Source organism: Ailuropoda melanoleuca, chromosome 2 (genome assembly GCF_002007445.2).
Source record: "Ailuropoda melanoleuca isolate Jingjing chromosome 2, ASM200744v2, whole genome shotgun sequence".
Classification (NCBI taxonomy): domain Eukaryota; kingdom Metazoa; phylum Chordata; class Mammalia; order Carnivora; family Ursidae; genus Ailuropoda; species Ailuropoda melanoleuca.
In genome coordinates this window covers 69,716,741-69,788,829 of record NC_048219.1, presented here as the reverse complement: position 1 = coordinate 69,788,829, position 72,089 = coordinate 69,716,741, and the positions used below count along the sequence as shown (strand labels likewise).

At 39.0% G+C, this 72,089-nt stretch overlaps 1 protein-coding gene across 2 annotated transcripts; it reads right to left on the bottom strand.

The window, feature by feature from the left end:
* Positions 1-41,249: 41,249 nt before the first annotated feature.
* On the bottom strand, positions 41,250-60,101 carry VCAM1 (vascular cell adhesion molecule 1). 2 transcript variants are annotated; one of them, XM_002928153.4, is made up of 9 exons: positions 59,898-60,099; positions 59,094-59,369; positions 56,524-56,844; positions 54,959-55,225; positions 51,309-51,584; positions 48,540-48,860; positions 47,394-47,660; positions 45,641-45,907; positions 41,250-42,169 (listed from the first exon to the last, which is right to left on the bottom strand). In XM_002928153.4, the coding sequence occupies exons 1-9, from the start codon at positions 59,986-59,988 to the stop codon at positions 42,009-42,011; spliced, it is 2,247 nt and encodes a 748-aa protein (XP_002928199.1). In that variant the 5' UTR covers positions 59,989-60,099; the 3' UTR covers positions 41,250-42,008. The 2 variants fall into 2 exon arrangements, with proteins under 2 accessions (XP_002928199.1, XP_011234293.1); XM_011235991.3 differs by lacking the exon at positions 45,641-45,907 and having other exon boundaries at positions 59,898-60,101.
* Positions 60,102-72,089: the final 11,988 nt, after the last annotated feature.

Genomic DNA, 72,089 nt, shown 5'->3' with positions numbered 1-72,089 from the left:
GTCCCAGATCTAGTAGTGGAAGGAGAGTCTCTGGAATTCTGGTTATCCTCTGAAATGACAAGCAAAACTCTGTGTGTGTGTGTGTGTGTGTGTGTGTGTGTGTGCGCGCGCGCGCGCGCAGTTTTCTGGAGACAGATACCGATGCCTTTACCAAAGGTTTATGAGTGAGGCATCTACAAACTGATTTGAAGGAGTATTACCTCCTCAAATTTTCTTTTTCTTAACATTAATCAATACTGATTTCTTTTGACCACAGTTGGCCCTTGAACAATATGGGTTTGAACTGTGCACAGCCCCTTGAATGTGGATTTTTTATAGTACAGAAACTCTAAGTGTATTTTCTCTTCCTTATGACTTTCTTGAGTAACATTTTCTTTTTTCTAGCTTCCTCTATTGGAAGAATACAGCACATAATGTACAAAACTGGGTTAATTGACTAAGTAATTGACAAGGCTTCCGGACAACAGAGGATATTAGTAGTTAAGTTTTTTGAGGATTCAAAAGCTATATTGATATGTAGATTTTGACTCCGTGGGGGTCAGTGCTCCTAAATCTCACGTGGTTCAAGGGTCAACTGTAGGTTCATGGGTCTTCTCTTCTTTTAGGATCTCTTTGCTGGTACAAGTCGTAAGTACCTGACGCATTTCTTCAGTGTGTCCTTGCAAGGACTTTGAATTAATACGTGCTGGGATCAGGCTTGCTTCTTACGTGTGATGGCCACTGGGGTCAGGAGCTTCATTTCCTGAACAATAATTGCTGCAACTTCTCTTCCTTTTCTCCGAATACTGCCTCTGATAATACCTTTTTCATCTTTTTTCTCTTGTTTTGGCTTCCATGGCACCATCCTCTTCTGACTGTCCTCTTACCTCTCTATTTACACATTTTCATCGTTTTTTGTAGACTCCCCATCTTCCAAATATCACTAAAATGTTGGTCTTCCCTCTACATTCTATGTTTGGGTCTCATCTCTCACTACTCCACATACCCTGGCTGCCTTACATCGTGTACCACTCCTCCCCCATCCTCCTCATCTCTGATTGTGATGCCTTCTGAACTCTAGCATTTTGTAGTGATTTTTTAGCATTTCTATTTGAGTATTATGAGTAAATAGCTCATAAATGCCTTAGATTTGTATTTCTGGAAGCATGTCCTTCATTGGTTTTCTCCGCCGTGGTCAATCATACTCTTTTGTACATTGGTGTCTAACCTAGATATATGAAATTCATTGCTGATTTCATTTTTCTGGCAGTTTCCATGCACATTTTGTCTTTTTTTTTTAACCCCCTTATTTCCCCTACTTCTATTTGTCCCTCTGCAGTAATATTGCCACTCTTTTCTCTTAAATAGGCTCTTATGTGGTTGCTCTGTTTTTGGCCTTCTCTCCAACCCGTCCTCTACCTTTCTTTCCCAGATGTATATCTGACCATGCCATTCTCCTCCTTTAAACTCCAGTGTTCTCCGAAGGTATAGCAGTCCCTTGGTGAACAGTCCTTTGGAGACTCTGTAGAAATGCAAGATGTCTTTTCCAACATCGAAGTCCTAAGGAAAAGGCTGGAACTAAGAAATTTGGAAACACTGTTAGCTATTTGGTGAATTACTAAAAGATATCTCTTGAGCATCATTATGTGTTTAGCTATATCCATTTTACCTTAGGATATGATATAAAAATTATCCAATGTCTGCTTACTTTTTTTTTTTAAGTAATCTCTACACCCAGTATGGGTCTCAGACTCAGGACTCTGAGATCAAGAATTGCATGCTCTACTGACTGAGCCAGCCAGGCGCCCCTCCTTACTTTTTTATCCATAAACTATATCTCGCATCTACCACCAGATTGCAAGCTTGATCTGTAGTCAGTAATGAGGAACTACCAGGTGCTAAATAACTTTTGCACTGATATTAATAGTGTAATAATAACTCTCACTCTTATATTCAACAACTTTTTAATTTGTTTCTTGTATTTTCGTGTGTGCCAATCACTATAGAAGGTAGAAGATAAAGACTTCATAGTGTTTCTATAGCAAGTGAATGACAGAATTTTAGTGCCCCAGGAATATTTCCCAGAGACACCTGTTGACCTAGTAAAATTTATTTCAGGAACCATGCTATTACTGACCAAAGTAAGACATTTAATTACCCAACATGCTTTATAATATTAGAAAATCCATACTTCTATTATCAGTAATTGACAGAAAAAAGGGAGAAATGACTCTGAAGTCTAAGTGATATATAAAGGGCATAAAGTAGTCTCTTAAGAAATCAAGGTGCTTGCCTTTTATATGAGTGATCTTGCTGATACATTATTGTTCAATGCCCATTTTTTCCTTGAAAAAAATTATGTTTTCTTCAAATATACAAATCCTATATATCTTTTCATGTTCTAACCGATGATGATAGGAAAATTAGAACAGAATCTCAGAGTCATTGTAAAATAAGAAACTCCTTTTTATGCTGCTATTTTTTAGCTTTTCTGTGTTCCTACTTTTCAGAAGAATCTTTTTTTTTTTTTTTTTGGAAGCTTACTTGCAATTCCTCTTCTCATTTCATCCTGTTAGAATCCTCAAGAGCAGTTAGGGAGATCCTGACTACCCCATATGAACAGGAATCAATCAGTATTGAATCACTGGAATTCCATCAAATTGTACAAAATAACTCAGAAATTATAAGCCTAGAATAGAGCTATGGGTTCTCAGCCCTTAGTGACAGACTGATTACTGCCTTCACATTTTTGGAATAGACTCACAGCCTATATTCCTACAAATACCCAACAATTTAAATAATTAAGCCTATGAGCTTTTTTTGTGAAAGTTTGCCCCATAAGGCATTTCATAAGCATCAGCAATCTGTTAAAAATCCATGGTTTCTGCTCCTTGTTCTGTTGTTATAGCAACCATCGTACCTAGACATATGCAAAAAGAAAAAAGACCACCACCTAACCAGTAACATCAAATTGTCATGACAATTTCTATGTTAAATACAAAATGACAAATCAATTTCTTACTGCTGAAGCATGAAATCAAGATTAAACCATACTCTGATTTCTTTTAGCAAATATGGTAATGGTGGTGTTGGTGTTGGTAGTAGGTGATGAGATTGGAAAGGGGACATTGGAAGAGAGAGAACATTAGACCTTGATAAACTAAGTTTAATTAGGCAAAAATTAAAATTCAGTGGTAACTGACACTGTCCAAACATTGAAGTACTGCTAATTGTGAAGTGGCTGGCTCCTATGCAAGTATAAAATATCAGATCCAGGGGCACCTGGGTGGCTCAGTCGGTTAAGCATCTGCCTTCAGCTCAGGTCATGATCCCAGGGTCCTGGATGGAGCCCCATATCAGGCTCCTTGCTCAGTGGGGAGTCTGCTTCTCCCTCTGCCTCTGCTGCTCCCCCTGCTTGTGTTCTAGTGCACTCCCTCTCTTTCTCTCTCTGACAAAAAAATAAATAAAATCTTAAAAAATAAAATAAAATGAAACAAAATGAAATAAAATAAAATGAAATAAAACAAAATAAAGTAAAATAAAATAAAATAAAATATCAGATCCATGTTTTAGCCATCTAATAAAAAAGCTCACCACTTACGTTCATCTTTTGGCTTGAAAGAGATGTTTGTAAAATATCCCTTGTGGCTATTCTGATGAGTTGTTGCACCAAGGTTAGGAGAATCTTAATGTAGAGCCCTAGGGTTCTAGAGTGAAATCATGCCATGAGCAGGGGAAATTGTTCACCATTCAGAAAACAGCTCTGAGCTTGTTCCCAAGCACACTGAAGAAAGAGGATCTGAATATGAGGTAACAAGTAACCATATGGCCAGAGCTGCTCATCAGAAGTTGAATTTTGTCAAACACACCAAGTCATAAGATCAAATGGCCCCAGCAACAATTCACTGTAAGACAGAGATAGAATATCTGGAAGCAGCCATGAGAATGGACCAGAAGGCACGATTAAGTACGTGACTAAGTGTCCCACACCCACATATCACCAAACACTGTTACATGGGCCTTAATCTTACCTTACATCTATAGCCACAGTGGGACAGGGATAAGATGTTGCCTTTGTGGATACTTTGGCTCCACATGTGGGTATGAGCTAAAAAAGGACTGCTGCATCCCTAGCGTCCTATGGGGGGGGGTGGCTAACATTCAGCAGCCAGGGGAAACCCTCCCACTGGGCAGAGTTTTGTGGAGTGCATACTTTTCTTTGTGTATAAGTGGCCCCAAATAAGAATATACACAGAATCATGTGTATGGATACACAGACTCATGGATAATGGTGAATAGCTTAGCTGCATACCTAAGGGCCTGGAAAAAGAAATACTTGAAGATCAGGAATAAGAAATTCTGGAAGAGAGACATGTGGATGACCTAAGGGAGTAAATATGAAATTTGAAGATCTTTTTATCATATATTAACACCTCACAGAGATCACCTATCATAGAAGAGGCACTAACCAACAACAACCAAGGAGACAGAATGACTCAGCCAGTGGACATCATCCAGCCTCTGTCAACAGCTACTCCTGGGCTAGCACAATGGAGTAGACATGTTGAAAGTGTTGAAGGCTTATGTGCAGGGCTTGGTGGCTCCCATTCAGTAGCTGATCTAGCCACTGCTTCTGCCAAATGCCCAACTTGCCATATTCAGCCCCATCCCTTGAAGAGACCAAGCAGTCACTTGGAATCAACTTGGAAGCAAAGGATCGATTGGAAGATCATAAAGTCTCCTTTAGAAACTCATCACAGGACCAGGCTATTACACTGGGTCTCTACTTGGAAGTTTTGATTTCCACTTGATAGTCAGATGTTAAAGACATTTATTTTAATCTTCCTTATTAAAAATTAATATTTAGTCTGATAGTCTTCACCAAATAAAATGTTGCTGAGTCTCACTCACTAAAATGGAAACTGTCCAAATTGAAATCCGTCATCAATCTGTCCTCAGCGTGACTAACCCATTTAGGTTAGATCTGGGTATTAATGAAACCAAAGTTGGAAGTCATTAACCTTTTTAAAAATTTTATTTTAAGAAGGCATATTTTATTCTTAGAATATCTATGCCATCCATCTGCTGCTTGCCGTTCAGTCAAATTGATATAATAGGTAGAATGCTGCTGTACTTCCCCCTTCTAACCCTTGGTTTTGGAACTCCTTAGTGTTATTCTTTGGTGATCCGTATTTCTCATGTGAACTCAAACTAGGCCAGGTTAGCTAACGTAATATCACCATGCTATGACAGAACCATGCCTTAGACATATCAAGCATTGAAAAGGTTTTGTGGAATAAATTCATATGAATGAATAATTTTATAAAACATAAGTCTTTATTTTGCAGGAGCCTCAGAAAATATTTTTAAATCATCTGTATCCCCTATCTTCCACACCCAATCAATTATTGTTTCACTGCTTGAATATGTCCTTCTATACTCCATCTACTTCTCTCCAGTTCCACAGCCACCACTCTGGTCTCTATCACTATCATCTATTGCTTCTGGTACTGCTAATTAGTCTTACGTCCCCTCCAATGCATCCTCTGTAAGGCTATTCAGAGATATTAACGTGAAAATGTGATCACTTTACACCCCTGTTTAAAACACTTCAATGGTTGCTCATTGTTCTTAGGATAAAGACCTAAATATTCACAAAACTTTTAATGGCAGTGGTGTTTCTAGAGTTCTATTAGGAGCAGTGACCTGGAAAGTGAGGCCAGGTGACTTTCCTAGAAGATGGGATAAAGCAGCAAACACACTGCTTTTTCTGTTTATGTCGGATAGCTTGGGAAGGTAATGGCAACCCTCAGGATGCCATTGCTTTCCAGGCTCACTTCCTTCTCTCCTTGTTCTGAGTTCCATCTTGGCTGGCTTTCTTTCGTTTCTTAAAATGTCTCAAGCTCCTTCCATCTGGGGCCTTTTTATTTGTTGCTCTTTCTACCTAGAGCCATATCATTGTTCTAAATGCTACTCATCCGTTAGTTCTCAGCTCGAATGTCATTTTTTCAGGGAAAACTTCCTTGGACTAGGCAGTTCGCTCACCCCCACCATCCCCCATCATAGGCTTTATTCTTCAAATATGGAGCCCGGTCCCTCCCATTAGAACATAAGCTTTGGGGAGGCAGGGGCAATGTTCATCTTGTTCACTGAAGTATTCCTAGTGCCCAGCTCAAGTCCTGATTCACTCATGCCCTTGTAACGAATTAACAGAAATATCAGAACTGGAGCATTATAAAGAACATTGATTCTGGACCAGGGTCTTTTCCAACCACTTCCTCAACAGTGGGTGAGGCTGAGGTTGTTATTTCAGGGCCTCAAGCAATTTCTCAAAGTTTCATCCTGGCTTTCACTTCCTGCCAGTCTTTATGTTGTTGATTGTTTTCTATGGTCTGAGGCTAGTTCTGACTCCCTCCTTTTCAGAATGACTCTTCATTTGGATTTTTCTGGTTGGTTCCAGAATCTGGATGTGCTTCCTACATGTCCTTTCAGCGTCTTTTATCATACATTCTGTAATTCTTAAAATAGTCTGCCCCACCCCTCACAGCTATGTCTAGGTCCAGGTCCTTGCACAGATTCCACTTCATGTTCTCTTCGTGATGTCTTCATGATGTCTTAGTCTTGCCCACTAAATCCAGGTTACATGAGTCTACATTGGAACAATCCTATCCAAGTGCACAGACTTATTGCAGTATTAAAGTCCCTAGCATCCCACATCCTTAAACTCAGTATTTTTACCTCTACAACGTAACAATGAATATATACAGGGGTTTGTTTCCTATGTGCTGAGTATTGTTTTATAGATTTACATATATTAATTCATTTAATTCCCCCATAGCTATACAAAATAGGTGCCACTAGGTAACTTGCCTAAAGTCACACAGTGCTAAGTGAGGAAGTCAGGACTTGAACCCACAAGCTTTGGCTCCAGAGTCTATACTCTCAACCACTACACTACACTGCCCTTAAGTAGAAATGGCCATTCCAAATGCACTAGTAGAAATGAGAAAACAGACGAAAAGTGGCCTCCTCATAAGTAGAAGGGGGGGAAAGCAGGTAAAACAAGAAAGGGTAAGAATAGTAGAAAGAATTCAGGTGCAGGCAATGCTGAACAGATTTTTTTTTTAAAGCTAAATGTGTATCTTGTGAACTTGCCTGTGTTCAAATGTGTCCTGTTAATTTGGTAACTACCACCTCTGCCCCACAGGTAAGGATGGGCACATACTATGGCTGAGGAAGTTGAGGTATAGGGTACTTCAGACATGACAAAGACATGCTTTGTGAAAGCTGATGACATTGAATGGTAGAAAACATTTGTGCTTCAGAAGAAAAGGGCAAGAAGGAAGGAGAGAGGAGAATAGGACAAGAGAACAGAAATTAGAAAGTGAATGCTAGGAGAGACAGGAAAGAAGAACAGAGTATGAGATAAGGCAGAATTTGTGGAATAAGATTCAATGCTTGCTCAAAGGAACTTGCTCATAGGTTTTGTTAATTTAGAATGTGGATGATGGATTAGTGGGCGTTGTCTTTATTAATATTTCTATTGATGTTTCTAAACACACCACTTTCTAAAAATAGTAATGACATATTTATGTCATCAGTGTCGCTCTCAGTCTGTCTCCTTTAAATCTATTGGTGAGGGGCGCCTGGGTGGCTCAGTCGTTAAGTGTCTGCCTTCAGCTCAGGGTGTGATCCTGGCATTCTGGGATCGAGCCCCTCATCAGGCTCATACTCTGGGAACCAGCTTTTTCCTCTCCCACTCCCCCTGCTTGTGTTCCCTCTCTCGCTGGCTGTCTCTATCTCTGTCAAATAAATAAATAAAATCTTTAAAAAGAAAATAGTAATAATAAATCTATTGGTGAGAGCACAGTCTTTAGGAAGCTTGAGGATTAGCTCCTTTTCTCTTAAACCCCTGCAAGCTTCCTTCTACTCTATGTTTATGTTGCCCATACCTGAGGCCTCTTGGGGATTTAGGCCTTTGACACTCTGTGATTGGATAAAGGCAGGCCAGATCAAATGATCTCATTACCACTTCTAGAAAACCCAACACTTATCCCATTATAGACTTTATTTTTGCTTACTAAGGCAGCATGTGCTTATGATAACGAACACTTATTCATGATTTTGAGTATAAACTATGAAATGGCTAGATTTTTGGTTAACTCAGTTTGAATAGAGTAACACCAGGGAGGGGTGAGATTCTGATACTAAGAGGGAAAATGTAATGTGGCATCCAGTAAGAGGTGAGAGAAGAAAGTAATCTCATGATTAGAGAGTTGGTCCTTGTGTCATATATAACTTGGAAGTTGTTATGTCTTCTCCCAAATCCCTTCTGATAATATAGATGCCACGTGCAGTACAGTTGGTGTACTTCCCAGGAGAATATTGTAATCCTATAAAAACATGTTGAGACTGTAGGATGTGAGTCATAACAAAAATCTCAAGGATTATGATTTTTTTTTCTTCTACCCAGGAGGGCTCAATTTTTGCATCTCTCCTACAGAAATGCATGTTATGAAGAATTAATAAGATGAAATAAGATAAAACCATATATCAAAATATAAAATCAAGCATAGATCATAAAGTACTAATTTCTTCATTTAAATTATACGGTTCAACACTGCATTTCATTTCTTTGAAATCAACCTGGCAGCCTCAAAATTTGTCTGCGTACTTTCTTCTTGGATTCTGAATTTTCTTCATAATGGACTGCATATTTGAAATCTATTCGTTCTATTTGTCAGTTTATTTTGTTTTGACCTGATTTAGTTAGTAGATCATTGGTTTTGTTTTGTTTTTTGCTTATTTAACTTGTTTTCAACATGTTACAAGGTAGAATACTCTTCAATCAAATCTGCTACAAATACGGTTTTTACTTCTGTTTTATACAGAGGCTAGGTTTTTACCAAATTTATTCAATCCATTCATTTAAAAAATTGATCTAGTAAATACCAGTTATTGACATTCTAAAATTGTTTATATGCATAGAAATAGCCTAGTCCTATTTTTAAAACATATTAGTAAGCTCCTATGTGTTGTTTTCCTTGTGACAATTATATGTGACTTCAATCTTACAAATAAGGGTCAAGATTTCTTATTTTTCTATTCAGTTTCTTATTTTCTTATTTCTCATTTTCTATTCTTCTGTTTTATTTTCCATCACTGTTACAATGGTAATGACTTTTTGGGGCATATTTCCTTCCTTCTATTTCTTTTCCTTCACTTTATCTTCCTATGTGGCCTATTTTTATTTGTTTTCTCCTGTTCATTTGAACTTTACAGACCTTGAACTTGGTTATACTTACCTCTCATATATATATACTTTCAATCTAGAAAAGGAGACTAGTTTCAAAAGATTGCGTATGTTGCTATCTTTGTGTTCAGGCCTGCTGCAAGTAAGAGACGATTTAAATCACAAATTCACTGATTATCACAAGTCATATAATTCTCACCAGTAACTATTTGGTCTTTAGGATACTCAGGGGCTAATGTACTTGCTCAGGAAAAATATTTAAATTAAATCCATAAATACAAATAATATGTTTAGAGAAAAACACAGTCGTACGGGGTGCCTGGGTGGCACAGCGGTTAAGCGTCTGCCTTCGGCTCAGGGCGTGATCCCGGCGTTCTGGGATCGAGCCCCACGCCAGGCTCCTCTGCTATGAGCCTGCTTCTTCCTCTCCCACTCCCCCTGCTTGTGTTCCCTCTCTCGCTGGCTGTCTCTATCTCTGTCAAATAAATAAATAAAATCTTTAAAAAAAATACAGTCATACAAATTAATTCACAAGCAGTACGCTGTACCAGTTCCTGCATGAGGTTCTGTGCCCCACGATTGTAGTGTGAAGTACCAACAAATACTGAAACTCCAAAGGGATTCTGGCTCTGCAGAGCTTTCCTTGCATCTCCAGCAGCTCAGTGGGTATTCAGATCTTCATTAGCTTAAAGGTGGGAGATGGTACAACATCGTGTTGAGGCATCACTTCAGGAGTTGAGCCCAAGGTTTGTGGGGCAGGTCTGTGCACCTGTCCTGCTGAGGTAGTCAAGTACCTAAGGATGACCGAGCTTCCAAATCAGGTTCATTTCATAGCGCTGTGGACTTGACTAGCATGTCTTCTAAATTTCAGAACTTCTGCCTCTCTGCCCCTAATACCTGATCATTCTCAGTGTGTGTTAATATTAATTACTCTGCTCGTTCTGACCTTCTTAACAATCCTTTCCGTCAGTCCTTCCCTTGGACAACTGATCATCTGAATATTCTCGTAACTGTACATTCTCAACTTTCCTGATTCTTTAAGACCTTAAAAATCTGACTCTTCTGTTTCTGAAAAAAAATAAGACTTGGAGAAAGATGTTCGTGTGCAAGTATAGCATGTCAGTGGTGTCAAATTATCTTATGAGAAAATCACCAGATACTCAGTAGTCAAGGACACTGTACTGACATTGGCTTTGGTCTGATACATCTTCACTGGCCCACTCTCATTTGGACTGGACTACTGAAAGGAACATAGATATTGGGCAGTTCGGATGGGCCATCCTCCTCCTGAGTCCTGCACTGAGAAGGTTCCTAGGACCATCAACTCACTTTACAAATGGCTGTTTCAGAAGATTTTGACAGAATTTTCAAGAGTCTATAGTTAATAGTTATCCCAAGGGCAAATATTCTGTTTCCAGCATGGAATGAGAGAGGAACGAGGAAATATAACCCAGCTTAGTCGTCTTTACAAAGCTGAGTTGCAAGCACCGAACTCTCAACTTTTGCATTCCCTCATTTTCTAGTACTTGTTCTAAACACAGCCTTCCTCTTCCTGGTGAAATACCAGTTTGCCTCTATGGAACTGCTCATTCTCTCATATTTGTGGTACCAACATGTGCTTTGTTTGTTTTACTATTCTGTTGTTTGGTAGTTCTGAGAGGATCTACTTAAGGAATCTTGGAGTTCACAGGTTTAATATTTAAGAATATGAAAAGTTATAAATTCCTAGTTGGATGTAACAAAAGAAGGAAAACACCTTGGGGTGGAGGGTATATCTGACCACAGAGATTGCAGGACATCTCTCTTCACAGTCTTTACTTGGCTCAGACTGGCATTAAGATTCCTTTAATAGTGGCATACTTCAGCATGAAGTGTGCCGCTAATAACATGCTTTGCAGATAGCTTCCCAGTAGGCCTGTATGCAAAAGATAACATTGTAAGGCCTAAAAATAGGGTGGTTAAAATATGTTGATGCCTTGAAGTGAACTGTCTGCAATTCTAAATTTAATTCAACTCATCACACTCAGCACAATGGTGGAGACAAACATCATGTAAGATACATTTTTATACTCAGGAGCTCAAACTCGTAAGTAAAAAAAAAGTGCACTTATTTTTTAAGTATACTGTGGTGTGGACTTAAATACATTTCTCAGTGAATCCTTAAAACTTTATGGGACAGGCATTGTGATCTCCCTGAACAGATGATGTTGACAATTTATTGTGCTTATAGGCAAAGCATGCCCTTACATGCTTTATATACGTTGGTTTATTCATTTACCAAAGCAAGTCCACGAAGAGGAAGCTGAGTCTCAGAGGGCTTAAGGAGAATTTCCAAAGACACACACTAGTAAGTGGTAGATATGGGATTCATAGGTAGGTCTAATTTCTAAGTCTGCAATTGCTCAGCATTGTGGCGGGTGCTATGGAGGGGTTAGCGTTAGGAATTTAGCATCCGTTGGGAAGATGGCTAACAGTTTTTGATACGAAACTGAGAAAACCTCCAGCCAAGCTAAGTACATGTAGCCTGTAAGTTCTTTTTGTAAGAAACTATTTCACCGAGATTTTCCTTATTGTCTGCTGTTCCAACCATAGCACCTATTCAGTGGGACCTCGTGATTGTTGGGGTCTATGTGATTTGGAACCTGGAAGGAATGTCTTTTCTTTGACTTTCCTATCTAGATAACTTGTACTTATTCTTCAAATTCAGCTCAAATATCAGCTCTTTGGGAAACCCTTTCCCAGCTACCCCAGGCAAGTTCATTAGTCTCTTTCTGGGACCACAAAGCACTTTGTTCCCACTTACAGCATCAACTTTATTGTGTTAGAACTTAGCTGTTCATAGGTCTCTCTTTTCTACTAAACTGGGAGCAGGGCCAAAATGTCTTAAGCATTGTTCCTGTGACTTGCATAGTGCTTGGCACGTGGCAAATGCTCCAAGATGTTTGCTGAGAAAAAGGAGAAAGTTTTCTCCCCTTCATATAGAAATTACCAGTCCAAAATGATAACTCAATGATAAGACACAGACACAGCAGTCCCATCACAATAACTTGTGCCTTTGATAACTGGATTTTAGCAAGTGTTCCCCTGAAACAAAACAGGCAGTCCTCCAGCAGGATTTTGACACAAATACCTAGGTAAGCAACACTGCTATTCTGAGCATCTTGTCATCTCCCACTTGTCTCCAGAGCGATGTAGAATGAGCTCCATGCTGGCACTGATGATGATTTAGGAATTTAGGCTCTGGGAGCTACCACTGCTGTGTGCCTTTCTGTCCCCCGCCGCCCTCAGAGCAGACCCTCCGCAGAAGTTTCAGAATTGTCAGAAGTGTCCTGATTCAGAGAAAATCAAGACAGATGGCACAGTCCTCATGTGGGATTTTGATAAATAAGCTTTATAGCTCTGGGTTAACGGGACGCTTTTCCCCAGTGGTGCGTGAATATTCATGAAGATCAAGGCACACTCACACACATGCACGCACACACACACATACGCACACCGAGTCTCTGCTCAGAAAAAGAAAGATACAGCAAGAATAAGAAAACCACACACATCTACACTCATTTGCTTTGGACACATTCCTAGAAAATCCTGCTTCCATTTATTACCCTTTTCCCATCCAGAAAGTCTCAATTTAAAATCTGTCTTGTCCAGAGAGCTTCTTCCACTGCTCAGCCACAGTTTGCAGTATGAGATAGACCCTGAGTCGCTCTTTCCAGGGGTTCAATTCTTACCATTGTCAATATTTTCCCCAGGGATTGCCAATTATGATAATACGGCACTGCCAAAATTCATTTATCAGTCATCTGTGAGTTTTCCCCCTTGTAGACAAAGCTGTTTATATGCTCATATTCCAGTAACAGAGAACATATGGACTGACTCATTCTGCTGTAGCAGTTCAGAATCAACAGTTTGCCTAAACTTAGCTAATGAAACCTTAAAATTAGATAGCTGATTCTATTCTCTGCACACATGGCCAGAATATTTGGGAACAAAGTATTGCCGCAATCCTAACAACTATTATGGTTTATTTTTTGTTGATGGCTCTTCATTCCTGCACTTGCAGTTTTAGATAGCAAGCATGATTCGGAGGTTATTTACTCAGTTCAGCATTATTTACTCCCAGACTGTGCTGACTTATCAGCATTTTATTGTTACAACACCTATGTGCATATTACCCCAGCTCAAGTTCCCAGCTACCCAAAATTAGGAGAGGATGAGATTTTGCACTTTTATGAGTTGAGGTTTATGTATTTGCAAATGAGCTTGTGTATTATACTTATATACATAATAAAAAAGATGAAAGACGTGGTTAGTGTCTTTCGTTGTCTAATAAAAATTCGTATGAGATCTTACTATATCGTATGGATTATGAAAGTTGCATTGTTGAAACAACTTTTATATTTAAAGTAAAATAGCAGCAGACTGAGTGTAAGCATGTCTGCATTATGGGTCCAGGGAAATTCAATTGTGAGATTTTGGAAACTTTACCTTTCTAAAATCCTATTTTCATAGTTTTAAAATGAGAGGATTGAATTCAAAATGCTGCTTAATAACTCCTTCTCTTTTTTCCTCTTTATCCTCTTCTCTCTTTCTGCTTCACTTTGCCATTGAATTCTGTGAGAGCTAGTAAAACTGAATGCATCCATGTGTAACTGGAGGAACAGAATTCCTCCAACTCATCCTGGGGGCATTGCGGGTACAAAGATCTTAAATGCCTATTCTCTCCCCTCAACTCACAGAGTGTGAATATGCCTAGAAATGTTATTTGGCCCAAAGTGGTAAAATCTGCTAACTGCATGGATTTGAAACAGGAGCTCAATTTTTTTGAAGATTTTATTTATTTATTTGAGAGAGAGACACACACACACAAGTGAGGTGAGGGGCAGAGAGAGAAGCAGACTCCCCACTGAGCAGGAAGCCTGATGTGGGGCTTGATCCCAGGACCCTGGGATCATGACCTGAGCCGAAGGCAGATGTTTAACTGACTGAGCCACCCAGGCGTCCCAAGAGCTCACTTCTTTTTCAGATTTATCCCTGGACACAGCTTAGAAACCAGATGAGCAAAATAATGAACAAATGTGTGCTGCTAACACCTTTGCTCGTATTGTAGGGGTATTCCTTTTGTAGGCAGCGGTCTCCTCGGATTCCGTTGCACATAGGGGAATGTTTCTTTTTTAATATACAGAACTAGGTTACCCTGTTTCCAAGAATAAATATATGTCTTTGGGAGGTGTTTTTTCCTGCATGTGTATTTGATTCATTGACCAGTATGGCTTCTTCTTTTCTTGATCTCACACTGTGGGGAGATTTCAAAGGGGTTCACACTCTCAGAGCCAAAGTCCCTCTGAACCATCTTGTTAAAGCTCCAACAAAGGGTTAAGCTACTGAATAAATCAGTCTTCAGAAATTGCATTGCAGGGGATTTTGTATCCCACAAATTGTCTCATGTGGAAAGGAGATGATGAGCTCTGGTACAACTAAATTTCTGTCTCTGAATCTTCATACAGTTCTGCTGGTGGACAACTTGACTGTAGTCATTTCTGTATGTCTTCCTTTCCAAATCCTGTAATCTCAGATTTGTGAAGTGCTATCATGCCCATGGAGTATGTGGGGGGAGGAGCCTAGGTGGTGTCTGCTCCTTTGTCCACTCGTGTGATTGCTGAAAACCCCCCATCCTTTACCGTGTGGTCCCTACAGATCTCCCCTGATTCCGTGCCTTGGATAAGGGAAATAAAATATTTTGATAAACTGCCGTTGCTCCCATTTTCCTCAGTAGGACTTGCCACCTTCCCTGCAGCGCTATGAGAAACCAGGCCTTAGGTCATCCTGCCCCAGGACACAAAAGTTCCCTCACCTGGGCTCTCTCCCACTCCCTTTTTCCCTTTTTCCTTTGCTTACCTCTCTTTCTCTTCTCGTATCCCCTTTCTCTTCCCTTGCTCCCTAGTCCGGGGGAGTCTGCTGGGATTGAACAGACTAGAACACACTTGATAGCTTCACACAAGTTTTTAACAGACATCTCAAACTTCACACGTACAAATCAAGGCTTCTGAGTTTAGTTCCTCAAACCGCTACTTCTTCCATGTTCCCCATCTCAGACAATGACACTTCCTCACATTCAGAAGTCAAAAACTTGGAATCATCTGTGATTCTTTGCTTGTCCTCATTCTCCTTATGCCAAGTCTCAGCTGCTTCACTCTTAAATCCAGTCCTTACCTTTCCCTTGGTTTGTTTTGTATCATGGAGGGACTGACTCCAGCAGGCTGTATTTCCCAGGGTCCCCTGGCAGCCGGCTGTCAGCTGGACTTTCCTGACAGGCATTGCAGTAGATTGTAGGGCAGAGAGAGAAGCCAGGGTATTTCTCCCTTCTCTGTGAGGGGGCCACAGTAATGGCTGCTCCAGCCGCCCCTGGGAAAACACTCTCTACGTTCCAGTCTCTGCTAGATGGCCCTGGTTTCTGGACTATGATAACAACACTCCCTCACTTGATCCCTCCAGCAAAGAGACAATAATGGCTTTCTGCTACACTAATCTCTGGGATGTACCATCACCATATATTGGCTTTTTGGCTCTTCCATCACTTGTGTAAATAATTCCTCCTTAAATTTCCTTCCTTGCATCTTATTGGCCAGAGTTGATATCAAATGTCCATGCTTAAGCATAACAAGGGGAATGGAATGAAACAATTTGTTTATACTAGTCCACTTTCATCTTCTGGGACTGGGGAATGGCCATGAGATTCTTAGTCATTTCCCCATTTTACATATTTATCCCCAGCAGCTTTTTTTTTTTTTTACTCTTCCTTAATCAAAAGAGAAAGAAGATAAAGATGTCCAATTCTATTTATTTCTCTAAATATTTGGAGGTATTAGTAAGTATTCTGAGAATTTTTTCTACTCACTCAAGGCTTCTGGGAGTGGTAGTAAGATTAGAAACTGAGTCTTGCTTTGCTTTTGTATTTGCTGAAGAATTTTATCTTCCCTTGGTTGTCATTTCCTGAAATATATTACATTAAGCCATGCCTTTATTTGTTGTGGGTGGGGGAAAAACTATTTTTAAAACTACTTTCCTCATTCTGATTTTTTAAGATTTTATTTATTTATTTATCATTTAGAGACAGAGTGATTAGGTAGAGGGGCAGAGAGAGAGGGAGAGAGAGAATCACAAGCAGACTCTGTGCACAGAGTCCGACATGGGGTCAATCTCACCACCCAGAGATCATGACCTGAGCTGAAATCAAGAGTCGAGCACTCAATCGACTGAGCCACCCAGGCACACTTACTTTTCTCATTTTGTGTTGGAAGAAGAAATTTCTGTGAGGAAATTTTTTTTAAGTTTTATTTTTTTAAGTAATCTCTACATCCAACATGGAACTTGAACTCATAACCTAGAGATCAAGAGTCGCACACTACCAACTGAGCCAGCCAGGCACCCATCTGTGAGAAAATTTTTACTGACCATCTAAGGCACAGGTGAAGTTAAGTTATATAAAATTTAATAACAGACAACATTTAACTACATTGCATAGAATAAATAGCTAAGAGGTAAAACCATAAAGAAAATCAAGGAAGTGAATGCATACTCTAAATGTCATGGTGGTGGTTACTTTTAGGGGAGAGAGGCATTGTGTTCTGGAAGGAACAATGGGAGTGTTTCTGGGAGTTGGCGATATTCTATTTCTTGACTGGCTGGTGGATACATGATCTTTGCTTTAAAATTATTTATTAAACTCTTTACATATGTTTTATGTATTTTTTCCTAGATGTGTCTACTTATCTATAACTATCACCTACTAGAATATAAATTCCATAAAAGCAGGAAGCATTTTTATCTTGTTAATTGTTTTTATCTTCAGCACCAGAAACTGACTGGCACATATGTGCTTACTTGTTGAATATTTGTTGAATACACAATGTTTCACCATAACTGTCTCTGCCTATGAATATAAATGATCTTTTCTTAAGGTGTCTCTTTCTTAGTGTATCTCCTTAAAGGATTTAAACCAGGAGTCAAAGGGAACCTGGGTGGCTCAGTCAGTTAAGTGTTTGCCTTCTGCTCAGGTCATGATCCCAGGGTCCTGGGATCGAGTCCCACATTGGGCTCCTTGCTCAGTGGGGAGCCCGCTTCTCCCTCTACCTACTGCCCCCTGCTTGTCCTCCTTCAAATAAACTTTAAAAATCTTTTTAAAAATAAAATAAATAAACCAGGAGTCAAGGAATGCTGATAGGGGCAAGACATAGTGAGTGACATAAGTGAGTGAAGATTTCCAGGTTGAGAGAAAGATAGTGAGGGGAGCTCTGCAGAAATGGAAAGTGTGGGACCTATGTGTGGTTGAAGGCTCTACAAGGTTCCAGGTGACTGTGGCATGAAAACAGCAGTCCGGTGTGGCTAGATCTTTCAATTTTCAAGAGAAGTCAGAAATTCAGAATTTTGTGTGAAATATGTCTAGTTATTAAATGTTGCTCCGGGTTTTTAAAAGTCCTGTATGAACCCAATAAAATATATCTGTGAACCAAATTTAATTCTGGGGTCTCTGGTTTGAGATTTGGCTAAGGAAGCAGGAAAGAAACTGCCAATCGAAAACCTCCTCTGGGGCAAACAAGAATGGAATCAGTTAACAGATTGAACAAAGGTAAGGAAAAGGGCAAAATAAAGGTAAAAGCAGTCAGATCGGTATCTCAATATTATCCTGTCACAGGGTTTCTCTGAGTGATAGTCTATGTGAACTCGTGGTTACATCAAGGTGCTAAGATTGGTTTTAAAAGGAGCTACAAGAAGGGCACCTGGGTGGCTCAGTCGTTGTCTGCCTTCTGCTCAAGTCATGATCCCAGTGTGCTGGGATGGAGCCCTGCATCGGGCTCCCTGCTCAGTGGAGAGCCTGCTTCTTCCTCTCCCTTTCCCCCTGCTTGTGTTGCCTCTGTCTCTGTCAAATAAATAAATAAAATCTTTTAAAAAATAAAATAATAAAATAAAAGGAGCTGCAAGAGGGTAGGTACAAGAGGGTAGTTTTATTTGGGTTTTGTGGATAAAATAAGAAAAAATGGTGTCTCGAGGAAGAGAGGATAGATGGGAATAGAGGGATTCCTTCCTTATAAAACCCATGGTGCTATCTTTACAGTAAAAGGACACCATGTGAGGAGGAGCAAAAATCCATCAGAGACAATCCATCGAAGTTCTTAAAGCAGATAAGGCAAAGAAGGTAGGAATTAGGTTGACTTGGCTGTATATGCACACATAGACGAGAGTAGCTTATATGGAAAACCAGTTAACTTACGAAATCATTAAAGAGCAAATTTTACTTTTTTTTTTTTTAAGATTTTATTTATTTATTTGACAGTGATAGAGACAGCCAACGAGAGAGGGAACACAAGCAGGGGGAGTGGGAGAGGAAGAAGCAGGCTCATAGCAGAGGAGCCTGATGTGGGGCTCGATCCCATAACACCGGGATCACGCCCTGAGCCGAAAGCAGACGCTTAACCGCTGTGCCACCCAGGTGCCCCAAATTTTACTTTTTTTTAACCAATGATTGTTTTGATTAATTAGGGAAGTCTTAATCTGTACACTTAGGCACAAACTATGTGTATTTGATAATATCAAACATGATTCTACTTTTGCTGTTATCAAACAGAACAAAACTAATCATCTGTTGGGGCTATCAGCTCCCATGGGATAATCAAGACTACTTCTCAAGACCAGTTTTCATAATTCCAAACAATCATCAGATCTTTCAGATAATGAATGGAAGAAATTCAGCTCTGCCTATGGGACTGGCTCTTGAAATTGCATTCTAGTTAAAATAGATGTCTAGAAGTACTTCCTTTTGATGCTGAAAAATGCCTGCATAGCCAAACCTACAATCCAATCCTAATCAATGAGATTTGGTTTAAATGGTAGTTCAATAATATAAACACTGACGATAGAATTTGATTATTGGAGGAAGGAACTTATATGAAAAAGAGTGAGGATGGTGGTGGCGGGGACTGGGTGGGTAAGAACCAGAATAAAAACAGGGCGTGGAAAGAAAATCAGAAAGAGAAGAATGACTTGGGGATGGAAGGTTGGAGAGAAGAAAAAGAAAATCCCAAATTTAAAACACAAAGAAAAGTAGAGAGGAAACTGTGGGAAAGGAAGATAAAAGGCAAGAGAATCAGGATAGGAAGGGTTATAACAGTAGCAGGAAAATGTTTGACCCCAGATCTGGGAAGTCTCATAAATTTTGCAATGAGACATATGGTCAGAGAAACTGGAGGTCACTCCACAGAATGTATGGTTGACACAGAGTTGTTTTTCTTATGTTCTAATGCTGACTTCTGAGTTCTGCTGCCTCCTTTACTCTGATTTCTGCTCTAGATAGTAAACGGGTTGAGTTGGTGGGGGACCAAGCCGCAATCCCCAGCATACTTGGGTGCCTTGATTCCAATTTTCTAAGTGTAGCTTGGATAAAGGAGAGGACTTCTGCCAGGCAGGATCTCCATCTGTGTGGCAAAGGACTCCCTGAGGTGCCTTTACCATAATACCTTTCACTGGGGGAACACGGGCCCCTCACAGGACACTGGGGCCCGAGGGTCACTGGCACACAACCAAAACCCATCAATTACAATAACAAACGTCCATTTCTTAAAATCTTTCTCATTCTATCCTGCTTTGCTAAAGAGCTTTTGAATATATTGCTTGACAGACCCCAGACGGTATTTTACTGCAATTTTTACCCTGCATTGGGCAGACAGCAGCCCACACAAACGTAAATATACACTAAGAATCTGATCAGTGGTTAGGGAAAGCTTAAATACAAGGCAAGAAATTACAAAGAAAAATAAAAATACAGCATAAAAAACTTCTGTAAGTAAAAAATTTCAAAAGACAACAAAGCTGGGGGAAATATGTTATTAAATTTATTATGTATTTCTGAATTGCAAAGTAATAAATGTTTATGGTAAGAACATACATATATATATGCAATATATATATATATATACACGCAATATATACACACACACACACCACACACACAAGCAATACGGAGATATCTATGAAAAGTGAGAGTGACTTTCTCTCTGCCACCATGTCTCATCCTGTTAACAGTTTGTTAACAGTTCTGTGCACGTGTAAAGGCTTTCTCTATGCGCATATAAATGTGTATGGCCCCAGGATCTCTCCCAGCCCTACATGGCTCTCCCATAACTAAAGGATGACCTCTCACCAGCGTATGTAGGGAAAGGGGAGATATTCACTAATGAAGGTTTTCCTAGATAAATATCTAGTCAGCAGAATATCTTAATGCCTGGGCTTCTTGGGCCACATCCACTGTGCTACAGATCACCCTCTGAAGGCCTTGGATAACCTTGGGCAGGACGCTATTTGCTCTTTTACATGAGCCACAGAGGACTAACGTGGAGTCGACCGCATTTCCCTTTGCTGCCCCATCTCCCTGTCCTCCACAGCACCCCCACGGGGCACAGAGATTTTACTCAAGTGGTGAAGCTAAAAGGGAAGCAGAATGCCATTTGCTAAATATAACTCATCCCAGGTTTAAGGAAAACAGAAACCAAGGACCTGAAGCCTTTAGGGGGACTTTATCCATGGGCAATTCAGTCTCCCTTAGCTGCATATTTTAGATCTCTTGGAAACATCTTCTAACTTCCACCATGGAATTTTTTTTTTTATATAGGAAAACACAAACTGTTATCGTTATGATGGTCTTATAATTGAGTTATTCCCAGGAGGCCTTAGCAGGACAGTCAGTGATAACAGTTGTCACAGAAGTCCTACACGACAAGCCAGGTGGATGAGAATAGGTGGGCACGCTGAATTTAGCCCCGTTCGGAATTTTCCTTACCGTCATGACTGAGACACCTGCTTATTCTCGTGAATGTACGCTAAATATCTACTCGGGAGAAATAAAAATATAGTCCTAATTGCCTCACAATTTATGAGGTGTATATTTCACTTTGGAGTTAGTATTTCACATTTTTTGGAAAACAGAATTAATCACTTTTTTCCGTTCTTAACCCCCCTCATTCTCAAACTCTTTCAAATTGGGCTTCTTTGTATCTCGGTGGGAAAAGAAAGAGTTTCCTTGAACAGCATGTCCCTTTTAACGGCTATATCCTTAGCTAACCAATTAAAAAATTAATCTGGCTAATAATAACTCAGTTGTTCTTTTTTTTCTCTCTTTCTTTCTCTTTCTCTCTCTCTCTCTCTCTCTTTTTTTTTTTTTTAGTGAGAGAGAGCGAGATCGAGAGCAAGGGGGAGGGGCAGGGGGAGAGAGAGAATCCCAACCAGGCTCCATGTCCAGCGTGGAGCCTGACGAGGGGCTTGATCTCACGATCCTGAAATCCGACCTAAGCCAAAATCAAGAGTCAGACGCTCAAATTCAAAATTCTTATTTAAGAATTTAACTAAGGGGTGCCTGGGTGGCTCAGCTGGTTAAGCATCTGCCTTGAGCTCCAGTCATGGTCTTGGGGTCCTGGGATAAAGCCCCACGTCTGGCTCCCTGCTCAGCGGGGAGTCTGCTTCTCCCTCTTCTGCTCGCCCTGCTTGTGCTCTCTCTCAAATAAATAAATAAAATCTTAAAAAAAAAAAAAAGAATTTTGCATTTGAGAGGTATAAAAACTCACTTTGTTTTTCCAGTAACAACAACACCCACTAATATATAGTGTTCTATTTTACTAAAGGGAATAATACTGTACACAGTCTAAAATTTGTTGGAAAATATATTTATAGAAAAAAATAAAAGTGTTAATATCCTTAATAAAAAGAATTCTTATAAAGTCTTAAGAAAAAAAGTTTGCAATAGCTAAATGGGCAAAAGACCAATACTATTTATAAAGATAAATACATCACAAAATAAGAGTATTTCTTTCTATAAATATATAAATCAAAATACAGTAGTAATAAGACATCATTGCTGTCCATAACATTTACAAAAAAAGTATTTGAATGATAGTTCTGGTAACAATGTGATTAGATGAGTCTACTCATCTAATCTTAATAGAATTACAGTTTAGTAGAGCTGATCTGAAAAACAGTTTGGCAATATGTATCTAGACACTTTCTCCTAGTACTTCTAATTTATTAATCTCTTCTAGATAAATAGGAAATTTTGATAAAAAATTTTATGTATAAAATATTTCTTTCAATGTTAATTAAAATATCTATAATTTAGAAACAACCTAAGTGTCAAACTTTAGGGGACAATACGAGTATATTATGGTACACACATGCCACGGAATATTATGTAACCTTTAAAAATGTTTACACAAAACGAGTGAAAGAGAGAGGGAGATACAGGCTTCCAGTTATAGAATAAATAAGTCACAGGAATAAAAGATACAGCATAAGGAATAGGGTCAATGATATTGTAATGGCATTGTATGGTGACCGTTGGTAGCTACCCTGTGATAGACGTAACGTCATATATAAACTTGTCAAATCACTAAGTCATACACCTGAAACCAATGTCACATGTCAACTACAGTCAAAAAAATTTTTTTAATGTTTATAGAACTTCTTTTTGCTAACATAGGAAAAGACATATGATATAATGTTTAATGAAAACTAAGGTTATAAAATAATTTTAACACCAATATAATGCTGTATGGATTAATAATTGAATAAATAGTGGTGAATTCTAGTTATTTGGTGGTTGACAGGTTAATACATTCTTCATCCTTTGTTATTTTTTCCAAAATTTTCTGTAATGACTCTTATCATTAGAAAAATAAACCTTTGTATTTAAAAATAATGAACAGAGTTAACATGGTAGCTATAGATAACACATTAGTGATAGAAAAAAGTGCAAAGAGGATCTGACCCGAAAGCTTTCTGACGCAAGCCAGAAAGCTTTCGAGACAGAGTCACACAAGTTTCAAATGCTGCTGATCCATTGAAATACCCACCCATGTTTACTTTATAGTTTACTTAGAAAAGAATATTATTTCCCCAAAAGTTACAGTGGATTAGGCACTTATATTTAGAACAATATTACACTATTACAAAAAAAACCTAAAACACAAGCTAGTGCTTATCTTTATAACATTAACACTGATGTGTATATTAACGAGTACATAGACAAAAAGTAATTCACACTCTCAGAAAGTGTTTAGGTTAAATATAAAACTATGTAAATGAAGTAAAATATATCCTATAAGAAGGGGCCCTATAATTATTTAGATTTAGATAAATTGATCACAGCTTCCTGTGGGAAGCTTTCACACTGGGCAGACTAGACAGCCCTATTTCATAAAATCTAGACGTCTTGTAATAAAACCACTGCTTAGGCAGTTAATCTAGTAATGCTCAGTGGGCAGACTTCAGGATGAATTCAGCATTTCTGAAAACAGGAAGTTCAATGTGAACTGAGGAAGCAAAAAATCCCTATATCCTTTCATTTGAAGGGCAAAAAGCCAAATAAGAAGTTCACGGAAGTTCTACTACATTAGCATTCTCTAAAGTAAACAAAAAGTTATTCACATAGTTAATTCTCAGGCTACATGGGTTAGTTCTTCGAGATGTTTCCCAATACCGTTTAACAGTTGAGAATATAAAATATAACAAAACCCTGTTTAGCGAAAGTGAAGATAGATGAAAGCTCTTGTAGGTTCTATTTTCTCCTCTTAATTGTTCAGTAGATAATTCAACCAAAATGGAAGAACTATATTTAATATAGTCACCTAATCAACAGATCTTTATTGAGCATTTGATTTACACCCGGGAATTACAGCAGTAACACAAGACAACACTCCTGTTCTCAAGGAGTGGCGATCTGGTGTCAGAGCACGTAAGTAAGTAAAGACACGCTGTAATTTCAGGGAGTAGTAAGCGCTGTGAAGAAAAGATAAAGCAGGGTGAAAGATTAGAGTGATAGTGCATGGTTTCGTGAAGACGCACTGTAGATAGAGAGCTTTGGAAAGGCCTCTCAGAGGAGGTCCAATTTAAGCAGAATTCAGAAGGAAGTGAGAAAACAAACCACACCATGATCCGAAGGAAGAGTGTTCCAGGTAGAGAGGAAAAGCAGTGCAAAGGTCCGAGGTGGAAACAAACTCGACACACTTTCGATGAGTGTAAGAATAGTTGAACGAGAGTGATCGGGGGAGGAAGAGATGGGTAAGCCCATATATTTCTTTAACTTCAACCACCATTTTGTGCCACTGACTTGCAGCTTGATGTCTTGAGCTCTGGTTTCTTTCCTAACTCTGCTCCATATATCCACTTAGGTAATGGATATCTTTATTTACATAACCCCTGTAATGAAATTCTGTGTAATTCCTATTTTAGTGACTTGTTCCGATCTTTCTTTTGTCAAGCCCAAATCTGAGAACCTCGGAATTTTCCTTTAATTTTTCTCTCATTTTTCACATGGACTCTATCACTATTTCTATCAAATCTTCTTCCTAAAGTTTCTTATATCCATCCTTCTGGCTCTCTCTGATAGGATACTGAACTAACTTCTGAACTGTATACTGAAATAACTTCTTCAGTACAATATCTGCTTTCAGTCTTTTCTAAGATTCAGTCTTACTGAATCACTTATAATACCCTGAATGTGCCACTGGAATAGACATAAACGGAGATCCCTACTCACGATTCCTTCAGATACGAGAGACATTTCTCACAGGAGTTGCATATCAGATAAAAAGACCCTGCCTCTCTGTTATAGTAAGGGAAGGAAGAATCTGGATTGATTAAATTCCTTCCTAGGGATTTTCAAACTACAAGTAAAGGAAGACAGTGTCTCTCCCCTCAGGTCAGAAGACAGTAAGCCCCTGAGTCCAGAGTTTCTATCAACAGGCCTCATATCTTATGGAGAATCTCATCTGAGAGCAGAAATTTGGCCCATAAAGAGAAGCAGAGATGAAAGATGGGGAAGAGGGTCCTGAGTTTGTGGTTCCAATGATCTAGCCCTAATCTTCCCAAGGTTTAGTAATATAGGTTCAAATAATTCCCCTTTTATCAGGTTGAATTAGCTTTCTATTATCTGTAACCAGAGTCCTCACTACTATAGCCTTGCTTTTACCCATCCATTTCTTTTAACTTGGCCTTCTGCTTGGAGGGTTCTTTCTAGTCTCCTTCATTTGGTAACATTTAGCCATCTTTCAAGATCCAACTATGTGTCACCATCTCTAGGACAATTTCTCTGGAGTCCCTGGTATGCTTTGAGTGCAGAGGACAGAGACTCCTTTATTCCTTAACATCACACATAATTTGTGAAATAAATGCAAGAGGAAATGAATGAATGAGTCTCACACCTTCCTGTTATTTTAAGAATGTGTCAGTGGCCAATGTTGCATGCATTATATCACTTATTACCCGCTTTATACTCATCCAAATACGCTCCGAAATCCTTCTGCCTTTAAGTCCATGGGTATCTACTAAGATGTGTATCTTCTTGACAACTTTTGCTTCCCTATTGAGTTGTCTTTTACAACGCTTAAAAATATCCTTTCTTTGTTATATTCTAATTTCAAATTCCATCTGTCTAAATCTCAATGATGACTATCAAATTTTATTTACTACCGTGGGTCAGAATGTTCACATTATTTCCCATGAATTTGGCATTAACATATTAATCTATAGGCCCTATGCCTTGATTTGAAATAATTGGCCATTTTTCAGTCCTTTACATTACCTCTCTATAGCACCTGCAACTGGATCACTCCATCCTTGAAAAATCCCTCTTTCTTTAGCTTCTATGAGAACCTCTTTTTTTTCTTACCTCTGTAGCGGATGGACCCTGATTGGCTCAGATTGAAGCAGAATTTTAAATTTAACTTTCTCTTTGAATACATTTGAATGAAGAAAGAAACCATGAAAAGAACCAAAGCTTGTGTTTCGGGTGCTTGAAACTTCATAGTCATTGAAGAGTCTCCCTTGGCTTGAGATCAGCTGGAGTGAGTAGTGTTTGATGGGGTTGAGTGTTCTCAACCTGCTCTGTCAAATCCTGGACAAGCGTAAGGACATCACGTATATCTTTGTATTGGTCACATTGACTCTATACACAGTCAGCTCTGTGATTCAATTAGCAATGCACTCGTAGATTCCCTTCCTAGGCTGTTTCTTAAATACCCCATTCCCAAATCACCACTTTCTAGTTAAGGCCATCATCATGCCTTTCTTTTCCTTTTTTTTTTTTTTTTTTTGAAAAGGCTAACCTAATGACTCTGCCTCCTTTCTTATAATACCTTCTCCTCTTTGTAATGCTGAGCGAGAAATAGTCCCAAAGCACATCCCAGTTCAAATAACTGTGTGTTTCTTTTTGCCTGTAGAATAACATCCGTATTCCTTACGGTGACATTCCATGGTCAGGTCCTAATTTAGCCTGTCCCCATCATTTTGAATATTTGATTCCAACTCAACTAATCAGGGCGAAGTGTCATACAACAACATCTCATGTCTGTTGCGTGTTTACTCTGTGCCTCACACAAGTCATCCTTATTGAGGTGATCACAAGATTTGACCTGAAGTAATCCTTGCCCTAACCTGACGCTTGTTCTCTCCCTCTGCATCCCACCCAACCACCAGCCCCATTATTTTACTTTCCTTCTTCTTTAGTCCTTGTGATTGTGGCATCCTGATTTTTTGGCTTCTCTGGTTGCCTCTTGCCACTTTTTTTTTTTTTTTTTTTAGTCCTGTCTTCTCATCATTGTGACATTTGCCCAGTCTTCCTGTTTGTTAACTAACCCTTTGGCTTGTCCTCTGAATGCCCTCATTAGAATTACCACTTCAGGAAACCCTACTGGCACTGGCCCCAGCAACTTGGGCTCTACTCTGTTCTTTGGCTTTGATACCAGAGGGGTGGGCCCAGGGTGTTCCGAACTCAGCCCTCCTAATGTATTATAAAATCTTACCGTAGATTTCCCAGAATCTGCGGTTTAAAAGGAATTCTAAAGTCTCTAACAGTACAACCCCTATCTGAGTTAAAAAGCCCTATCTTCTTTCTATTATTTTGCTGTATTTTGCTGAAATCCTTTATAATAGGATTTCAAATATTTGATGGCAGGTTTCATGTCCCTAAATCTTTCTAATCTAAACATCTCAGTTCCTTTAGTCACTGTCTCCAGCCTGATTGATTTCCTTTTAATTAGCTGCGCTTAATTACTGCCTTTTAAAATAAAGGATGGTGGACAAAATTTTAAAACAATGTCACAATTACGTTCTGACCAATTTGGACTAGAACCATGTTTTATATTATTTACTATCAGCTTTTACCCAGCCTTTTCCATGACGCAGACTGTGAATGAATGTATTAGCTCCTTCCCGCTTCAACTCTAGCCTCATCTCAGATCTGAAATCACGAAGTTGGGATCAGAGAGTGCCACGCCTCTTACCCCCAAGGGCAGCGGCTTTCACTAGTCTCTGCTGCAATGTACATATACACAGCAGATTGCTGGGGGAACATCCAGATGTGTTCTGAGGGTCTGAGGGTTATGCACATGGCTCCCCTGCTCATTTTACCATCCACGCCTCTCCTGTTCACTTAAGCCATCTGAATGCCCATTAACGAGAGAGATTATTTGAGGGGAAACCTTGACTCCATGTCAATTTAACTTTCCTGTATTAGTAGCAAATTCCTTTTCATTCACACTGATTAAGACGCACCAGTGTGTCTGTCACAGATGAGATCTCCCCACATATGAAACTTCCTGTAGGTAACTGACACATTCACCCAGGACATGTTTTCAATCAGTTCACTTTAACTGTTCCACATCTGCCCCCAAAGGTTAAAAAAAACAACCCATCAGACCCTTGCCAAAATTCTGATTTCATCACATCTATTGCATTCTTATTTAGAAGCTTCATGAAAAATGAAAACTAATTTAGTTTGACATAACTATTTCCCCTTTCAAATCTTGGTTATTATTGCTCCATTTTTATTTTAAAAGGTTTAGAATCTTAACAAGGTCCATGTCAAGCTCCCCATTCAATGCTATTTGGCAATCTGTCTCCATTCAGTAGAATTAGTCAAGAATTAGTGGTAATACGTGATTTCTTTCTTTCTACGTATCTTTTTTTAGTAAGTGGGATGTGATTCTTTTCTCTGGTGAGATAACATTTCCCCATCCCCAGAACACACCCTGCCTTTTCTGCCCATCCCTCACGCCCCCGCCTTTGCTTATAGGGTCCTCTGTCTAAAATATCCTGTTTGGTGCTATTATGTAACTGTGTCTGTATGCCTTGGCTCCTCGGCTACAACCAGAGTTCTCTGAAGGTGGGGGCCCTTTATTAAACTTCATAATGTCCCATGCAGAACAAAGCATGTAGCAGACGTTCAGTAAAGACACACTTTCTGAATGGATGAATGAGAATGCACACACACACATCTTTTATATATATATATATATATATATATATATATATATATATAGTGTTTTCCATCATGAATACCATGGCAACAAATACCCTAACATATATGTCCTCATGGACTGATGCTTTTATTTTTGTGGTAGAGAGCCCCAGCATGAAGTTATTTTAGAAAAATATATGGCCAACTTAGTAAATATTCTGCTAAATGTATCCTCTGTATTTATGTTTCTTTATTTGTATCTATTTCAACAAAATTATTCAATTCCTCTATGACTTTGCTCGTCTTTTGTCTACTCAGATGACAGTTCTGAGAGTGGAATATTCATGTCTTCCATTGTAATTGTATTTTTATCATGTTCTCTTTGAATTTCTAATTTAGAATTTCTTCTTTTTAATGACTACATCGTATTCCCTCATGATGTTTTATAATTTTTCATCCCTTATTGATGGCCATTCAGTTTATTTTCAGTGTTTTGTTGTTATGAACACTGCTGCGATAAAGGATCATTGTTCACATGACTTTGTATCCAGAGACTTTTATTTCTATGGAATAGATTCCCAAGAATGGGATTGCTGGGTTGAAGAGTACATATTTTTAAAACTTTGATAGCTTTTTCTAGTTCACCATCTAAAGTGTTGTATAATGTTTTGATCAGCAAAGGAAGAGTGTTCCTGTTGCTCCAACATCCTTTCCAACAAAATACCTTTATAGCTATTTTCAACTGTTACATTCAATAGAGATGTTGTAATATCTCACTGTTATTTAATTAGTATTTCTCTGACTACCAGAGTCTGAGCATCTTTTCATATATGTTTGTCATTTTGCTTTGCTCTTCGTGAACTACCCATTCACATCCCTACCCATTCACCTCTTTGTTTTCAACTTCTTTTCATCTCTGTTTTAAATTTGTTTTCTATAAACAGTGTATTGCTACATATTGTTTATTTGGTTGAAGCAGTCTGGATCATTAGAGTAATGAAAGGCATAACTTAACTCTAACCTTTCCCTCTTATTTGTGGTTATTTATTGGATAGAGCAATTTTTTCATTCCTTTTTCCGGTTTTTCCTCTTTTAATTTGGAATCCTACTGCATTTTACTCTTTCGTCACTGGTTACATTTCTTTCCCTTATTCACAGTATCAGGCATGTGTCAATTTACTATTTATATGAAAAAAAGATGACAACTTTTTCCCCAAACAAGGATCCTTTACCAGAACACTATTCTCCATGTTCCCACACTTCTTCCTTCCTCAGTAGGATGTTGAGATGACCAAGAGGGAGGAAAGCATTCCAGACAGAGGTCAGGGCCTGAGCGCAGGCACGGAGGCAGCACTGAGAGTTAGCGTGTGTCCTAGTGGGAGAAGATGGAAAACATGGAGGGGTAGAGGGTCTGGGATGCCACAGCGAAGAGCTGGGGCAGAGACCTTTATAAACGTGAGTCTGACGGTAGGTGTGGGGCACACTCCTGCTACCCTGGAGGGAGTGGGGGCAAGAATCAAGAGACAGCTGTCTGCAGTCCTTTGAGTGGGAGGGACAAGGGCCAGCAGGGCTAGAATGGGAAGAAGAAATGCTCAGAAAGTGAGAAAGAGTGAGCGGGCTTCGGTGGTGAACTGGACAGGAGGGGTGAGAGAGATGACTAAGGAGTTCATGATCTTTTTCCCATTTCCCATTCATTTCCTTAGAATTCTCTGAGTCATATGTAACCATTTTGTGTGGCACTATAGTGATATTATAAACTACATGGCTGAAAACAGCAGAAATTTATTATTTTGCAGATCTGGAGGTGGGAAGTACAAAATGGGCTTCACAGGCTTAAAATCAAGGTGCCTGCTTGCTTCCAGGAGCTCCAGGGGAGAAGCCACGTTCTCACCTTCTACAGCTTCTACAGGCCTCCTGCATTCCTTGCTGTGGCTCCTCCCTCCGTGTCCCTCCTGTCTCCCCCTCGTAAGGATCCTTGCGACCACATTAGACCCATTTCAGCAATCCAGTATAATCTCCCTATCTCAAGATCCTTAACTGTATCTGAAAAACACCTTTTACCATGTAAGGTAACATATTCCCAGGTTCCAGGATCAGGACATGGACATCTTTGGGGAGAGGAGGGATGTCATTGTTCAGCCTACCACACAAAAATTCTGGTCTTTTCCAAAATGATCAGTTTCAGCTAAGCACATGTTAACTAGATATTGTTACTATGCGCACCTTACTGTCTTTTCTGTTTGGTGCAATACTGCCAGTTCGGTATCAAGCTGCGTCTATAATTCCTTCTCTCTTACTCTTACTAGTATAGAACACCACTGAGCCTTCATGTTGCNTTTTTTTTTTTTAAAATTTTTTTTTTTTTTTTTTTTTGCTTTTTCATTTTCTTTCCTGCTACCTTTTTACCTCCTTATCTAAAAGTTTCCAAATTCAAAAGTACAAACAGACATAAAGATCAAACATGTGCTGTACTTTAGGTCCAAAGCAATTTCCCTAAGAATTTGCTTAGACGGCAGATGGCCGTTTAAACATAGCAACCCATATGTTTCTTTTAAATTCAACAGAAATAAAGTAAGTGTCCAGTGAACAAAGCTGTATGTTTAGCATAAGTAATCCAGGATTCTTATGCTCTTCAGACAAACATGCTGTAAAAATTTATCTGGGCAATATTATCAGCCCTTCTACTTTCCCATAACAAACCAAGGACCTAACAAAAATTTCTTTTTTTGGATTACTTGCCATCTGTCCTTCAAAGATGTCTAAGCCTGTGGAAGTCTATCTTATGTCCACAAATGAAAGGTAGCACCACACAGAGAATAACAGAGCAGGTTATGGAATCAAATTGTGGTCAACCATAGCTTCATCTATTACTGACCTTGAGACAAATTACTTATGTATTCTAGTTTAGTTTACCTCTTGGCCCAGATAGCAGTACTTAGCTGGACAGTGGTGAGTTCTAAATAAAACGATTCATGCAAAGTACTTAATCCAGGACAGGCATGTAGTAAATTCTCAATAAATATTAGCTATCAGTTCTTTTTATCAGCTCCCATTAAAAATGTGCCAGACCCATCAACCAGATTTGTTCTCCAGCTTTGTTCAGCCTAAAAACAGATATACCCTGGAGCAATGTGATGGGACCACTGACCAGGGGGCCCTGATTCCCTGATGCATCTCAATAATGCTGGCCTCAGCCTCATGTATTGGCCAAGAAGAAACAGGAGGGTATATGCTATCATTATCCTAAGATCCTGAGGGTATGTTTCTTCAAAAGGAAACAGTAAGAAAAAAAAAAAAAAGACTTAGTCCTTTAGAGTTTCTCTGTTACTATTATTCATACTTCTCCTTTCTCTTCCTGGTAAAGCTATAAAAACTTTTGTTGAGGGCACCTGGGTGGCTCAGTAGGTTAAGCCTCTGCCTTTGGCTCAGGTCATGATCCCAGGGTCCTGGGATTGGACCCTGCATCGTGCTCCCTGCTCAGGAGGAAATCTGCTTCTTTCTCTCCCTCTGCACCGCCCCCCCCCGCCCCCCGTCAAATAAATAAATAAATAAATAAATAAATAAATAAATAAATAAATAAAATCTTTAAAAAACCCAAAAACCAAAAAACAAACAAACAAAAACTTCTGTTGAAAGACTCCCAAAGTTTCTCTACCTTATGTGGAGAGCTTGAAAAAGTAAGACTAGCTATTCACATAAATCCTGGAAGATTTGCATGGCAGAAAGAAGGGCCAAAAGGCAGACTTGGATAGCAAGGGAGAACCTGGAAGAGACATAGGATAGTTTTCTTACACCAGATACATAGACAAAATTCCAGAGCTATTTGGCTAGAAATTCCTGTGCAAATCAAATGAATTAATAAATCCAGTTGCTCAAACATAGTAATTTAAAATAATAATGTGGCAGTTTTCCTCTTTTCTCAGGATTTCCTTAAGTCCTTCTTTATCTGCATATGTGTATTATCAGATGGCCACAGTAGTAAACTGCAAGACTGGAAAAGATGAATAAATGATTCTTGGAACAGAAAGTCAACATTTGCAGGAGCCACCAGTGCTGGGCTGCCCAGCTGATGAAATCATCTCTACACCTGGAGGCCTGAAGCTCAGGATTCCAGCTCAGTGTGGGATTGCACCGCACAGCGCTGGCCGGGTTCTTTCCGACTCCGAGCCCCGTGACGGTGTGGAGTGATGGTGTACAGGCTCTTCATACCATCCTCCCTCCCGCCAAGGCCTCATGGCCTTATTTAGAAATTCCAGAGGCGGCTTAGTGGCAAAAGGTTGGTCAAGTACTTTCCTCTCCTTTTTATTCTCTTCAGAACGAACATTCACATACTCAGAAGGCCAAAGCGGCTGCCTCACCGCATGTCTGGACCTCAAAGCCCTGAATATTTATAGGTCTTTGAGAATTCCACGTCTCAAGTTCAGGTAGAAGGCTATTTTTACTTGATTGCTATTTAAAGACTTAATTGCTATGGTTAACACACCGGAAAATAACTTTTCTGATGGTAACTATAATACCTTCTAATTTGGAAAAGGGAGAATGGCGCAAATAAGAGAATAAGAACAGCCATCACACCCCTGTCCACGCTAACACTTTGATTTCCTTTCCTCTCTATATACATACACGCATATGTACACCCAACAGTCACATTTTTACGATGCTTTCAAATTTTATAAACAATTTTTATTCTGCTTTTATTAATCCTTTTTTATTATTTCATAATGGGGAATAGAGGCATTTCCTCATGCTGATAAATATTTTTTGCAAATGTCATTTTACCAGCTAAACAATATTTTTGAAAATTTTATTTAAATGGTTAAATAATAGTGTGTTGTATCCAGGCATAGCATAAGAGAAGGGGTTTTTCTCTCTCACTAAGGTGGCAGCCCGGGAGCGAAGTGTCAGAAAGGATGCTACTTTCCCACTACAGCAGCAAGGTGGGAAGAGAGTCTCTGTGAATAATCAGGGCATAAAGGTATAGAGAGAAAATACCAGACAAACATGAGGTGCCAACTTCCTGATCCTGTTACTCGCTTTCATTGGCTCCTATTCCTGAACAAAGCCCAAACTCCCAAGTGTAGCCTTCAAGGCCTTCCGCAATTCGTTATAACTCACTTCCCCAACCGTAGTTCTCACTGGACACTTCCACTCCTCCACATTTCTGCCCAACGGACCAATTTACTCTTCTATACATGGCGGTCTCAGGCTTTTGCTCCCTCCATACCAGTGCTCACTCTTCCCCCTTGAATGTCTGCTCTTACAGCCACCTGTCTGCATCTTATCCGTTGATTCACAGCACAGCTCAAACAGCACCGTGAAGCCATGTGTGAATCCTTCAATTGCTCCCGGCCACAGCTAGTGTTCTCTTCCTCTCTGTTCGCATCTCTACCTATGCAGCAGATTAACTGGAATTATGACTATGTGGATACACATCTTACCACTCCTCTTAGGTTATGGGTCAAAGTTGTTGGACATTTTTGCGTCACAGTATCCATTTGAGCATCATAATTTCTATCGGCACACACTAAGGAACAAATAGCATCCACCATTATACTACTCACTTGTCACATTGCGTGTCCTCGTTTCAATAAAACTGCCCAGACTCATCTCTTTCATTTTCCTCAGAGAAATGTTTTTTTTTTTCCTTTGTGGTAACTGGTCTCCAAAAAGATGGACCTCAGTATTTCCTCTTCACCCTATAGATATGCACTCCCACACGCCTCAAGAAATAGAGCTACCCCCCACCTCCAATCCTCAGTAACTGGGCTGGCCCTGTGAACTGGCTTTGACAAAAGAACGCAGCGGAAATAATAGGGGCTTCCAAGTCGGGGCCGTGTTGTGGGAAACCCATATGACAAAGGGAACACCCAAAGTTCTGTGTCTGACAGCTACAGCCGTGTGCCCGTCTGACAGCCAGTGACAACCGCCAGCCATGTGGTCTGAACAGTCGCGTCCAGAGCGGCCCCTGGAAGACCGGCCTGCTAGCAGTGGTTGCTTGAGCAGAAGAATCCAAACCCGTGAAACTGATTCTAGCCAGCCCAAGAATCAGTAGACATAATCAAACGGTTGATGTTAAACCACAGAATTTTGGGGTGTATTACACTGCGGATAAACCCAACAGCAACGTATGAGTTAAACCATGCGGATTGCTGATATTGGACAGGTTTTGCCTGGCAATTTCCTGTAGTTCAACCTAATATAAATAATGCCTCGATACTGCTCTATCCATCTTCACTCTTATTCTATGCAAGTTACAATTTTCCTCTCTCAGAACCCACTCGGCAAAGAATGGTGGAAAGGCATCACCATAATAGTAAGTAGTAATAACAGTAAATAAAAATAAATAAATAGTATGCGTTGATCCCAATCTAGCAGTCCAACAGAGGAGCGTGTGTCATATATATTAGTGTTCCATATACAGTACTAGGGAGCACCCCCCCGAAATTCAGCTTCTCCAAGCCAGTTCTTTACATACCACCTGCAGGACTTGGGGCACATCTTCATTCTCGATATATGATGAGCTACATAGCTTTTACTCAACAAATTCATTTCAATGAAACATTATATCCCTCTCAAAAGTGAAAAGCCACTAGGCCTCCCCAAAGTAGAAGGTGAAAATAAATCAGGAACTATTGAGGTTTTTTAGAGATGTGTTTTCATGTACCACATCTTGACTACAGACTTTGGAGACCTTGGATGGAGTTTTTAATTTTCCAAGTCCAGAGTAGCATCTGATTCAAGTTTTAATTCCCCACGGCACCTTAAATACAGCAGAATTACATAATTACAGATTGTGAGGACTGGAGGAGATGTTAGCTATTATTGGCAAGAACATATATTCAGAACTCTGACTCAGCACAGTACACTTTCATCCACTCCATGCCTTGTCATCTACTGACTGTGTGATCTTGGGCAAGTTACTTGACTTCTCTGTGCTTTTTTTTTTTTTTTTAAGATTTACTTATTTATTTTAGAGAGAGAGAATGGGGAGGCAGAAGGAGAAGGAGAAATAATCTTTTTTTTAAGATTTTTTAAAAAATTTATTTGTCAGAGAGAGAGAGCATGTGAAAGAGAGCAAGCAGGGGGAGCCCTAGGTGGAGGGAGAAGCAGGCTCCCCGCTGAGCAGGGAGCCCAATGTGGGGCTCAATCCCAGGACCCTGGGATCAGGACCTGAGCCAAAGGCAGATGCTCAACCTACTGAGCCACCCAGGCACCCCTACTTCTCTGGGCTTTAGCTCCTCATCTGTAAAATGAGAATAATAATAGTACTTACGTAATAGTGTTGTGCTTATTAAATGAAGAAAATTCTTAGAAAGGTATCAATAAACATGGGTTATTATTTTTGGAAGGCATTGCTTTATTATATTCATAGCACTTGCATTGCTAATGAGAAGTCTGAGGTCAGTCTACCGTCCATCTGATTTTTCTTCCCTTTTATAGATAATCTTTGTTTTGTTTATGACAACTTTGAGGATTCTCCTTCTATTGCAATGTTCTAAAATTTTACTATAATGTATTTAGATTTGAGGTTTTACATTTTTATCTTTATTGGCATTGGTGTTTCCTTCCATCTTCTACAGCATAATTATAAGCATCCTAAATTATACATTTTTTTCAAAGTCTATGTGTTTTTGGTCTTTCAGAGGTCTCCCAAAATTTCCAATCTGTTAATCATTAACCTTCCTGTTTTTGATTGAGGCTATGCATGCATCTTCAAAACTATCCAGATGTATGGATATGGAAAATGTGATATATGCATACACTGCAATATTATTCAATCTTAAAAATGAAGGAAATCCTGCAATAGATGACAACATAGGTGAGGCTTGACAACATTGTACGAAGTGAAATAAGCCAATCACAGAAAAACGTACTACATGACTACATTTATATGAGGTATCTAAAATAGTCAAATTCATAAAAGCAGAGAACAGAACAGCCATTTCCAGGGGCAGCAGCAAGGGGAAAATTGTAAGTTGATAACCAATGGGTATAAAATGTCAGTAATGACATTGAGAATGAGTAAGTTCTAGACATCTGCTGTACAACATTGTGCCTATAGTTAACAATATTGTATTGTGCACTCTACAATCTGTTAAGAGGGTAGATTTCATGTTAAGAGGTCAGCAAACAGGTTGTCTTGGAATGTATACTTGAAGTCATGACCATATAAACCATCAGAAGGATGAGATCACTGGGGGAAAGGATCTAAAATGAGAAGAAAGTCAGTGTGGAATACATAGTACAACAATATGCAAAGGCCATGGGAAAGAAGATTGTATAGAAAAATGTGAAGGAAGAGCCAGAGAAATAGGAGAAAAACCAATACAATGTGATGCAATAGAAACCAAAAGAGAGACACTTAAGAATTAAGGAATGGTCTGGGGTGCCTGGGTGGCTCAGTAGATTAAGTGTCTGCCTTTGGTTCAGGTCATGATCCCAGGGTCTTGGGATCAAGCCCCATGTTGGGCTCCCTGCTCAGCGGGGAATCGGCTTCTTCCTTTTCCTCTGCCCCTTCCCCCCCCCACCCCTGCTTGTGCTCTCGCTCTCTTTCTCTCAAATAAGTAAATAAAATCATTTAAAAATAAATAAATAAATAAAAAATATTAAGGAATGGTCAACTGTCAATGCTGAAAAGAGGTCGAATTGTTCTTTGCATTTAGTGCCATAACAAGGCTGAGATTTTCATACTGTAACTCATATGTACAAAAAAAAAGGTAACTTTATTGACTAACACTGATTTGCTCTTGCCCTTGAGTCACTATTTCTGCTGATATCAGAAAAAAAATTTGTTTAATAATTGAAAGCATTTCCTTTTAAATTAAATTGTTTTGTATTTACTCAGTCTTTCAAACTGCCCTTTGTTCTCCTCTCAGATGTCATATGGAGGCAATAGGCGTCTTGTGGTCTGTCTCCATGCCATTGGCTGGTCCTTTCTGGCCAGAGGTCGGCCGGATGCCCTTTGTCCTGCTCAGTTTAGCTGGTGTAGCTGGTCCTGCTTGTCTTTTTTATGCAACATGTTATTAACTACTGAGACCTGTAGACCTACTGTTGTGTCTGTTCCTAATGTCCCCACACTTTGTGTTTCCCTAATTCCAGTTCTAGGCCACTTCTGATTGACTAATTTCCTCAGCCCTCTCTTCCAATGCTGCTCTTCTGCTCCCACATTTCATGACAGAATGCTGAACCCGGGTCTTCTCTGAGAAGCTTCAACCTCCCAGGAAGGGGAGATCGTAGCCCTTGTGCTTTCCCGGCGCCTCCACACCTATTTGAGTCATTTTGCAGCAATGATGAATGGGTGAGTGAGGAAGCCTGGGGACAAGTAGCAGATCCTTCCTCCTGATTAGAGATCTTCAGAAATGAAAACATTCTGGCTTCAAATTTCAAAATTATCCCCATTATATCAGTTAAGAGATTAGTACTGACTTTGGTGGGGGCCAATTTAGAAGCTAGGTAAGTGTTTGTGGCACAGTGATTGAGAAGCAGTAAGCTCTATGGTTATGCCTTCTAGAAACTTGCTGTGAAAAGAGAGATGAAGTAAGGCTGTACCTAGCAGGAAGTACAGGACTGAGACAAGTTTTTTGTTAGGTTGGGTTTTTTTTTGTTTGTTTGCTTTTGTTTTTGTTTTTGTATGGGGGGAAGAGAATAGACTCTTAAAAGAGCTAGTAGAGATAGGAGGCTGAAGGCTGGAAAAAGTGTTTGAATGATAGACCAAATTTCCAAAGAAGGTGAAAAGAGATGGTTGCAGACAGCAGAAACCCTTCCAAAATTCAAGTCTCAGTTTATGCTTTCTGGGGATGAAAACCCACTGAATAGTTAAATAGTTAGTTTTATTGGAAGAATATTTCCCGAATAAGAATCATCAGGGAAATTCATTAAAAATTTGAATTTTTCAGATCCTATCTTGGAGATTCTAATTCAGTAGTTCCAGGATAGAGTCCATGACTCTATATTTTAAGAGTTCCTTATGGACTTCGCATGATGGAGGGAGTTTGGGAAATGCTGTCAGGACACTGCCATAGAATATGCAAGTGAGTAACACTAAGGGTTACTCTAAGATGACTAGACCACTTACATAAGAGGAACTCAAACCAGTAAGGAGAAGCAGGCCCTTATGAGATTGTCACAAGGGAAAATGAGCTTGTTGGTTCAGTTTTCTGCCTGGGAACATAAAGTGATTTTCATGGCAGTGTAGAAAACGTCCACAAACCTTGGTTGGCAAAGCAGTGACAGAAACTCCAATAGAAAGCAACTCCTTGAGTCCGCTGCTTTTTAAGTGGGTTTCATGTGACTATTCCTAAGTTTCTAACTAGTAAATATGACCTCCAGCAAGAGTAATAGTATTCATTTTTATCATGCATTCGAAGTTCTGCACTTAATACCACTTCTTTTGGGTTTTCAGTATGATAGTATTCAATGTCCTGGTAATCGAATAAATTTTAATTGCACACAAGCTGGACTAGAGAAACACAGTCATAACATTCTTAATTACAAACTGTGATTTTTTTTTTAATTATGATATGTTAGTCACCATACAGCGCATCATTAGCTTTTGATGTAGTGTTCCATGATTCATTGTTGGGTGTTATATGAAAACAAACTGTGATTTTAAACATCTTTTTCACAGACTGAAACTTTCATTTGAGAAAGTTAGTTGAAATTCTTCACAATATAATTCAATGTAGGAGTGATTCATCCTCCACCCTTCGCCCCACAAAGTCAGTGTCATCTGCTCATTCATTTTCAGACTGAACCCTTGCTTTTTCAGTCACTGAATCAACTTGTGCTTTTCTTCACAAAGCCCCCAAAAGTCTCAGCCAGTGACAAAAGAACTAAAAACAGTAACATACTGTCTCCAGATAGCATTGTCCCTCACTAAAAAACCCAAACGTTTGATTCCATTCAATTCATTGTACTTTTCTCAAGCAAGTCTTACAGATTAGTCTTTTGAGAGAAACCGTGTTCTTCAATAGCCACAAAGCTTGAAAAGCCACTGCATAAAATTTTTTTTCACTAGTGAAATTTTCATTACCATTTTGGCTAAAATAAAAGGCATTTCCAAAGACATTATAAATGTCCCTTTCCATTTTGCAGGGATGAGTGGCTATTATGAAATCTTTGCAGAAACTACTTCCTAATATTGGAATTAATTTAAACATTTGATTTTTTGGTCTCCAGTCTGTTAAATTTGAGTAAGTGAAAGATAGAAGACCCCCTAGATCTTTATTTGGCTTAATACAAAAAGACTCTCTAGAATAAGCGACAAAAATTTACCTAAAGCACATGCATAAATTCTCAAAGAACCATTGTGCTTGAAAGCTAGAAGGGACCTTAAAATTTACTGGTAGAGACTCTTCATTTTATGTACAAGGAAACTTAAGCTCCTTAATGCATAAGGTGACTGACCCCAGCTATTACCTTCCCCATAATTCATAATTTCCCTACACCATTCACCCAGAGGAGGAAAGATGATGGCATGGTCATAAGATGTGGACTGTCATGATATTTTTTTTCAACCTGTTAATTAGTCTTGGTTTGACTATCACAGTATCAGAGAGAGATGGCAAACTTGCCAGTCTCAGAAATTTAAAAAAACATTCAGGTAGCTGTGAACCAATACTACCAAAAGTCAGCAGCAAGATTTGAACCTATTTCTAAGACAATCAGACTATGAAACATTATGAGGGAAATGAAAGTTCACTAAGATTCTGCAAGTGCTTATGTACCTTCCCAAATCAGCTGTTTGCTTCCTTCCCACTAGAATATTAGGCAAGTGAATGAGTTAGTTTCACGTTCAGATTTATAGACAATATGAAGGTTATCTACTTGAGGGCGAAAGGCCTGGTAGATGCCTTCTATGCTTCACTGTAACACCAGTCAATCAGAAAAAAGTTGACAGTAGTGTCTAATCCAAATCATACCCACTTCAGAGAACAGGAATCAGGGAAAAAATCCCTTCCTCCTGAAGATCTGGCGCCTACTGTCAAGGTGGAAGACCTGTCTCCTTCACCTGTCTTCAGTCTCGTATTTGCTACTTCTCTTTAAAAGTGCTCATAAACAAGATCAGGAAGACGAAGTGGAAACCTCTCTGGTCTCTAGGGGAGAAAGAATCACTATTTTTCCCCACATCATTATTGAACTCCTGGCATAGAGAATCCAGCTCTTCCTGAAGGGATTTTATAAGTGGCCTGGGCTACTTTGATGAGGGCTGGGGCTCAGTGAGGTCTTAGGTCATGAACAGGCAACCTTCTGGAAAATGAAAAAGGTTTACAGATAGCTGTTTATTAATCAGAAGGCCCTGTCTTGGCAGTGATGAAGACAGCTGACCTGACTTCTCTGCAAAGGTGATGAGACAGGCTCTGGTGGGAACGATATGCTCTACTTCTCGGTCTTAGTGGTATGTACACAGGTGTTTGTTTGTGGCCCTTTGACATATACACATTCATCTGCATTCACTCTTCTTGTGTTTTCTGTTTTTTAAATTTAATTGCAAAAAAATTTAATTGCAGATTCCAAGGACACAAGATATCTAAATTCAATAGGTTAGTATGGCCTAAAAAATCTGAATTTTTATCAAGTTCTCATAACTTGATTCTGATCAAAGCACTCTGAGGATAGCACTTCAAGTATCTGCTTATTATTTCTATGGGTTTGAACTCTTTACTTTTGGAACTTGGCATTTCAAACACCGCAACGAAAGGAGGCAGTTTATAATAAATAAACACACAAGTCTTCCAATTCCAGCTATTATCACTTTACTATACAAAAAAACCCTAAACATGTACAAAAGAAAACAAAAAGAAGTTGCATTTTTAGACCACATTGGAAAAGTTAAAAAAGAGTCCGATAAACAACATCATAAAACATCTCCGTACCATGTAAGTACCATCCAGAGAAATCCAGTCAACCATTATACCACAGGTTGAAGTGTTTAGTACCTGAAGGTGAACCCAGTGCCCTCTGGGTTTATCATTTGCCTATAAAAAGATAAACCTTAGCATCTATATAAAACATGGAATTATTGTCAATGACTTTATAGAAACAAAATTTTGTTAAAGAAAATAAAATATTAAAAAGATGACATAGGTTAGCTGCCAGTCAATATTAATGTAAAATTTTCTTAAGATGCATTCAGTTATATCAGCTGAGGCAACACTGTTGAATTATTTTCAAGATCTGACCATAGAGTGCTGCTATTCCAAGTGATCTTGCTATGGCATAATTTTATTTTACATATATACAGACCATGTTATTGTATATACACATCAAGGAGCTGCTCCAGTCAACACATGTCAAGGGTAGTGCCTATTTTTCAGGGAGAAAGTTTTCCTTTGGCCTCTTGCTCCCACAGTGGAGCACAGGAAGCCATTTCTTTCCAAGAATTCACTAGATTCAGGGAAGTCGGTACTCTTGGCTGGTTTTTCTCATGGAATGATGAGCAGTATTAAGAATGTGGACGGATAAATAATGTTTCTAGTTGAACATTTCAAACATTAGCTACACTTTGGACTTCTGTGCCTCTACGAGACTATATGACCCTTTCATGTTGGCTCTTCTAGCAAAGTAAATGATCATTCCAATGGCTGGTATTATTAAGGAAGATGCACAATAGAGCACGAGAAGTTCAGGAGAAAAATAGTCCTTGTTATTTTCTCTTCCTGGAAAACAACAAAATGGGTGCAATTAATGTCTAGTACAAAAAATTTTTTTGGAAGTAATAGTTACATGTTTTATTTTAACAGTACAACTAGTTCTCTAAATAGGAGTGAATCAAAGCAGTGGTAAGGGCCAGCAGGACCCAAAATGCATATTTCTCTAAATTACTCAAATAATCAGTTGGCAGTTGCTATGGTCGTGATAAGTCTAAAGATGACAGTTGTTGATTTATGCAAAGTTGGATCCAAATAGAATCAGATTCAGTTGTAAATGGAAGCAAGGGCACAACTTTCTAGAGCTCATTTACAAAAGCGAGAATTGGGGAAGAGTATTTGCTTTGGAAGGTATAAAAATCTGCTAAAGAACTAGGACTCTGCTGACCATGTATTGAAACGACTAATTAGTTTTCCAAGAAAATCCTTGTAATATCTAAAGTGCAACCCTTCTAGTCAAACACTATACACGACAGTAAGAAGAAGAATTCTTGCTGACAGCTTTTTCAGAGATATATACAAAATTTTAAATTTTGTATCTTTGAAGAAGATGTCTTAATATATGTTATTCCTCTTCAGCATTTGCATCTTCTCTTGATAAACTGAAGTTCTTTGGATAGTATATTTTAGTTCGAATGTTGCTTACTCAGAGGCGTTCTCAGACCCACATCTTGCCCAGCTTAAATTAGGAACCCTGATATACCTTCATAACTCACTATGCTTTCCTCTCAAAGCTCTTATCACTGCTTGTAACTAAACATTTGTTTGTATGATTATCTATTAGCTGTGGTCTCCTCTTCTAGATTATAAATTACATTAGACCATGTATCAATTTTCTTTTTGATCCACCACTGGAACCCAGTCCCTGACTCATTGCTTAGAGTAGTTGATGCCCAATAAATATTTTTTTTGAATGGTAATGCATTTCTTTTCTTTCTACATTCTGTCACTTTGTCATTTAGTTGTAAATTGGGTACAGAAGGTAAGAGTTTACAGAACTAAAATTAGTACTCTTTCCAGTCTACTAAAAATCATCTGACAGCTGCAATACTATTTGTCATCTTAACCTTATAAGAACATCTGGGGAAGATAACATGGCATTTACTGGTGGCTCATCTCTATTTATACTTATGTTTGCCCAGCATCATATGACCTCACAAGTATTAAATTTCTTAAAGTAGCATATATGTTTTCTGTCTTCGAAGAAATCTGACTTTGGTGATGACTACATTCCCTCTGGAAGTTTCTGATTACTGGAGATCAACCAAATAGAAAAAGATCATGACGGTCAGATGACAGGAAATCAATTTTTTCAAATTGTTGAAATCAAAAAGCACTTAACCCTAAACATAATAACTGCCTCATCTTTCTACTTTCCCTTGCTACAGTAGAACTAGTCAAAGTATAAGCGTAATATTTTAATGGATGTCCATTATCATAATTATAGTTAGGCATCAATATTGACAACATGCTGGACAATGGTATTTCTACTCCTATTGTTTTCTTTTCAATTTAATAAATGTTGTCTTTTGCCTTCAGTTTTTCCTTCAGGCATCTGCAGTCAAACACAGATTTGCTGCTGAGTCGGTTGCCAGGGCAACCTTCAAACACTATTTTTTATTAGCTGTATTAACACTGAAAATCCTAGACTCCCAACCATTCCTATCATTGGAATACATTCAAGCTAAAACAAAGGAAAAAAAAAGTGATTTTAAAACTCAGCTAAAAGAAAGGTAAGCTAGTTCAAAATACCAAGGAAAAATGACAAATTTTCATCTCCATTCATTTGCAGTTACTTTAAACCACAGTTTGGGAGCCTGAATTTCTTAGTTGAGTGCCTGAAATGTTTCGATAGTTCATGTAAGTAATGAATGAAAAATGGCAAATATGTAAGTTACTCATTTAATAAAGCAATTAGAAAAAATGTGTGAGAGAGTTTAAAAAGTAGAAAAGCTTTGATATATCTTTAAAAGAGAATCACTAACTACAAACAGAATTACAAAAATGTTAGAAGTCCAATTTTCTGGGCCTAGGCTTAATTAAAAGTGGACTAGAGGCATCCAAAATGAAAAGAAATAGGATTGAATGAATTTCAACCTAGTCATAATTGAGATCTCAATCGGTCCAGAATCATCCCCAACTTCATTCGAAGCACTGATTACATACACCCCAATGTCATTTTTAGTGGCATGACACAGGGTAAGTGTTCCATTCTTTTTTTTTTTTTTAAGATTTTATTTATTTATCTGAGTGACAGAGAGAGAAGCAGACTCCCCGCTGAGCAGGGAGCCCAACGCAGGACTCGATCCCAGGATCCTGGGATCATGACCTGAGCCAAAGGCAGAGGCTTAACGAGCTGAACCACCCAGGCACTCCCCATTCTTTGAACACAGTAATTTCACTGGCCAGATCAACTCTTTTCAGGATAATCACTACAAGTGGATGACTATTAGTTTTATATATAATTGTGGTATTTTCCCCTTCTTTTACATTTCTAAGTAGATGTATTGATATTGAAATATTTCAAGGAGGTACTGTGAAGACAGAAAACATATGGTAAGGTTGTAATGTTGAGAAATTTGGCCAAATTGGTAAAACTTTTACCTGTTTTCTGACCTAAGTTCAAATTTTCTTTACACTGACACGTGGTTGCAAACTCTGATAGCCAAGTGCACAGGCTCCAAGAGTTGCATTTGTTTGCAGTCCTGTTCATTCCAAGTGTAGTTTCCAACACACAGTGAGAACTCATTAGCACACAAGGCATGAGGACTGATTAGTAAAGGCTTACATATTCCGCTTACACCAATAAGTTCAACAGATCCCACTGCGCATTCACAAGAGGGGTTAGGAAGTTAAAGGGCCCCTGGAGTTTCTTTGCTGAGCCATTGCTCAACCCACACCCCACCCCCTGCTCAGAATAGGGGAGGATGGGCAAGGGGCTTGGATTTCTAAGAAGGCAATTTTGTAGTCTAGAGTTTCTTTCATGTTGTTCAGCATCAAGATTGCCACTCTTAATTATTATCTTGAAAGGACTCAATCCAGAAAATAGGCAGTTACTTCATGTTCAGAGAATAGCGTTCTCTTGTGGTAGGAGGGACAAGAGTCTGGGTAGAATCTTTCTTCTTCCTTGTGCCAATCCTACTTCTTTAGTCCTTATAACCTCCAGGGAAAGGTTTTGAATGTATGTTTAAATGCTTAGGAAATGCAAGACTTCAGAGACCAATGATGAATTGTTTTGAGAAAAACAAATGGGAATCCTGTACTCACCAAAGATTAATGTCAACTTCCTGGCTAAACTCCAGAGGATAGGGCAGCTGTGAATGATTATTTTAGGAAACACTGAGAAATAACCACAGTCAACATAGAATTCGGCTCCATTTTGCCAACTTATTCACCTGATGCTAGAAAATCTTTACAATCCACCCAACCTCTGACTATTACAAAAAAATAATCAAAAACAAAAACAAAAAACTAACTAACCTTTAACATCGAGGGTTAAACTTCTTAACTGCAAGCCAACCTCATTTTTAGATTCACATTCGTACACTCCCGCATCCTCTAACTGGACCTTGTGGATGGTATATGCACCATCTCTGGACTTTAGCACTGTGTCTCCCGTCTCTGCTTTTTTCTTCAGGATTATCCAAGTTTTTGGAACATTTCCACATGTACAGGAGATAATGACAGTGTCTCCTTCCTTGACACTCTCAGAAGGAAAAGCTATAAGTTGTATGTCTTTCGGAGCAACTGTAAAGAGAATTTAAAAGGCACCTCTGATTGGGTGAAATATAAACCACTTCCATAGTAATTTAATGACAGCAACAATTAGCTGTCAGGGACCTATTTGTGCTTACTGTTTGCATTAGATGTTTATAGGGGCAAGTAAAGAAGTCAAGAATTGACTGGTTTGTTATAAATGATCATGTTTTTAATAAGAGAAGACGTGTCTATACTTCTCTCATATCCCTTAATCTAATTCTTTATCCAGACTAGCCAAAAAAAAAAAAAAAAAGGTGTTTGATAAACAGCAACAGAATTCAAATGTGAAAAAAAAAACAAAAAACATTTCTTTCTGTCACAGCGTTGTGCAAAGTTTTTCTTTGACGTACAGGCTTCTGAGGTTTGAGTTGGATTTTCCTGGATCAGGTTATGCAGAGATGGCTTTCTTACCACTCTTTTTTTTTTTTTCTTCCTATTCTTAACAACCATAACTATCACGTACTAAGTGGCAGGCACTGGGCTAAGTATTTGGTACACAACATCCCTATTAATACACAGCCCATGGAAGAAGGTATCATACTGCCATTTTGTAAGTGAGATTCCCATGAAGGTCAGCTATTTTTGTGACTTGATTTGAGATTCTTTCCCCAAACACAACTATTGAACTATGATACCCATCCTAAAGGCTTTCTTTAAGGTTGTGCATTCCCCTTTCCAGGGTTGTTTCTTTAAAATACAAATTATAATTAAAATGAGGTAACTAGAAAATCACTAATACCTTAATGGAAATAATATCGGGGGGTAAGAGAGGATATGACAGCTCCAGTGGAAAAAAAAAAGTAACCTTTTTCTAATCCCCAAAGGGGAGGGGTGGTGAGAAATCCAAACAGATCTCTTCATGTTTTTGCCCACAACTGCCTATGGATTCAACCTGTCAGCTAGGAATTGTTCTGTTCTCAGTATTGGCTCTCTGTCCTGGAGAGAGGGGGTCTGGATCTGATAACTGAAGCCGCTAGTGCTTCTATGGCATCAAGTTGATGAACAGACGCATGAGCACTGCTACTTTCAATCCCAAATTTTACAGAAAGTTTACATGCCTTCTTAGGCTTCTAAGCAAATACTAGCATGTACCTTGTGAGAGTCCCACTCAGAGTCCAGTTCTGCCAGATATGGTGGCTTTAATCCTAACTAATTTTCAGATACATATATATCTCATCCTATCCCTATTTCAACACCATAATTGTTGCCTCAGAAGTGTAAATGGAGCTCCTGGCACCGTTCCTGCAGTAGCATTCCACTCGAGGTTAAAGAATTTTAGGATAAGAGATGTGGCATGGTTTATGAGGAAGTACCATTCCAGGAGCTTTCCAAGCATAGGAAACATCAGGAGCTCTTCAAAACCCTCAATCTATGTTTTTAGTAAACATTTAGGTTTCACAGAGGACTTTGTTCAAAACAAGCAACAACCAAAGTAATACTACCCATAATAACTCATTAGTCACACTTTACTTACCTTGGATAATTAACTCTACTTCTTTTCTGCTTATTCCAGCCTGGTTAATCCCTTCACACACATAAATACCAGAATCTTCCATTTTTGTAGAAGTTAAGGTGAGAGTTGAATTCTCAGAAAGAGGCTGTAGATGCCCATTATTCAGCTGCCTGCTCCACAGGATTTTCGGAGCTGGAAGGCCATTGCTAGAGCACGTCATATTCACAGAACTACCTTCCTCCAGGATGGAGGAGGGGCTGACCAAGATGGCTGTATCCCTGGGGGCAACTGAAAAGGTAGGGACACTTGTTAGCTTGACCCTTTGTACCATCAGTTCCAAAAAGTCTTAATAATGTTGCAAAACTGAGCTATGAATTCAATGCTTGGGAACAGTTTATTAATGTTGATAACTTTACCAAAGGAAGGTTTCTGTCCCCATTTACTTAAGCAGACAGAATGTTGGGAGTAGAATGTGAACACATCATGGATGTTTCCTAATAGAAATAAGTTCTGCAGAAAGTCTCTTACTACCAAAGAATGGATGATCATTGATAGTGTATATTGACATTTATGGTACATTAAACATGACCAAAAATTATTTGAATCCCCTATGAGAAGGTGGAGCTTATTTTTCTACCTCTCTAATCTTGGCTGGCCTGTTGACTCACTTTGACCCATAGAACATGAAAGAAGTAACACTGTAGGACTTCCAAGCTTGAGCCTGCTTTCATTATCACCCCTCCCAATTGCTGCACTCGGTGACTAAACCTACTCCACCTTCCTCCAGGGGGAACAGCGCATGGAGAAAGGGAGCTCCAGAATCCCCCAAGAAGGTCCAGACATATGAATGAGTCCATCTGTGACCAGCCATCCCCCCACTGACCTGCCAATTGACTGAAAATGCAGGCGTGAGTTCATCGGATACCACAGTGAGGAGATGAACTGCCCATCTGACCCCTTCTAAAATTGCCAACTCATCAAATTGTAAGCTAATAAATGATTGTTGTTTTAAGTGTTAGGAGTTGCTTGTTATAATAATTATTTTCAAATTTCTTCCCCAGTTACTTTTTTTTTCCCCACAGAGGTTATAGCTCTTAACCTCATGTTAACTATTGCCTGACAAACATGGTAAGAAATCCATGGTGGCTACATCACACATGTACGTACCGTTAACATAAAGCGCCTGTGTACTTTGCCTTTGTTTGGGTTCAAATTCCATTTCACCAATATGTAACTGAGCTAGGCAAACAAGAACTTTTCCAGTATCTTCAGTGGTGGGGATGAAGGTCATTTCCAAACTCTTAGTCTCTAGAGATTTCTTGTCCATGTCCTCCAGAAAGGTTTTACTCTCTATGAGACTCTCCCCCTTAAATAATTCAATCTCCAGCCCGTCAGAAGGATACACATTAGGAACCTCACAACTCACAGTGACTGGGTTTCCACTCACTAGGAGACCACTCATCTCAATCTCTGGATCTCTAGGGAATGCTGCGAATATAATGTAAAAATGATGTAAATATAATGTAAAATATAATGTAAAAAATATAATGTAAAAATTATATATTATATAAAACTATATATTATATAAAATTATATATTATATAAAATATAATGTAAAAAATGTTTATATGTGAACATTCAAAGGAAAAATGGGACTAATCTCTATTAAATGCAAAGGTCTCAAAATGACAGTTTTAACTCACTTGGGATAGAATGAACACCAATACATAAATAATGACATTAAGTATACATATTTATGATATTAAATATAAGTAATGCTATTAACAAAATTACTGAATACATGAATCAACCAAGAAATAAATATACTTCCTATTTTTCTCTTCTTAGTGTTGCAATCTTTCTGACAGCCACGGACTATCTTTTGAATCAGGAACATGAGTTTCCACATTCTTATTTAGTAACTGTACATTTTAAATGTTTTAACTATTTCCCATGATGTATTGAAATTAACTGTGTTTTCTCTTAATATGCATTATCTCAGTCTTCAGAACAGCTTGATAAACTAGGTATCATTTAACTTATTTTGCAGGTAGGAAAACTTATAGAGAATTTATTTTATAGTTAGGAAAACTTATAAACCTCATAGTAGCTCAGAGACTCTCATTAGGTATTGTATATATTAAGCCACTGAGTTGAGGTCAGAACCTGTATTTCTTTTTTTTTAAATATGTTATGTTAGTCACCATAGAGTAAATCATTAGTTTTTGACGTAGTGTTCCATGATTCATTGTTTGCATGTAACACCCAGTGCTCCATGCAATACGTGCCCTCCTTAATACCCATCACTGGGCTAGCCCAACCCCCCACTCTCCTCCCCTCTAAAACCCTCAGTTTGTTTCTCGGAGTCCATAGTCTTTCATGCAGAACCCATATTTCTCTGAGCTCCGAACCCAGGCTTGGTTTCACAGAGCTGCGAAGCCTCTGGGTATCAAATCAGACCTACAGGGCAGTTCTCAATTTAGACATTTTAATTTCCAATGGCCAGGTTTAGACAGTAAATTTTAAATGTTTCTCAGACAATATGGGTAGTTAACAAAAAACTATGAGATTTAGATTCTAAATAATTATAGTGCATCTTATGAAAACCAATAAAAATAAGACTAAAATAGTTATCAAGAATAAGAGCAATGGTAAAATCTTTTTCTCCTTGAGCAAAATGTTGTTAAATTTTCAGATATTTCCATACTGCAGTAAGGCTGTACCATGGGTTCTCATTTCTATTGGGAATGTGCCTACATCAGCAGATCCTGGATTCTGGGGAATATGATAACACAATAAAATTTACCCTTATTTTGAGAGATTCAAATCCCTTCACAGATGTACTTTAACTCATGCTGAACAAAATCCTGATGGGTAACACAAGTTTGGGCAGGTTTTCTGGTAGAAAATGTTCTATTTTCTCTTGAATTCTGCTGACTAAAACAAGGCAGAATAACCCTCTCAAAAAGTAATCCGTTTTCAGGTCACTTTGCATATTTTGTCATTCATTCGTTATCACAGAGAAATTCCAGTTATGTCAAATTCGTAGAGATCTGAGGTTGTACCTGATTTTTATCAAGGTCACAGGAACTGTAAGGAAAAGTGCAGCGGCTGCGTGCCGCCTGATCGAGATTAAGATCGGGTGCTAACTCCCGGTTCTGCTTCTCACCTGAGCAACAGCCACTGGCCATCCCCGAGGGCCAGTATAACTACCTGTTTTCATTTTTGGCTTTCTCCTGCTCCCCACTGCCTCATTTTTCCCCCATCCTACCAATCAGCTTTCCAAAGGTGCCTTCAAAAACATTAGGCTTGGGCCTCACCCTCTGTTTAAATAGCTGAGCTGTAGGAAGCCCTCTCCAGGCATCTGAATGGGCGTTGACGTCCACTGCTTGCTCACTACTACTTCTGAACACCCCCTGTACACACAGAGGGGCTGGGAAGCAGCTGACACGCAGTATGTTCAAGTGCGTGATGACAGAGTATTGACGAGACACAAACTAAGGACTGCGGATGCTGTGTACCTATGTGATATATACTTAAGATTTGGGCCAATTAAGTTGCATCAACAATTCAGGTTCAGAGATTTAGGAACCATTCACGATGCTAAATTCCCTTTCTTTCTTTTTTTTTTTTTTTAAAGATTTTATTTATTTATTTGACACAGAGAGAGACAGCCAGCGAGAGAGGGAACACAAGCAGGGGGAATGGGAGAGGGAGAAGCAGGTTTCCAGCAGAGGAGCCTGATGTGGGGCTCGATTCCAGAACGCTGGGATCACGCCCTGAGCCGAAGACAGACACTTAACCGCTGTGCCACCCAGGCGCCCCTAAGTTCCCTTTCTAAACACATGGATCTCTTTGTGTATCACAGACTTGCATTCTGTTTCTTTCAATAAAATCGAGGGGGGGAAACAGTAAACAATTCTGGAAAACACTTACAGTAGAGATCCACACTGATTCTCTTTTCCAGTTTCTTACGGCCACAGGTCACAGTGCACAGGTAAGAATGTTCATTCTCAAAACTCACAGGGCTCAGGGTCAGTGTGGACTTGGTCCCTTCAGTCTTCACCTGCCCACTCAGAGGGCTGTCTATCTGGGTTCTCCAAGAGAAAGATGGGGACTCGCAGCCTGTGACACCACATGTCAACACAACCGAGTCACCAATCTGAGCAATAACCTGGGGTCCCGGGGAGATCTCAACAATGAATGGTTTCTCTGGAGGAAAAAGAACAAGACAAAAAAAAGATAAGATTCTTTTCTACCTTCACCACATTCCAATATACGGTCTTTCCGCCCCCCCATCTCTTTTTAGCTAACATCTGTGCCAAGAAGAAATTACTCCTTTCCACCTTGGGACCATCCGGAAAGACATTTTTAAAGAATGAACCCACGAGAGTTCATTGACTCATTCATTCGACAGAATGAATGTGGATAAAAACTTGTCAGGACAGAAGCTGGCAGCTTTTCATGACAATAATTCAGTCTCTTCTTAGCTGTAGTTTGTCAAATCCCTGTAATAGTGGACAACAGCTCAAACAATTTAAGAGGTTCCAGTGTATAAGCATTGTGTAAACCACTTTGCATGTATTAATTATCTCATTTAATTCTCACAACTTAATTCTTCTCTTTCACTTTCTTCTGCTTCTTCTTTTTGTTTTCCTCTTCCTCTTCCTTCTTCTCCCATCATCCTCCTCGTCCTCTTTCTTCTTAGGGAAATTTAGGCTCAGAAACGCTAAGTAACTTTATCTAGCTTGCAAGTGGCAAAATTAAGACGTGAAGCCAGGTGGGTCTGATTCGAGATCCCAGCTTTTCAGTTGCTTGAACAACTAAATCAAGTCATCCTCATGTGGAGATAAAGCAAGATCTAAGAGAGGTTGTGAAAAAAAGCTACAAAAATATGTCTTCTAATTAGATGCAATACCCATAATGGACCAGTGCTTAGAGTTTCTGTGCCAACAATATAAAGTTATACCATTGAAAGCACACAGAATCACATTGAAAGCAAAGACAAAATCTAAACACGAAAACGACACGCAAGCTACCTCTGAAATTTGTTTGATGCAATACAAAAATACTTTAATTCAGGGGTTGAAAACTGAGATAGGAGGGCAAACTGCTAAGGCTCAAATATCCAGAGGAGCTCTTTGGCTGCCAGTGCTGTCTCTGCTGGACCCACAGGCTGCTTTGGGATGCTTCCTGTCTGGGGAAAAAGGGAATTTCAAATCTCCACTCCCTGTTCCCTGAAGAAAGTGAGAGTGGTTGGGTAATCCTGAAAGGGACAGAGGAGACCCCATAAAAATTCAGTAAAATTGTTCCCCAAATAGCAGACTGGAGATGGAGGAAAGAAATCTCAGCATATAAGTAATCCAAATACACCACATTTTGCAGGTTTCTCACCTGCGCCAGGAGGTTATTTTTCTCTTTGGTCTTTCTCACTGTGACATTGCAGTTATCTTCCAAAGAAGATACTTTCCTCAAATCACCTCAATGAATTGATATGCTACTAGACTTTGAAAAAGAGAGATCATTCAGAACAATAACCAGAGTTTCCGAATTCCTTATATGCTAGTGTGGGAATGGGGAACTTGAAAACAGACCCACTTCCTGCCTGAGAAGCTCTCTCATATCATTTTTTTCAATGGGTGCGTCTGTTACCAGGAGAACTCGAGACCCCTGTGGAGTGATTCTTAGGTAACTGAAAGGTCCTTTCAAAGTCCAATTCTCTCTTCAGTACTTAAGGTTGTTAGTATCCTGTGATGCAAAATTCAAAACAGCCCTCTCGAGCCCCAGGGTGCATTTCCTTTTCACACTGAAATGGGATCTAGTTTATTACGGGATGGAGTTATCCAGAATGGGTGATTAGTTTCCCATGATTTTGTTTGTTTAATACTTTCCCGGTCTTTTGAGAACGGTGACCTAACACCCAACTGAGTTAATCTACTGATGGCGAGTCTCAATTTTATTGTTTTAACCATCCAAATTTAAACCTTATGTTTTTGTATTCTAAAATTTTGTGTTACTCATATTTACAATCTATGCAATCAAGTTTTACTGGGCACCTATTTTGTGGTAAACACCCAAGTATTAAAACACACACACACACAGTTCCTGACTTTAAGGAGCTTGCAGTTTAATGAAAAGACATATTCAAATAGATACATTATTTTGGCTCTTACTAAATTATATTTAAATTATCTACTTACATGCCTCTCTTTCCTCCCTACATTATAAGCTCTTTAAGGGCAGTCACCCTTACTCTTTCATGTCTGCCCCCATAGCACCAAGCACAATTCTTGGATTCTTGGACAAGGGCTCTTGATTAATATGTGTTGAACTTAACAGAAGTACACAAACTTCGATAAAGAAGTGTTGAGTGTAGACAAAGGGAGGAATGACCAGTTTTGCCTAACACAATCTGGAATTGGAAGGCTGACATGAGCTTTGTCTTGAAGGATGGCTAAGGCTTTGCCAGGTAAAGGAAGGGCACTCCAGGCAGAAGGAGCAACATGGACAGAGGTACAGGGACACCAACGAAGCTACAAAGGTAGGTTCTGACCAGATTATGAAGAGTTTTATTTTAAGAAAGGCAAATTTTAAATTACATGCAATTAGGATTTGGTTGAAGTCATACATAACGAGCACCTTTTTTGTTTAAGGTATATACTTCGATACCTGCGTAGGGTTGATTACCTTGCAGACAGAACGATAGCAGGATAACCATTTGAAGACAGCTAGCTATTTAGTTGAAAAGTCAGTGTTTTGATTAAAATGGGTCTGTGTTAAAATCATAGTAAATGCCCCTAGTGAGCGATTTGACTCTAGGCAAAGTATGAACTATGCTGAACATGTTTTTATTTACCTCATAAGACAGTGGTAAAGACTAACAAGACAACATATATGAAGTGGAAAGTAGAATTCCTAGCAAATATGAGGTTTATGATTGGGAGGAGCCATTATTCATTTCCGTGAGACAATATGCTCTCATCTGCAAAATGAGTATAAAATACTTACTCTTTAGTTATTTCTTGAAGATTACAGCTAATGTATGTAAGTGGCTGGCATATAGCCAGCGGTCAACGAATGCTGTTATTTAAAAACATCTTGCCAAAGGCCAAGTCAGAGATGATAAACTAAGGCAATGGCAAGAGGGTTGAAAAACTGAAAACAAATTCTAAGGATCATTTTGAGGAAGAAATGACAGGTTTGGCGATATGGAATGGGAACATGCATGAATTTGGGAGTAAACAGCATATAATGCCTCAAATATTGGGAGTCCAGAGTGAGTAGAGATGAGGACAGATGTGGTAACCTGAGAATATTAATATTCAGGGGGCAGAAGGAAAAGAGAAAGCCAAGGAATGAGGCAGGGAAGGAATGGTGAGATTCAGAAATGCAGAGCCATGTGAGCTCTGGGAGGAAAGACTTCTGAGAAGTAGGAATAAGATGGATATACAATTGTGCTAAAGGACATGACATCAGATGGGTCATTAATAAAACTTAAGGAAGCAATGTTGGCTTTGAAGCTGTTTCCCTATGGCACAAACCCTCATTATAGCACCTTTATCATTCTTTTCTCACAGTCTACTTACCTTCAACAATTAATTCCACCTCTGTTCCATTTTTCCCAACCTGATTGACTCCTTCACACACATAAATTCCAGAATCTTCTATCCTCATAGCAATTAAAGTCAGAGTTGCATTCCCAGAAAGGAGCTGTAGATTCCCATTATCTAATTTTTTGCTCCAGAAAATCTGTGGGGCTGGGAGACCCTCACTGGAACATGTCATTGTCACAGAACCACCTTCTTGCAGCCTTGTGTAGGGATTCACAAAGATAACTGTGTTCTTGGGTGAGACTGAAAAAGCAGGGCACAAGATTAGTAACTGCTAGGCATCATCTTGATCCAACAAGGATAATGTATTTCTCTCACAGACTGTGTTCATAGGCTTTCACAAATTTGACAAACTTACTCTGTCAAATTAGTGTAAAATCAATAGTGTGGGGTCATAAAAATCAATCAATCCAATTTCTGAATAACCTGAGTGAGTTACTTTTTTTTGATGTTTGGTGTTTTCAGATGGCCATAGATACTCAGAAATTAACAAAGACCCTTAGAGTAACGTGGTTCAATCTTCCAGATAAGGTAGAAGTCCTCTTAGTATCCTTGCCAAGTGCTCATTTAAGTTGGCTTCAACACTTCTGGTTGAGGGAATCACTACCTTACAAAATAGTCTATTTGATTTGAGGACAGCTCTAATTATTAGAACAATTGAACTGAAACCTTCCTCTTTGTAAACAAATTTCACACAATGGCCACAGTTCAGTCCTCAGCTGTTACAGAATAAATCAAATAAATCCCTTTTTCACATGACTGTCTTTCAAGTACTTAATGATAGCTCTCTTTTCCAAGTTTTGTATTCTCTAGGAAAAATACCCCCTATCTTGACTATGCTTTTCAAAATATTGATAAAAGCCTTTCCATCTCATTCTCTTTCAGCTAAACATGCTATAGATGGCAATACTCCTTTTAAATGTAGTGTCCAAAGAAAAACACAGCATTTTGGTCTAGAATGGAATACAGTGAGTCCACTCCCACACAATTCTGGGACTACGAGCCTGCCTCAAATTCTCCCCGCCCCCCATACCCCCCCCTGCCCAGTGTCAGGGAATGCGGAGGTAATCAAACTTCATCTCCATTCTCCCACCCAATGCACATGTGTATGTGTGAGCACGTGCACATGCAGACGAGCACATGAGCGTGCACGCGTGCGTGCGCGCACACACACACACAGAACAGGTGCTCACCTTATAAAATCTCTATAACTTAATATCTCAGGGCATATTATAAGAGTTTGCAAAACATGATTAAAAACATCTTCTCATTTGAGCCCACTTCCTACTACCGAGTCAGCTGGTATTATAACTCCCCTTTGACAGATTGGGAAATAAGGAAATTAAGCGACCCAAGTTCACACAGTTAATGGAGCCAGAAGCTTTCTCAACCCAAATCCAGTGCTCTTGTCATCGAATTATGCTGTTGACAAATATCATATTCTCGATGAATAAAAATGGAGTAAAAACTATAAACAAGTGCCTTCCCGACTTCAGCTGTCTAAATTCCCATAAGACTAGACACATCACACAAGTACTTACTGTAAACTTGAAGTTTTTTTGTAGTCTCCCTTTCTTTGGGCTCAAAGTCAATTTCCTCAATGTTTAATTTTGCTCGGCAAACAAGAGCTTTCCCAATATCCTCTTGGTCAGGAATGAGGGTTGCCTCCAAACTCTTGGTCTCCAGGGACTTCCTGTCCATAGGCTCTAGAAATTCCTTACTCTTTAGGAGATCATTGCCCTTCAGCAAATTTATCTCCAGCCTGTCAAATGGGTAAACATCAGGGACCAAACATGTGACTGTGACTGGCTTCTTAAGTTCTAGGGGGCCACTCAGATGCATCTCTGGGTCCTTAGGGAAAGCTGCAAAGGTCAAGCAAATACACATGAGTGGACTTTCTGTTCATGTAATAGAAGGTCTTTTACTGATTCAATGCAATGCAAACCAAGTCTAATGTTTCTGCTAATACAGTCTTAATTCATTGTTCAAATAGCCTTTTATGGTTTTGGGTGGGTTCACAAATCAGAATCAATCACCTTTTAGAGAGCTTTTCAGCACTGATCCTACATGTACGAAGGGTTGCCTATTATTATAGTAAAAGAAGGGAGAAGTAATGTTTATTGAATACTTGTATGTGCCTGTTACTGTGCTCTTCATCAAATATAAATAATTTTATTGTAACTCTAAGACATAGAGAGCACATTTCACAGATATGAAAACACAGACTTAGCACTTTTACATAGCTTGCCAAAGGTCACACAGCTAGTAAAAGGCAAGCCTGGGACTTCACTCAGGATTTCTATTATTCTGTACTGCTACTGAAGATTTACACTGTATCACATTCTCTTATCTTAGGGCAGAGATATGTCCACTTTACAGATAAGGAAACTGAGGCTCAGAATGTCATTGCAAAGAACTGTTATTGGGCACAATATGCTAGGAAATGAAGAGAGAGACATTAAATAATTGGTTCCTGAAAAATGATGTCTCTGCCAGGAATTCATCCACCAGGAAGGTACACATGTGCAGTCTTCAAATTCTGGAAGGGAAATTTGCCTCCTGCAATGCCTGACTCTCTCCAGCACTGAGTAACCAGCACACCACTTGAACCTTCCAGTGCCAAGGGAACAGGGAACGGCTATTTCGGTCAGCCATTGCTTCCTTTGCAAGGGCTACCTTTTCATTACAAACTATCATGATGGTAACACATTGGCTGGATTCAGGACCCTGTACAATAAGAACACAAAGGGCCCAACTCTAAAGAATATTACAATCAAATGTGGAATGGAGACAGGATTGCTAAACATAATGAGAGACAGATATTCTTGAAGAAAAACCTCAGGAAAGATAATTAAAACCAGAAGTGTCTTTATTCCTCCTTTTAAAATCTTCATCTATTTGATACTTGAGAGCAAAGGCAAAGGAACTGGAAATGCTTTGCTATGTGAAAAAAACAGTATTTTTAATTTTTCCACCAATAATTTCTATCCCTCATATTCTGTAAGAAATGTGCCCATAATCCACATAATTTGCTGTCAGGTAATATAAGAACTTGCTACTTTTCCCTGTATTTACATAAGGGGGCCTTGCAAGGAGCTCAGGAGGCTGCACAGACAAACTATGCATGTACAACTGGCATAATTGAAAGCAGCCGGCCAGGCATGGTTTCTCGGGACGCATTAACAACACATGGGGCTTATTGAAGAATCAATTATGATGCCAGGCAAAGCTGAGCTCCACCATAGCAGAAGGGAAACAAAATAATTATAAGATAATCAAATGGGGTCTTGATGAAGAGATGGCCATAAAGGATTGCAAGTTTTTTTTGTTTTTTTTTTTTCTGAAAGAATAGTCATCAGTAACCAAAGGCAAGGTTTTTATTTCAGGTTGGTTCTTAACTCCTCTTGCTAGCTTTATATGCTGGATCAAGAATGGATTGGCATGCTTTTGGTAGAATGGCAAACTAGGGATGTTTATTAACATTCATGAGGCAAATCTAATTCATTACACCAATAACCTTGAAGTTGAGTGGTTGAGCATTAAGGCTTAATGGCACCAAAAACAAAACAACCCTCCTAAATTCATCTGTACCAAAGTCAAATGACTGAAATGTTTGCAGATACTTTCTCTATGTCTAAGGGAAAACTCTTGTACAGAAGCCTATTACTAAATTAGAGCTCTCCTACTTAAGCTGATTTTAAGCATGAAATTGCATAAGAATAAATAAGTGGAAAATCCCTGAAGAATGGAATTCATAAACCATTTAGGCTATGACCAAGAAAACATGTAAGGATATAATCAAATAGAAATTTTTGGAAAAAAAGATGTAAAAACTTCAGAGATCTTCATTTTATGTCTGAGAAAAGAAAAGCCCAGAGACGTTGAGCCTTACACTTGGTCACTATGTGGCAGAGTTAGAAATAAAGGCAAGGTTTGGATTCCTTTTCTAGTGTTAGTGGTCTTCACTTTCTTGGGGCAGTATGTCCTCTAGTCAAGAATCTGGACATGAATATCCATTAATTTTTTTTTTCTTTTAAAAATATCCTTTCTAAAAAGAAACTTATTTTAAAGCAAAATTAAGAGAAAATCAAAGATCTTCTGAAGCACTTACAATAAATCTCCACCTGAATTCCTTTTTCCAGTTTCATAGATCCACAAGTCGCTGTGCACACATAAGCATGTTCATTGTTGAAACTAACAGGATCCATGGTCAATGTGGACTTGGTCCCCTCATTTCTCACCTTCCCATTCAGTGGACTGTCTATCTGGGTTCTCCAAGAGAAAGATGGGGACTCACAGCCCGTTGTACTGCAAGTCAGTGAAATGACATCACCAATCTGAGCAACAACTCTGTGTTCGGGGAAGATCTCCATTTTAAAAGCTTGAGCTGTGAAGACAAAAAGAGAAAAGCAAACTTTGTTTAGTATTCTGCTCCCTCTGCTCTGTTCTAGTATAATGTCCAACATACAATCTGGCCGATCTCTTTCCTAAATTTTAAACTAACTGCAAGGCAGCCAAAAAGCACTGGAGTCACTGCCAAAGGTATTGGAATCATGGAGAACTCTCAGTCCTGACCTTGATGCCCATTTATGAAAATTGTTTTGGTATTTTCAAAGTTTAGGCTCATTATCAAGTACAGGAAACTGAAGAGAGAGACCTCAGTAGAGATAGAATCCAATTATTTATTTGACACCGGAAAATGATATCCGAAAAGCATTAATTTACAGCTCCAACCATGACAATACCATGGTACATAGCTATACTCAATAGCACATTACATGTTACGTTAAATTATTTCCCCACTCCTTAAAAATCCTAGTGCCTTTCTTCACCACCATTGCACAACTGACTGAAGCCAAAATCAGAGCTGAAATGGAATGTGAGCATTTGGAACAGATCAAAGAAAAGAACTTACAAACTGCAAACACCATCCAAAGTATATTTGAGGCTCCAAAGGTCACGACCATCTTCCCAGGCATTTTTAGTTGCTGCTGTGATGAGAACATAGTGGTCCCCAAACCCTTCTTTCTGTCCCACCTGAAAGTGTCCTGGAAGAGGCTTTAGCCTCTAAAGCCAGGGAGGCGCAGTGAGGAGTGAAATGGAAAGTCTGCTCTTTATAAAGGGTCTTGTTGCAGAAGCACAGAGGCGGAGGGAAATCCCTTCAAGGGGAAACCCGGAGCAGAGCCAGAAAAAAAGTTTCACTGACACCCAGCCAAGTGCAGGATTAACCCCTTCATTTGCTCCCAGTACTGAAACTACTCTCTCTGCCCTGGAATAATGAAACACTTCCAAGGTGATAAAATTAAAGCTTTTCCTGGTTTTCACTCCAAAAGGATATCTTTGCAAGAAAAATACAAGGGAACTCTCATTTCAGAAGAGTGCTCATTTCAGAATAAGGGAAAAGCAAGAGAGAGGAGGAGAGAGACAGAGACAGAAAGGGGAAAGACTGGGGGGGGGCGGAGAAAGGGAGGGAGGGAAAGAATAGTAAATTATACTCTGGATTTTGAAGTGGCTAAATAACCAATATGTCATATGAACTGATTTTTCTCCATTAAGACATATTTGCAAATTCTAAAATAAGGTCTAATTTTTCACTTACAAGTAAAAGGAAAAGGTCTTATCTTATGGTGAATTATTTTCTTAAAAGGGAGACCACATAATTTCCTAGTTTTATTCTTTCTATTCATAAAAATATTAATAAAAATAATTCTTTTGACAACAAACATCAACTTTCTAAAATGATTTCTGGAGTGGAAAGTAAAGGAATGTTACTAAAACAAGAGAATTCTTCCCTTTTGTTTCAGAAAAGTTACCAATCCTTTGGTTCAGCTGCTTGTTGAACTGAAAATCTTTCACAGACTTAAATGTAAACACATGGAATTCATCTGAAGTGGTAAATCTCTTGGACTGGACCACAGACACAGTCAAAACATGAAAAATAATTTGGTTTTGTTATACGGGAGGTGATGATAACCAATCTGATGCTCTTCCTACCCCACCCCAGCCTCCCCCGTGAAATTATTTTTTTAAAGCTGTTTTAAGAATAACTGTTTTAGCCTTGCACACACATAGCTCAAGTCTTTGCAAAATGCTTGCTAATCAAAAAGAAACCAAAATAGCCACTTCCTTGTATTATGCACGTGCTGGTCTACCTCCTCCATTGGAGCATCACTTCCTTTAATGACTGGGACCAGTTCTTATACATCATTTTATCTACTTCAGCCTTCCCAGTATCTAGCGCATTGTTTTACACTTAGTAGACACAACAAAAGTACAGTAATAAATACTGTAAATTAAAAATTGGAAAAGAGACTTTCAAAATGCTAGCAATCCTATGTAAATCCTGAATGAGGAAAAGTTGTATTCTACAAGAAAATACCCAAGCTCATTGACTCATGGGGATGTGTATAACAATCAGCCGGTGCTAAGTAATGAAGGCCACAACTGAAGTTTGGAAACTGCACCTGTCCCTACATGGCTGGAGAGGCTCTGGACATCCTCCTGGATACAGATGAGAATGGACTCTTTAACGGACAAGGAAAGAAAAAGAAGTGGGAGAAGCTATTCTGAGGCTCTGATATGTGTGAATTCACCTACCAAATATCTACCAATCAGAAAAGTGGCTTCGGCAAAATTGGCTGGTAAACCAGGAACCTTGTGGTCCTTCACAAAGTTGTCACCATGGAAGACGATGATCTGAAACATTATGTTGACTGCTTAACTTCAGAAGAAATCTAACGGGGATTAAAGAATTTTAATGCATTTCTTTGAGGTACAAAAACAAGTGACTGATAGGATCTAACGGGATCCCGAAGATCAAGTCATGGTAAATAACTTCAGTTCTGCGTTTGGATATGATTCCAAGTTTTGAACATTGAAGAAGTATCTGATCTATCGAATTAGGTCATAATGCTTTCAGCAAAATATTTGATGAAGTCCCTCATTATATCTTTGAGTTGCACACCATTTAAGCTCCCACCTGCTTCTTCCAGACTGAATTGATTGTACTCTTCTATGGCCACTCTACACTAATGTATACTGGTAACAGAGCACCTGTCATGTTACATTTATCTGTTAACACGTCTATCTTTCCCAACTTACAAACACAGACTTTTTTGTTTTTCATCTTAGCATCTAGACCAAGATAAGGCATTCATTAAATTTTGTGGAATGACTGAATAGAGTTACAAGTTTAAGTACAACAGATCGGGACTAATATGCCTGGATAGAGTGTTACTGTGTTTTGTCTTTGAAATTGTTCAGTTCCACATTTTTATCAGTAACATGGAAGACATGATTATCTAATTTATTCATAATAAAAGATTGGAAAAGATAGTTAACCTAAGAGGTGACAGAATCAAGATAAAGAAGAACTCATAGGATGATGAAGTGAAATTTAATAGGAATGCATTAAAATCTGGTGTTTAAATGTAAGACATCAAAGACTTGAATACAGGATGGAGAAGAGTTGACCACAATCCATAGGAAGATGGATTTCAGTGATCCATAAAGTGAACACCTGTCAACACTGCCAAGAGAAACCAAAATAGATGAGCAAGCTATCTGAAGTGGTTCACATGATGTTTATGATTAGCAAATGGGATCATGTGAAAACTCTTTAAATAAATATGTAAAGTACCATATATATGGCATGTAATAACATTAAGATACAGTCATATTGAGCTCAAAGAAAGGACTTTCTAGTTATTAAATCTTTGCAACAATGAAATGGGTCACCTCATGAATTCACCAAGTCTTAGTCATTGGAAGTGGTCAAGCAAGGTTGGATGACATCTCCAAACAATGTGGCAGAGGTCAAGTTTTGCCTTATATAAGATATCCAACTGGGTGGCCACAAAGGTGCCCTCCACTGTTAGGATTCTTTAATTGTGGGCAGTGCTATCCATCCTTTCTGGTGTAATTTCATCAATCCCCTCATTGTCGTTATGAAAATTTTAAGCATCTTCTGATGCTTCTCCGGTTGGACTTGGAGATGCTTCAGGTGTACTTCTTTCAGCCTGTTTTAATAACTACTGAGTTTGTAGCAACTCCAATTCTTCATGACTTTCAAGTAGGCAATTTATTATCGGCCTCCCTGGAGCAGAGTTTCCTAACATCTTTTCTTAAGTGACCTAACACATCTGAGAGAAGTGACATTCCCAGTAGTAACAGTGGCTCATTATGACAGCAATTCTCACCTAGGTGAGAGAAAGAGCCATTCACTTTTTGGAGGGCATATCAGAAATGGGATTGGGAAGGTGACAAACCACTTCAGTACATTGTATCATGTCAACTTCTCCCCACTTCAAGAATCAAAGGATCTATGTTCATGATTCCATTTGGGTCTATGTTACAGAAATCTTTGACAGTGGCAAGACTAGTGTGAGGTTCAAGGCAACGCAGTTCAAGGCTGGATCAGCTACCTGGAGAAAACATCAAAGATGAAAATTGATTCTAGTTGCTGGTTCTGTCATCTTTGGCATGTGTCTAATCCTCATGATCCCAAGATTGCTGCTCTGTCTCCAAACCTTTCATCTGCACCTCAAGCAGGAAAATCAGAGAAAAATGAAGGGCAAGAGGACAAAGCCAGTGGACTTTATCCCCTTCTAAAGAGCTTTCAGTAAGTTCCAGGTGGTGACTTCCTCTTACAGCTCATTGAAAAGGTGGGAGATTGAATATTTTAACTGAATACATTGTTGCTGCCAAATAAATTGGGATGTTGTTTATAAGAAAAAGGGAAGAATGGATGATGAGTAGGTGATTAGCAGTGTTTGTCACAATTTCCTTTTTCAGTTCAAGTTACAAATGTTTATTGAGGAACTACTGCACAGACACTGTGCCAGCACTGGGAATATGTAAATGAAGACACGGACTCAGTTCCTATATTAGAATGAAGAACTGCACGGTATCCATAAAGAACTTTCAAATAGTTCAACTTGAGATTCAGAAGAGGAGCGATTTATTTACCTCTTGTCTGTAATTAAGGAATAAATTATATTTTAGCAAACGAATAGAAGTTTGAAGTTTTCTGGAAAACAAACTACAGGAAGAATCATTGGTTAAAAGCTGAATTCACCATGGATTTATTATGGCTTTCTGGAATTTTGAGAAAATTATTACTCATCATTAGGAGTAAAAAAATGTCTATTTAATAATACACATGTACCTAATATGAGTGATTTACTAAATTTTTAATCTAACACTGAATTATTACATAAAATAATAATAGGAAAAAGTCTGTCACTATAGAAATTATTTCTCTTTTCCCTTTTGTAAATTTATTTATCAGAATTCAGAATTTTAATCATTTATGCTTTGACTATTGCATGTTTTCAAATTCAGCATTTTGTATGGACAAAAGTGCCTTTTTGTATTCCAGTTCTCCTGTTGGGGATGACTCTCCTCTACTCTCTGCTAATCCCCATCTCTGGCCTTAAACACCTGGCCTTGAAATTGTTCCCTTTTTTACTATTTCCAGCATGTGCTTTGCTTTCTCAACAAATTTTAACACTTAGGGTGAAGAGGTCTTGCCTATTTTTACATATTACCTGGTCTGATGCTCTGACCGTCCCAAGTGTCTATGACAAGATGAGAAATAAACAAGTACATGCTTTCTGGGCTGCTGGATATTATCATATCCATAGATAATTAATTACTGAGGCAATAATCAGGACATTTCATTTGGTTATTAAAACACTTCCCATTATGTAACTCTTTCCCTGAAGAGTTTTCCAAAGTGTTCTGAGATTATAGTCTGTGAGCCTCTCAGCAACCCTATGAGAGGAGTGAGGTGGCTGTTTTTGTCATCATGGTGTTGATCAGAAAACCAAGGCTCAGAGAAGTATAATGAAGCAAGATCACACAGTGAACTGAGTCTTAAACTCAGCTCCCTCACCCTCAGTTCACTACTTGGTGCACTACACCAAGATGCTTCAGTCTCGATGCTGGTTGAAGACATACCTTCCCCTTGATGTTGTCACTTAGAGGACCCAGAAGCTCCTGAGTATAACTCCAGTTTGACATGACGAATATGACAAGTGATCAGGAGACTGCGCCCACTTCTCCTCAAGCTGATGCGTACAACTTCTCAATACCACTTTCAGGGCCATTTTTGAAGTTTAAACACACCTTCTGCTGTGCGTGTACAAGAAGGAGAAGAATGAGCAGACAGTGTGGGAGCACCTTGTCTGATTCTCCCCTAGAGGCCCAAGATCTAACTCCAAAAAAGGAACTCTCTTTGCCTCTTGTCAGAGCTTAGAAAAAAAAAAATTAATGGAACCCCTGGCCATCAAAACACACTTCACACCCGTGTTCTTAGAGCTGATTCCAGTTAGCCCTAAGGGAGATTTCCTTGGCAGCCAGCCTGTGAGACCAGCCCACTATACCTCCTGGCCCCAAATGAATCCAACTCCATTCTTCACTTGCAACATGGGCAACACTAAGGAATGAGGAGATGAAAATATTCAGGGTTCCTCTCATTCCAGAAGATTGCAAAACATCTATTTACATTGTGAAAGGAGACTTGGAGAGGACATTTTATGAGATTGTGGTAAATAGGGACAAACAAACACATGGGAAAGATAAAAGAGACAAATACCACAAGGGAAAATCACTCTAAACCAAAATGTTTGTCTATTAATTAATGATTTAATTTGGGAATGATCTCATAATTTACAATGATCAGAGTTTTGTATGGGAAACAAGTAAAAGGTTTTTCTGCCATTTGATTAAAGCTCAGACCTTTCTCCCAAAGCATAACCCCTTTGGAAATCTCCCTTTAAAATATTTTAAATTTCTGTGCTAAATTAAAGTTCCAATTTTCATAAACAACACATAAGATTTTCTTTTGGAACCCAGTGCCATTTCAAGAATTGTAGTTGAGCACTGCACTGTTAAACTGTTTAGAGACATTTTGACATATGGGGTACCATGAAGAGAAAAGTAGCTGGGAGCAGAGACACCTGGGTTTTTCCTTCTCTTCTGTAAATAAAAGGGTCATCTATGACAAGAGTCTTAACTTTTAAGGTCTAAGTTTTTTCACCTGCAAAGAAGAATGGGGTGGGAGAGGTGGTCTCAAAGTCCTTCCCTTTCATCATTATGATGAAATAATAACTAACTAAAGAACTGTAGACAAGTAGGCCAAATATCTCCTGGTCAGGCACTATGACTCAAAGCAAAACCAGCACGGTCCTCTTGCAAGGCACATATCCCTTTTCAAAAACTTCATGGAAATCCTACTTCATGGCTTTAGGTCATTGTTATTGCTTTTTATGCTTTAGATAGACTTTCTACCATTGGCTGAGCCTCTGGGCTCAAGGATTTACTCATTCCCCAGTGTTCGTATTTATACCCCTGGACATGGACATGGCTATTTCCCCTCCACAGCTAAGGTTGGTGACAAAATGAATCTTTATTGAGCCTTCTATGTGCCAAGCACTGTTCTAGGTGCTCAGGAATACAGTGGTGACAAAGCAAACAATATCCCTACTTTCATGGAATTTCTGTTATAGAGTAATGAGACAAACGATCAGCAGGGAAGCAAAGCAAACACCAGGTAGAAGTCCAAAGAATTTGAACAAGAGGATGATGCATTTCTTTCAGGAATTTCTCTTCTCCTTTCCCCTTTCATATATATATATATATATATATATATATATATATATATATATATATTTAGTTGTTAGTGGCCTGAGATATGAAAAAAGGCATGAAATAAATATCTTAAGAAGTCACTGGTTTCGTCCCAGTCAGGGTTAGCTAAAGCAAGGCACGTTCTACAAGGTATGGTGCTGGATAATCCAAAGTTGGGAGTTTACCGGCCGAGGATAATGGTGCAAAAGTGGGACACAGGAGGTGAAGGTGAGCCTGGAATGTCCTACATGGGAACAAATAAGACAGTCAAAGAACTGTTAACTTGGGATTGTAGTAAAAAATTGGAAAAAAATAAGGAGGTAGTGAGTGGTCAGAAAATGGTAATATTGGTATTAGGATTTCAATTAGAAATAATAGGAGTTTGAACACTACGTCAAAAATTAATGTTGTACTGGTTGGCTAACTGAACATAATAATAATAATAGTGATAATAAAAAGAAATATTAGGAGTGATGACAAGTTTTAGGAAATGACTATGAGAGACAATAGTGAAGGTTGGGTAGAGGCAGTGATTATTACAAACCAGAAGGTCAAGAAATTCAGAGGCCAGGTCCATGAGGGTATTCAAGTTCCTAAGAATAAAGATAGCGGTGGAGAAGAAGTGAAGGAAGCAGTGGTCAAAATCGTTGATGAATAAAATAGGGTCATTGGGGTATCAGGAGGTTAAAGAAGACAGGCTTTGGGCAGTAGCAGAGAGGAGCAAAGTTTTGGAATTGGCAATGAGAAGAAGGATCCCTAATCTAACCTCCAGGCTCAGTGGCATGTGGGGTCACCTCCAGTGGAAAGAGTGTTATCAGGTCAAGCCAGGCTTCCATTAGAATAAAGATGAAGGAAAGATTAGTGAAGGTAGAGACTATCAGAGATTTTGTAGATAATTGATACTAAATTCTAGAGGGCATAATGGAAGTCTTGGAAGATGCAGAATTTGTCTCAGAATAAGGAATGTACAAAGAGGTATTGATAATGAGGCCAGAATTTTGGACTTGTCAAGAAGGATGTAAGGAATGATGGAATTCATCCTGATAATCTCTTAAAGGAAGATCCAGAATCAGACTTAATTACCACCATCTTTAGGGTCTGGCTTCATAGGCCATCTGTAGCAGCAAGACTAAGATGCTCAGGGGAGGGGTGGTCTTTCTTTTTTTTTTTTTTTAAAGATTTTTATTTATTTATTCGACAGAGAGACATCCAGCGAGAGAGGGAACACAAACATGGGGAGTGGGAGAGGAAGAAGCAGGCTCATAGCAGAGGAGCCTGATGCAGGCTCGATGCCATAACGCTGGGATCACGCCCTGAGCCGAAGGCAGACACTTAACCGCTCTGCCACCCAGGCGCCCCATGGGGTGGTCTTTCTAGGAGCAATTTGAACTTTGGAAGAAGAGCAGAATGGAGGAAAGTGGTCTTAACAAAATAATAGGAAATCAGTAGGTTTTTCTAGAGTCCTATAAGAGAAACATTAATAATTGCTGACCCTGCTCCAAAGAGAGATATTTGTATAAATTTCTGAGGGTATAAACAAGTACTAATGATAATATGGCATGTCCTGGCCTGCTAAAATGCCCCAGTTAATCTCGCCATCTCTTCCAATTTAAATATCACATGTTCAAAGACTAACTGAATTATTGAAAGATGTTTAAAAGATATCTCACATTTGTAAAGTGCTTTATAATTTCTAAAATTCTTTTTAAAATATATTTTATTTATTTATTTGAGAGATAGAGTGAGATAGAGAACACAAGCTGGGGGGAGGAGCAGAGGGAAAAGCAGATTCCCCGCTGAGTAGGGAACCCAAAACTGGGCTCAATCCCAGGATCAGGGACCTGAGCTGAAGGCAGCCACTCAACCGACTGAGCTACCCAGGCAATCCTGTAATTTCTAAAATTCTTTAATGTACTTTATCCCACGTGAGCCTCCTGACAATTCCAAGTATGCAGGGCAAGTATTTTTTTTTTCCATTAGATCTAGAAGAAGACTGAGGGCCAGAGAGGTTAGTTGATCTGCTTGAAAGCACACAACTAGGTAACAGGAAAGCCAGGGCTAGAAGTTAAGTTTCCTAATTTCATGTTTGGTGTTCTTTTTGCTCTAGCACCGTGCCTGCTTTCCAAACAGTCTCAATTCAGCTCAACCCCAGCCCTTTTTTGGTCTTCCTGTCCAGTAGCTGTCCTGGAAATTCTTGTAAATATCTTAGGCATCACCTTTTCCTAGGACTGGTATTGTCAGATGCAAACTATTTTTACCATTTTTTTCTTCTGATTTCATAAAACTTTCCATTTCCAAATCACACAGTTCACAGCCCTGTTAAGCAAATGTATCTGCAAAAAGTAATGTGAAGTAAATCAGCTGAATTAAAAAATTCCCTGCTTTCGATTTCTATTTTTTTTGGCTCAGAACATAAGCCGTGGAAATTCCAAGACTTCCATATAAAAAAATTAGAAAAGCTTGCTTGTGATTTGCCACAATATAGCTAAAATGGGACTTAAGGAGAATATCCTGTTTTTGAAGACTTTGTGCCAGGATAAATAGGGTAAATACTAAACGATTAGAATGTTTAAAAGGGAAATTGTAACACAAATATTACATTGTCCTTATGGAGATTAAAACATTTTCTAAAAATTCCCTAGGCAGTCATTTAAGAATCCAAAAGGGAAAATAAATGAATCCCAAAGGGAATAAATAAATAAGTGAGGAGAAATGCTGGACACAAAAATATAAGTAGAAAGCTTGGACCTAAAAGATTTCCCATTGGGAGGATTTGGGCCCCTAAGGTCAGTGGACTCCATTATTTCCCCCATTCCAGGGCTGAGGCCATGTTTGTGTCAGATGTCAGGAATTTTCAGAAGCCAGCAGGCACCAGGCAATCTGACATTTTCCATGACTTTCAGGATTCTACAGGAGAAATGATTCAGGCAGCAATTTTAGTTTCCTCTCAGGGCTGTTCTTTTTTCAAGCAACTGCTACAACACGGGTTTTGGGTTTTGTTTTGTTTTGTTTTGTTTTCAGATTAGCAAACTGGACAGAACTTAGAAGTGATTGTGCCGGGGCGCCTGGGTGGCACAGCGGTTGAGCGTCTGCCTTCGGCTCAGGGCGTGATCCCGGCGTTCTGGGATCGAGCCCCATATCAGGCTCCTCTGCTATGAGCCTGCTTCTTCCTCTCCCACTCCCCCTGCTTGTGTTCCCTCTCTCGCTGGCTGTCTCTATCTCTGTCAAATAAATAAATAAAATCTTAAAAAAAAAAGTGATCGTGCCATATAACTAACTCATCTTCAAAGCAATGAATCCAGAAAGACCACCGTGAAGTTCTATTGGATAAAAGTTCCAAGACTATAAATGACATGTTCGTGTTGGAAGAGATCTGAAAATCCTCTAATCCTGTGGTTCTCAGCCAAAGAGTGGTGAGCACGTGCGAGTGCCAGGAACAATAATTAATCATTAATAATAATGTGTTGCCATTTGAAAATGATTTTTTCTTAAAAAATAGATTAGATTGCAGGTGATTCCCATGACAAGCTCATCATGCTTCCTCACTTGCATTCTGAAGTGCTTTCCTGATCAGAAGTAAAGAGGTATTACAGCCAGTTTGTCTTGTATTGCTCATAACTCTTGGTCTATCTTATCTATGACAGGGTAAGATAGCCAACATGGTGCTAATTATTCTAGTTGTTGCAGTTCAGAAAAAAAAAAAAAAGTACCTGCCAAAGTATTTGTTTTGCATCCCTGTGAAATATTCATGGGTTTCACCCAAACCTGGGTCTGTGAATGTCAAAGTCATCCATTCTATACTATGGTGAGAAAAATTCGAGTTCTTCTGATCAAACCCAACCCCATCAGATGTAATGCAGGGTTCAGTGACTGCTAGAATCATGGTGAATAGCAGCAAAGCCAGGGCTGGAACTCAAATCCTAAGAGAGCTCTCTTTCCACCAATCGGTGATGACAGCACATCTGCCTTTAGGGTCACACATGAAAAATAAAATAATTTTTGAGTAGTTCCATTGAATGTCACCAGGAAAAAAGAATGTATGGCCATTTTTTAAAAGTATTTATGTATGTATGTATGTATTTGAGAGAGAGAAAGCATGTGCGCAAGTTGGGGGAGGGGCAGAGGAAGAGAATCCCTAAGCAGACTCCCGCTGAGCTCAGAACTCCAAGCCGGCTTGATCCCACCACTCCTGAGACCATGACCCGAGCAGAAACCAAGAGTCTGACACCTAACCCTCCAAGCCACCCAAGCGCCCCAAAATGCATGACCATTTTGAGGAAAAGGACATAAAAATAATTCTTTAAAGATCAGACATGCAAAAAAAGTAAAACAGATAGTAATAAACTTACACAACGTAGCATTTGATTTGTTGTGGAAAAGGAGAGTAACATCTAAAATATTTCAAAAATTAATATCTGGCAGCCACAACACATTCTTTCTCTGTCGCACTTAATAAGTCTATTATCTAAATCATTCCCACATTATCTCTGGGAGATAAGCCCATTTTACAGAATGTAAACAGCAAAGAAATTGTGTCATGGTTTTACAGTATTATACAATTGGAAGCTGTATAGTACAGCAAACTAATTTCACCATGTGTTTTTTGAGCAACCTCAGATGAGTTACTTTGCCTCTCTAGGCCTTGGTTTCCCCATCTATAAAATGGGGATACAAAAATATCACCTATCCAGTGGGATGATCTCAAGGGTTACATGAGCTATTACAGGTGGAGTGAATAACATGTTTCATGGTAAACAGAAAATAATAAATATCAGATCACCAGAGAGAAAGGGAGATCGTATCTGAACTCTGGTTGGTAATCTTTCTCTATTGGATTCTGCTGAAAACTGATAATGCACCATTCAAAATACATCAATCTTTTTATTATTTTAGGCCAATTATGTGAACCAGACTGTCTATATTTTGGGTCATGAAGAGAGGAAGAATAGAGAAATTGAGTGACTAAATGTGTTTGTCCCATTCTCCATTTTCTCTGTTGCTGGGGTGTGTGTATGTGTGTGTGGTGATTATTATTGGAAAACAGAATTTTCTGGAATCCAGAACAGAAGGTTGAGGCATCATCTCAAAGGCTACCCATCACATACTATAACCTGGGGGCAAGGTTGACACGGAGCGATTCAGATCACTGTGTCAACACCGGGCAAATGATGTTCTAGAACAGTGGTTCTTCAAGTGTGGTCTCTGACCAGCAACATCAGCTTCACCTGGGCAGGCACTTGTTAGAAATACAAATTTTCAGACCCCACCCCAGATCTATTGAATCAGCGACTCTGCAAGGTAGAGGGGAACAGCATCTGTGTGATTCCGATATTCTTAAGTATGAAAACCTCTTCTCCAAAGAGTCTTTCCCAAGGAGATCCCTTTTTCTGCTTAGGCTAGCCAACAAAAGGGACCAGAAACACACAGCTGTGCCTAAACTGCTTCTTAGCGTAGAGCCTCCATATGGGTTAGTAGT

Excerpts from the sequence above, each read along its gene's own strand:
- VCAM1 (XM_002928153.4), bottom strand. The coding sequence starts at position 59,988 with ATGTTCTCATCACAGCAGCAACTAAAAATGCCTGGGAAGATGGTCGTG. Across the intron at positions 55,226-56,523 it reads AAAAAAACTTCAAGTTTACA|TCTCACCCAAGAACACAGTT; the intron begins GTAAGTACTTGT and ends CTGCTTTTTCAG. Across the intron at positions 47,661-48,539 it reads ACAGGCGCTTTATGTTAACG|TTGCCCCCAGGGATACAGCC; the intron begins GTACGTACATGT and ends CTACCTTTTCAG.